This window comes from Leptodactylus fuscus, chromosome 1 (genome assembly GCF_031893055.1).
Source record: "Leptodactylus fuscus isolate aLepFus1 chromosome 1, aLepFus1.hap2, whole genome shotgun sequence".
Taxonomy (NCBI): domain Eukaryota; kingdom Metazoa; phylum Chordata; class Amphibia; order Anura; family Leptodactylidae; genus Leptodactylus; species Leptodactylus fuscus.
This window is the reverse complement of record NC_134265.1, coordinates 287815865-287887953: the sequence shown is the minus strand read 5'-3', so window position 1 is coordinate 287887953 and position 72089 is coordinate 287815865. Positions and strand designations below refer to the sequence as shown.

The following is a 72089-nucleotide window of genomic DNA, read 5'->3' as shown; positions in this document are numbered from 1 at the left end:
TCTATATACTTCTATTCCAGTAACCACTAAACCTCAGACAAAAATCAGTAAACAAGACATTTCCTTATGACATGTCATCGAGAATGTTAAAAATACCAACAACATGGACGATAATAAACTGCACAGATCTTCAATGAACTTTTAAAGTTCTTAAAGGACAACCATGTCTAAAGCAAAGCTTTAATTATATACTATAACAAAGCACAAAAGTCTTATACAAGGTTTAGTACAATGAGAAAAAAAATGTTTAAAGCAGACCATTGCGTGAAGGGACCAGTATAGCAGTGGACTACAGGTCCATAATACAAGTCCATAATGATTATAGGAGAAAATAGATCTTTTGTATGCCATGGGCTGTTCCATAACTCTACAGTATATTCTTTTTATGGATTCTCATTACATGGAGGAAAAATATGGGCACACATACCGACCCATACTTACCAATAGTTAGACGGAGTAAATCTCTGTAATAAATCTAGTGCATGTTAAGTTCATACCATCTATTAGTTGGATTATTTTGAGTGATTTCACTGGTCAACAAATTTTCAAAAGTTGTTTGTTTCTGAAATGAAATGAGTCATTCCCTAATGATTTTTATGTGCTGAATTCAAATATCACAAGGAAAACTGTCAATTGGCTCTAGTTTCTATGATATCGAAGAGTTCTCATTTTACTGTTTTGTGAATTGTATAGAATATGATACATATTTATTACTTCTGCAATAATAGAGGTGCAAGTTTACTGTTTTTAAAATTTTGGAAATATATTCTTAGGAAACTTTGTTCTATCTAAAATCAACTATAATTTATAGTCATATCTAAGAATTTTTTTACAAATGAAGTATGTTTATTGAACTTTGGAACGTAGATCCTTATTGAATTGCTATTCGGCTCCTTTACACACGTCTCTTGTATTCAGACATGGGATTGTCTCTGATAATTGTCCAGCAGTAGTCTGCAAGCATTGATGGGTTCCATTTACCCTGATATCTCTTTTCCATAGTCGCAATTTCCTGATAAAATCGTTCACCAAGTTCATCGCTCACCGCTCCACAGTTTGGTGCAAAGAAGTCTAGATGAGAGTGTAAGAAATGAATCTTTAAAGACATGTTACATCCCAGGTTTTTATATGCCTTCAGGAGATTTTCAACCAACTCTTCATAATTATCTGCTTTGGTGTTTCCCAAGAAATTAGTCACGACTAACTTGAATGCTTCCCATGCAGTCTTTTCTTTGCCACGCAGCAAATGGTAAAACTCGTCATCTTGAAGAAGCATACGAATCTGAGGACCAATAAAGACTCCTGCTTTTATCTTCGCTTCACTCAACCTTGGAAACTTACAGAGGAGATATTTGAATGCCTCTTCATTTCTATCCATTGCCTTTACAAAATTCTTCATAAGACCAAGCTTGATATGTAAAGGAGGTAACAGAATCTTTCCTGCTTGAACAAGTGCTGGATGCATCACATTTTTAGTCCCTGGCTGCAGTGACTTTCTGAGTGGCCAGTCTCGTTCTGATCTTGCACGACTGTCCCACTCACATAGGAAGAAGCAGTACTTGGTGTATCCTCCCTGTAGACCAAGCACTAGCGCTACCACCTTCAAGTCACCACAGATGTTGATCATAGTTTATGCATCTCAAGAGCTCTTTCATGTTGTTATAGGTTTCCTTCATGTGAACAGCATAACCAATTGGAACTGATGGTAGTGCATTGCCATTGTGAAGTAAGACAGCTTTAAGACTTAGCTTTGATGAATCGATAAATAGCCTCTACTCATCGGGGTTATAGCTGATTTTGAGAGCATCCATTAAACTACAAATGTTACTGCATACAACAAGATCACCCTCCATGAAGAAGAATTGGACAAGAGACTGTTGACGGTTCCTAAAGAAAGAAATTCGAACAACATCTGCCAACAGATTCCACTGTTGAAGTCTGGAACCTAAGAGCTCGGCCTTACTCTTGGGCAGGTCTAGATCTCTAACAAGATCGTTAAGTTCACTTTGCGATATAAAGTGTGGGTCAGTGGAGAGTGATGCAGGAAAGTCTGGATCTGACGAGGTAGATGGTTCATGACAAACTCCTTCTTCTTCCTCGTCAGTGGAATCGAGCAAGAATGTTTCTGGAGCATTTGGAACTGGCAATTCTTCAGAATAAGCTACTGGGCGTCTCGCAGATGGAATATTCGGATACTGTAAAGTCCACTTCTTTCTTTTTGAAATTCCTTTCCCAATTGGAGGCACCTTGCAGAAGTAGCAATTGTCACTATGGTCAGATGGCTCTCTCCAGACCATTGGCACTGCAAACGGCATAGACTGTCTCTTTCGGTTCAACCACTGTCTGAGATTTGAAGAACATGTATTACAGCATATGTGTGGAGCCCAACTCTTTTCCTGGTTGCCTATTTTGCAGCCAAAATACAGGTGGTAGGCTTTCTTAACCAAATATAAATATAAAATGCACGTCTATATCATGAAAAGTAAAGCCAATTTTAAAATTTTAGCATCAATTTCAATCTCAGCACCCCAAAATTAGTTAAGAACAACTGGTTTGATGCCCGAAACATTTTGGCTGTTGACCAGTGTTTTATAAAAGTCTGTTTTGCTATCCACACCTGTTTGCTATACATTTATGTATCTTATGATCTCCCGTTTGTGTATTTCCTTCTGATTGTATTCTGAAGCAATGCCCTAGCTTGTCTGTATTCCCGTATGCTTGGAATAACGTCCATCTGTTGGCCAGTATTATATGGTTCTGAGAAGTGACACTTGTAACTATAGAATTTGAAGACAAGTTTGTGGCACACTGTCAGCGTGCCTGCCACTTGAAGTGAAGTGGCAAAGTATTGACTTCATAAAAGAAAACAAAACACCAAAAATGATCCCTTTAAGGCAGCAGGTGCAGCACCAATGAGTGACAGTTACAAGATCTGAAGAAAAATTTGTGACACACAAATATCTGCATGCTTTGCCTGCCAGCTGAAAATATACTAGAATATACTTTCAAATGGAAAAGCACTTTGAAGGCAGAAAAGAACCTGGATTATCCTGTTGTTTATGCCTGTATGGGAGTAGATTCCACATCAACATCATGTTGGTGAAGTGACAAATTACAGAATACAAAATTTCAAGAAAAATTTGGGACACATTATTTCATGTACTCTACTTTCCAGCTGAAAAAGCTGGACTATCTTCCAAAACTGACCATGTTCTTTTTCCTTTCACAGTTATCAATTTCAAAGTGTCTGTGGTTTGTTTTATGCAGTAACCATACACTGCTGCTGAAATTGACACTACAGAATATACAAGGCTCCCGGCTGTTATGCCAACGTGACGTTGGTTCTGGAGCTTGCTCCAGGTGCCGGCGATGCCAGCAAAATAGTGGTGTCCATGCACCGCTGGGAAAATAACGCTTGTCAGCTTTGACCGAGGCGCCAGAGGGGGTTAATGCCCATGATTGGTGCGGACACCAACTGTGGTCATTAGCGCATGGTGTTTGCTGTATGAAACAGCAGACACAAGGTGGCTATGGCGGCCGCCATAGTTAAACACCCGGTATCCACTGTAGTAGTACGGCGGATGTCGGGAAGGGGTTAAGAGGTCAGATTTACTGAAATCAAAAGCTACTTAAATCAAAAACATCTTAACAGACCAAGTTACTTGTTAATATAAGAGCCCTTCTTTGATATCAGCTTCACAAGTCCATTGAATGTGTCCATTTTTGCATAGTTTCTACTTGGATTTCTCTGCAAGATGTCAGAATAGCCTCCCAGACCTTCTGTTTTGAGATGAAAACACCCTCCCACCTGCATAGATCTTTTGGCTGAGGATACTCCAAAGGCTCTCAATAGGTTTGATATCAGGGAAGGATAGTGGCCCATCCATCAGTTGCTCTAAATTTATGCTCAAAGCATTCTTGTTGGGACATGGTGGCCTTCCATTAATAATCCACTACTTCATCCATCCAACCATCCAGGGTTGAAGTAAAGACTGTTTCAAAATTAGTCATGTACATCTGGGCAACCATCTCTCATTTCTGCTTGTGAGAACTGTTTAGGGTTGAATAGTAGGTTTAAGCACAAATGCAAGCCTCTGTAGGTTCCTGCACCTTGAGGTTCGTGGGACTTCAGAGGCACCAGCACCTTCAAATACCTGTTTGCTGCTTTGTAATGGTATTTTAACTGCACCTGTCTTAATCTAATAAGTATGTCTGGTGGAAACCTTCTCCATTATGCCTGATTTTTTTTTTTTTTTTACAATAGACTCCAGCAGGTAACGGACCTTATTTACTTATCAGTGCTCTCTACTGCTCACGGCTACCGGCACTTCCCCTTCTGCGGAAGCAGCTTTGGAGAGGAGATTGGTAAGTAAGGCAGCAGCCACTCAAACCCTGCAAACTTCTTTTCAGAACCCCGAGTATAATGATCCAAGGAGTAGGAGAGGTAACATAAAAAATGCTGTTACTGAGCCACCAAACGAGTTACACCCTGTTGCATGTGCGTATCACATTGAAAGCAATAGATAAAAAAGCCTCCCATTGACTTCAATGGGTAGCGCGTATAAGACAGAACCCATTGAAGTCAATAGGATTCTGTTTTACTGTGCTCGCTCTGACACGTGTTTACGTTTCAGATGAGCTGCGCGTTACTCCGTGTGAACGCAGCCTCACTCTGCCTGGGGCACAGAAACCTGGTCTGTGTGAGAGACATATGTAAGCAAAAGGTTTCTGAACTTTGTTTATTGTAAACCAACAGGGAGAAGCTCTTCAGCTGCTATCTAGGGATTTTTAATGTTTAGTGAGTTGTAGACAGGTCAAGATTTTCTTTTGTTGCTATTTTGTTTTGTTTTCTGTATACTTACCACTCTATCAATAAAACTAGATCCAGGGTCAGCTTCCACCTATCTGCTGCAGTTTGGTGTGAATTTGATAAAACTGACACCTACCCTTAGACCCCAACTTCTGAGTATAATCTCACAATGCATAAAAGCCCCTCCCCAAAAATCAGCACCTAGGAAACATGCCCAGGTTGCCCATCTTCAGCTATGTCCATGCTGAGGGGCATAAAGCACTGCAATACAGAATTATAACTAAAAATTTGTTCACACTATCTTGTATCTATTTCCTTCCCCAAAAAAACTAATACTATTGATTATAATTATTATTATTATTGTTTATTTATATAGCACCATTAATTCCATGGTGCTTTACATTTGGGGGTTACATACAATACACAAAATATACAGGTACATATCATACTAACAGTGATCGGCTGGCACAGTGGGGTAGAGGGTCCTGCCCGCGAGGGCTTACAATCTATGAGGGAAGGGGGGTAAATATAATGTATGTTCTCCAAAATACTGCCATTATACAATGTACCCTGCCCTGCAAAAACAAGCCCTTACACAGCTACAAAAAAAGCATGTCATCAAAAAAAATATGTCGAGGGAGAGAAAATATTCCTGTATATGGGCCCTAAAATACCTGATGGCGGCCATAACTGAGGGCAATTAGTCTCTCTTATAGGCTTAGTACTGCTGGGTCCTTGTGACTACTGCCCCCCCCCTCCCCCCAAAGAAAAAAAGTTGTGTGTTGAGCTTTTCACTAGTAAATGAAGATAGGTGATAGCTTTGTAAAAATATAAAAAAAAACCTTTAGAAGAACACAAAAATGGCAGATTCAGGCATGAAATATTAAAGAAATGTTCATTCTGCAATTGCTTCAAATATTAGCTTCCCATAGGTCCACCAGAGGTGAAAATACAATTAAATACAATCTAACTTGTGCTATTTTTATAGCTAGACATGCAGAAAAGCAATTGCTGGATTAAAAAAAATAGTCACACATAGTCATAACTCACACTGTGATTATGTAGGCAAATTTTCACAAATTTTGAAAAATGAAGGTCACAGATAGGACATACAGTAAATGCAAATTACGAGCCATATAAAAATGTCATTATTTGTTTATTGAACAACATCACATAGTTCCCATCGAAAAAAAAATAGTTGTTACTTCTGAGCTGAATGTGAAAATGGCCCTTGTGCAGCACATTGTACTATGTAACCTGAAACTAGGGTGCCCCCAAGTGGTAGATAGCAAAGTGACAGTTTTAATTATAGCTCTGCAGGAAATCATTACAATTCATAATATGTTCGGAGTCTATATATGTGGGGGTTTTTCATTGTAATTATAGTGATGATGATGATGATGATTGTGATGAGAAACCGATTTATTATTATTATTATTATTATTATTATTATTATTAATAAAAATAATAATAATAATAATAATAATAATAATAATAATAATAATAATAAATCAGTTTCTCATCACAATAATAGTCTTCCAGATATTTTTTCCATTTTAGTTCTATTATTATTATTATTATTATTATTATTAATAAATAGGTAATCACCATCAACTTGCTCATTACAATAATTAAAATGGTTTTCCATTTATCTATGATTTTTTATCCATTTTAGTTCTAGTGATGATGATGATATGATGGTTATTATTATTAATAATAATAGTAATAATAAAAGTAATCAACATCAGTACTTCCTATATATTTCCCATTGCTTTTGAAGCCATTCTTGGCTTTGAAAAAAAAAAAAAAAAAACGCAGCAAAATCTGAAACAAAAAATCTGCATTTCTGCAAAGTGGGGCCTCAGCCTAAAAGATGCTGCACTTTGCGCTGGATTGGACAGATGGAATTTAATTTATTCCCACACATTATTCAGAACTAGAGATGAGCGAGTAGTGTTCGATCGAGTAGGTGTTCGTTCGAATACTACAGTATTCAAAATACTCGTACTCGATCGAACACTACTAGCTGTTCGAAGTTTAAGGTTCGATGCAGAACCAGCGTTGATTGGCAGAATGCTATACATTCTGCCAATCAGCGCTGGTTCTTCTCTTACCTTTCCGAAGTCTTCTCCGCGCTGCATCCCCCGTCTTCTTCCAGGTGGAATTCACTCTGCCTAGGCATCCGGCCTAGGCAGAGCCGACTGCGCATGCGCGGGCATGCCCTCGCATGCGCAGTCGGCTCTGCCTAGGCCCCGATGCCTAGGCAGAGTGAATTCCAGCCAGAAGACGCCGCGGGGGTGCTGCGCCGGTAGAAGACTTCAAGGGGAATGCAGCCCGACCATCACTCGTGGACTTGGTAAGTATAATTGTATCGAATTTTGCGTACCCCTGAAACGAGCATTTCCCCCCATAGACTATAATGGGGTTCAAAATCCGTTTGAACAGCCGAACAGTGTGCGGCTCTTCGAATCGGATTTCGAACCTCGGACATTTTAGTGTTCGCTCATCTCTATTCAGAACACCTACTATTCTTTAGAGGAAAGGATATTCTCTACCATAGAAGAATCTTGCAACAGTTTACCAGCCAGTCTCTGTAAGGCTGCTGTTCTCCCCTAGAAATTCTTAGCGCCTTATTAAGTCCTGAAGGGCTGGTAGTGCATCATGGCGATCCCCCTGTCACACCATAGTCATTTATTTATTCACTTTCTATAATGGATGATTAAGTCTTTTAATGGCACAAGAATAACAGCCTGTCACTGACAATGAGATAACATCGGATTAAGGAGGGAACATTTAGGGAAAAGAAGATGACAAGATTTTCTACCATATTTACCTTTAGGTCCAAACAGGTTGTTCTATGGTGTTTGCCTGTTTATCAGTAAATTCCCACTCACAGACACTAATATTAAGCTCCTTCTGCATTACTTGCCAAACTATTGCTGCAAATTTTTTTCTGTGACTTCAAAATGAAATACAACATATAAATGTCTGTATGTTTATTACATGGGCAGACACCTCCCTTCCAATAGATACATTATTTGTGGGACACATTCAGTTCACTAGTTGCCTTCATGAGTTCACACTTAGTATGTAGACTCATCCAGTTTATGTAGCTTTACATGTTTCTCAGAAAGGGACATTTACATGATTCACTGCTTTAGGCTGAGGCCCCACATTGCGGAAACAGCTTTTTTGTTGCAGATTTTGCTGCAGTTTTTTGAGCCAAAGTCAGAAATGGATTCAGCAGAATGGAGAAGTATAAGCACTTCCTATATATTCCCTATTCCATTTGTAGACATTCTTGGATTTGGCTCAAAAAAACGCAGCAAGATCTGCAACGAAAAAGCTGCATTTCTGTAACGTGGGGCTCAGCCTAAAACACAGTTTGAAGGTTTTGCACAGCATTTCTTAGTTATTATTCCAATGTATCTTAATACACGTTTTAAATAAGTCTTAATTAAAAACTTTCATACCATGTTGAGTCTATAGCTTCTACATAGTCCTATATATCTGTATGGTATCAGGCTGCAAACCTCTTCTAAGCACTTGATAAAGTAGTGTGCATGTGCTGGTGGCAATAAAGAACAGGGTTTGGCATCTTTTACTTACAAATACTTTTTGACACTGAAGTTATATTTTCAATTAGCATAGCAAAAACATATTTCTAGCCATGGAAGCTGTGCCTCATTGGCAAGATTAAAGCTTTAGGCTCAGTCCCCACTTTACAGAAATGAAGCATTTTTTGTTGCAGATTCTGCTGCTGTTTTTTGAGCCAAAGTTAAGAGCGGATTTACCAGAAAGGAAACGTCTAAATCCTTTTTTATTATTATTTTCCATTCCTCTTCAAGCCACTCTTGACTTGGGCTCAAAAAAAGGAGCAAAATCTACAATAAAAAAGCTGCATGTCCGCAATGTGGGGCCTCAGCCTTACCATAATGTAATAGCTGTTTTCCACTAGTCTGCGCCATATACTGAAATGGAAATCCAAATGAATGGAAATCCTGTTAATCCATTCAATTAACTGCCAACCCCAAGTGCATGACATGGATTAAAAAAAAGAGAGCTAAAGGCTGAGACGTTGTGGAAACGCAGCTTGGTTGTTGTTTTGTTTTTGAGCCAAAGGCAAGAATGGCTAAAACAGAAACAGGGAATATATAGGAAGTTCTTATACTTCTCCCTTCTACTCAATCCACTCCTGGCTTTGGCTTACAAAACCACAGCAAAATCTACAACAAAAAAAGCTGCGTTTCCACAGTCAAATATAAATATATACAGATAAATATATACAGTAATTGCTTTTGCTTTTGTTCTAGGAAAAATTGCTTTACCCTTTGTATATGCTGACCATCTCTCTACTCTATATTCATTGTTACTAAGATTGGTCTGATATGAGTAGCCTTCCATGAACTAGCTTTACTGAAAAAATCACAAAAACCAACACAGTCAATAATTTTGTTTTCTTTTTGATCCAAGACAAAAGGGTCTCTGTATGTCTACCGGGGACATACTCCCAGTCTCACAAACTTCATGGATTCTTTGTTGTTTGAGGAGACTGATAAATATCAAATAGCTCTTTTACTGGTGCCATCAATCTGATAAGAAACTTTGTGTCTGACATTATGGTTCCACTGATCTACTAGTACTAGCTGTCATTTGATGTAATTCATACCCATCAATGGCTGCTGAAAACTTAGATTGTAGATAATTGTTGGTTTATAAGCTCATAAAGACATATCAAGAATGCTAAGACTTTAGTCTTTGGGGATTAAAGACATGAAATGGCAAATGACTGGAGTAGCAGAAGATTAGTCTAGTACAGACTGTAGTAAGCTCACTTTTTACCAAATCGCCTTAGAGACTACTCTTCACACTTTATCAGTACCTTTGAAACCCTATCCAAAATATAAGGAGATTGTATCAAGCTGGAATTGCAGAGTACAAAACACCTAAATTATCGTGTGACTCAGAGAGGAAACATTGTGTATATATAGACATGGCTATACTGGATACAAATTATATGGAAAACATCAGATTGATGGATAGGGATGGCTGGCTACCTACACATATCGGTCAGTTTAGACATATGGGGACCATGTATTAGGATTTCTATGCCATATTTCGGATATAGAAATGATGCAAACAATTGTAACAACAGGATTTTTTGCCTCTTTCCCAAAATGGGTGAGTGGCAAGATTATACCATAGGCCTCACCAGCTTTATTACCATTTACACCAGGAAACTGGCATAAATTATGCAGGAAATCAATTTCAATCTAGGTGCATGGCCTTCCACTAGTGCAGGGAATATGAAGATGGGAATCGAAACTGCAGAAATTTCTCCCCATAAAGCATATCGGAATAAAAAGCATATGTGTAAGGGAATTGCTAGGATAGCAATTCCCAGTAACTGTTTAAACCCTGGGATGGGGCACAAGAGACAGTGAGCCCTAAGCTGAAGCCCCCAACTTTCCCTTCCTATTGCCAGGCCCTATCCTACGTAATAGGCGGCAACCACAAAGACGTTCCCTCCCTGAATATGTGAAACACACAACGCAGACAAGACGAACAACAACAACGGAAGGTCAGCTAGCCAAGGGTCAGTAACAGTCGAGCGATGCAATGCCAAATCGGAGTCAAAAGAATAGTCAGTGAGGAAAGCCAAAGGTCAAGGATAATAGTGTAAGAAAAACAGGGACAGTAAGAGCAAGTATGCACACGGCAATAGCAAGCGCTGGTGTGAATGGGAGTCAAGGCTATATAGGGAGGAAGAACCCGCCCCTGGAGTTGACAGGAAGGCAGGCTGTCAATCACCGGCAGGACAAAATTAACCAGTTAATGGGCAGAGGCAACAAGGGCAGAAGATGAGTGTGGTGCAATCACAGAACTAGAGCAGAGTTCACACAGTGCGACCAAAAACTTTAAGCCAAGAACCAAACTGCACCCGCCTCCTGCGCCGCAGCACGCGAGCAGAGGGTGGTGCAGTGACCCAAACAGGCAGAGATGTTACAATATGTTAGATATGTGGATCTTTTGTGCCCCTGGAGATTAGTCCTAGCAGAAGCAGCGCCTACCAATTTTCCAGTTATAACCCATAGGGTAGTATCACTTTTGGTCGGATCAATGAGCAAATACTACTGACTCCTGCTCAGTGAGCTTTAGAAGACCGCCATAGAGACGGAGAGAATCTAAAAAGGCTTAGCTCTGAGGACAAAAACCCTTTAAATCAATAGTAATGTCAGCATAGATGACTGGACACCCCTGTGCCCTGTGCCTATAGCACTGGACTGGGAGATGCCTTAAGCACAGTATTATGATACAGATGGGCTGTAATTCGGATAGGTCATCAATATCAGCTTGGTGATGGTCTTCTTGAACCCCAAACAAACAGTTGAATGAAAGGGCCACAGCAACCCTGGAAATACCACATTTCTGTACAGGAGTGGTAGTGCAATGGCTAGTTTTTCCCCAATTTAGGGGATATTGCAAAGTTATTAATTAATTAGTTTTATGCACAAAAACTTATCCAGAATCTTTGACTAAATGATACTAAAATGATATTGAAAATTTGTCTCATAAACATTTGGTTTAGATCAGGGGTGGTCTTCTGAAAGAGAAGTTCTTTGGAAAGGTGTCACTTTATAGTATGGTGTGTTGATCTTAGTCACATTGATTTTATAAAGTAAGTGGTTTGAAGTTATTAAGGTGACTATTTTAGATTGTAGACTTTACAAAGACAGGACAATCTTCACAGATAAGACAGAAGCATTATTAATACTTGCCACTCACTGATATATTGGATGTGTTTACTCTCAGAAGACATATAATAGCATAATTCATCTACACAATAATCAGTCAATGAATAGAGATGTCTCTTTGATAAATGAATAGAAGCTAAATGTGCACAAAAATGCAGTTGCACAGGAACTGACAATTGCCAGACATGACTTAATAGAGGTCAAACTTGTTTATGAGGACATCCAGGGTAAACTGTGTATGGTATAAGAGGGGTACATTAAAGTTTCTAGGCACAGGACCCTCACCTACCGTACCAGACCCCTCAGATACCAGTAGCGACTGCCATTCATGTATCCTTATAGCTACTGCATGCACCAGGGACCTATATGCAGAATGCATATGTACCTGTTGATTACTGGGAGACATATTAGAAGGGTATTCCTATTTCAAGGATCCTATCTATACTGGTAGCTAATGTAAATTGAAGTCTTTTCCTAAATATATTGCTTTAGAAATGCTGCTTTGTTTGCCTACTATATGAACTTATTCCTCCCATTGTTTACACATAATGTATGGATGGGATTTCCACAAAAGAATTGAGAATTTATCCAGGGTCTATTGTAAGAGGACATTTTCTTGTGGTCGGTGGGCATGCGCAGTCGGCTTTGCCCTAGGCCCAAGACCTAGTAGTTTGAAGCCAACCCCCGGAAGAAGATGCGATGAAGACCCCGTTCCCGAAGAAGATGGAGGCGGCGCTGGAGAGTTCTCTTGCAGCATTAGGGATTGAATACCGGCGAAAAATGGGATTTTAACCGAATGGCGGCCTGGAGAAGACATGTAAAGTTAGGAGGAGAATAGCCTTTCTTAAGGCTATTCCAACGTGATAGGTAGAAAAAATTGAGTTTAAATTATAGGATTCCTTTAAAGACAGAGATCCAAGTGCTAGTGTGAACCTAATGTTACATATCCATAGTTTGCTGAAGCAAATTATTCTAATATGCCTATAAAGAGGAGAGCTGTACCTTTTTTATTGCTATCCTCCAATCTTTTCTGTACCTTGATGGATCTCTGTTGCTGTTTGCTGAGCAACAACCAGATGTCTATGTTCCTTTAATCTATTCATTAAGCAGACCAATGATGATTTCGGAAAAGACTTTAGACTTATACCATAAATGGATTGACCAATGTGGTTAAATAATTGAAATATTAAATTTAAATATTTCCATTGGTTCATAGTGGAATTGTATATTGTTCAACTTTATTGTCATCTGTTTATGGACTTGACTAGTTTATTAACAAAAGTGGCCTGTAATTCTACTAGTATGACTGCTAGTGATCTCATAGAGTGTTTTTGATTCTTATATTGTTTTTATACTTGAACACTCTCTATACAGCCGAACAAGAGCCTCGGATCTACAGGAAAATGACATGTCTATTGTGTAAAATTCTATCACTGTGTAAAATAACCAGTGGTGAACCTAGCCTCTCTGCTGCCTGAGGCGGACGATCGAAAGACGCAGCTCTCCTGCGCTGGTTCAAAGTAAAAAAATTTTTTAAAAAGTCGCCCGTGCGCCACTCCCCTCCCGTGCGCTGCCCGAAGCAGCCGCCTCACGTCGCCTCATTAGAGGTGCGGCGCTGAAAATAACATAACATAAAATAGAATGGAGGCTTGCCATTAAGAGGTTAAGATGGCAGCTATGCCCACAATTTCTCACTTACATATGATTTCACAGAACCAACCTTTGATGCACTATGTATTTATGAAAAAATGTGGGGAAGAATATAGGAAGAACTTGTAAACTTGTTTAACTGTTGCAATACTATACACTGAATTTACAATCCCACAAAGGTATAACATGATTTGTTTCCCATGCATTATCTTTATGTATTAGCATCAAGTACAGGTATATGGAGTCCACTAACATTATCTGCATATTTGGAAATAGTGGCGACAAAGGTGTAAGCGCAGAACGTGTGTATATTCCATCACTGTCACAATTATTCGCAAATATATGCAACGGATCTCACAACCTGAGTGCATTGAATTTTAAACATCTGCCATACATTAGTCATGATTTCTATTTTAAGACTCATCTATAAAAACAGATTCAGCATTTCTTGCCAAGTGATTGATTCATTAATGCATAATGGTGAGTCTTATATGTAGACTTATAGAAAGACAGCTGCTAGTGTCAAGTATACTCAGTGTCAGTCTGGGGTGCCTAGGGCCCCAGTAAATCATTCTGGAGGCCCAATGTACTTGTTGTGTATGGAAATGCAGCATCCCAGTGGACAATGCTACACACTGAATGTGGGATTTGCATTTGCTATGTTTTTATACCTCCTGCATATAGTTTTGTATGTGCGATTTTAAAGAGGACCTGTCATGTTCAGCTTTATATACCTTAGAAAGTAACAAAGCACTGATTTCATCGCACTGTCGGCTTTCCTGGTATGTGCCCTGGTGGTGGAAATATCAGTGCCATTAATTTAAGCACCAATATCTCCCCACTGTCAGAAGGGCGTTCCTCATAGATCAGAGTCATCATTGGGCAGTAAAGAATGCCCCCTCTGACAGTACAAAGCTGTGTTAGAGTACAGTCGGGGGGGGGGGACACGTTCCTTATATTGATGACGCTAGGCTGTAAGGCCAGCGCTTCTGACAGTGGGGAGATATCGGTCCCAAAATTAATGGAACATACTGGGAAAACCGACAGTGTAATGAATTCCATGCACTGTCAGCTTTCTAGTAGTATATGAAACTGCACATACATGAGGACATGAAAGGACCTCTTTAATGTTATCCCTGTGTTGTCATTGCTCTCATGGCCATCTAGAATGTCACTCAGTGGCAGGCATGATGAAAGAAAGAAAGAAAGAAAGAAAGAAAGAAAGAAAGAAAGAAAGAAAGAAAGAAAGAAAGAAAGAAAGAAAGAAAGAAAGAAAGAAAGAAAGAAAGAAAGAGACTATATATTGAAATCTGCTGCCGTCTTTAGCTCTGGATTATCCTGATAATCATATATTATACCTCATGTAGTTTGGAATTAAATGTCAACTCATTTTTAGAGGAGACTAAAAAGTAGGTTAGATTTCAGTTGCTAGGAAACAGAAACAGATCATAGGAATGGCTGTTCAAGCAAACAGAACATGAACAAGTATGGTTTTGCCAACATGGCATTTAAATGCTAAAGAGACGATACAGAAAATATTGATTCAGGGTGATCGGGAATTATGGTCTTTTTGTTTGTACTGCAATATAATCAATTAGCAAGAATTACTTTAAAGGGAGTCTGTCACCAGGGTGAGTATATTATACCAGCAACACAGTATGATAGGTCAGGATCATCTGAATATAGTACCTTTCCCCCCCCATGAAGATTTGTGCCTCCATTGCTGAGATATTCCTTGAGTTGATAATTTGCAAATGAGCAGTCTGAAGTCACTGCCCCAAATTGTTATGCTCCACACCGCTCTAATACACCCCACACTGCTCCAAAGGATCTGCCCTCGGTGCTCCAGATTGCTCATTTGCATACTGTCAAATAAATGAATATCTTTGCAAAAGAGGCATGAATTTTCATGGAGAAAAAGGTGTTGCAGTCAAGTTAGCCTGACCTATCTAACTACGTTGCTGTTTAATATGCTTCACCCTGTTGATAGACTCCTTTTAAGTTAAGCGTGTGTCACTACAGACACTTATCTCCTATCCATATGTGTTAGATTGCTGGGGGTTCCAACACTGAGACTCTAAGCGATCAGGAGAAAGGGGAACAACCTTCCTTGATTCCTGTGAATGAAGCACCAGTGCAGTTGGCTGTCCATTTACTTCTGTAGGGTTGTCCGGACTGGAGAGCTAATTCACTGGCAATTCATTTGCAGGGAGAATTCAAAGCGACTTTTGTGAAAGCCCCTATTTGTGTAAAAATTAGATTCACAGTCAACAAAGTCCAAAAAATGTAACATTATTTGCAACAGTAAACTGACTTAACACACAAATGAAGTCTACCCTTCCCAGCTTCCAATATGAGTAGGAGGCATGGACCAACCAAGATGCACCAATATTATTGAGAAATGTACACCTCTTAATAATTTTGTCACATCTCACTCTAGTGCAGGAAGATACTTAAAGGTGTCATCCAGTTCCAGCGAATAAATATTATTTGTATATTAAAAAGTAGTACAATTGTCCAATATACTTTCTGTATCAATTCCTCATGGTTTTCTAGATCTCTGCTGGGTGTCATTCATTCTGCTTACTTCTAGTAGATAAAAATCAGATCATGGGCATGTACACAAATGCGTAGAGGTTTTCGGTCAATAATATATCTTGCAATGAGTTGTGCACTCGTGTCTCCATCACATGACCGTGGACTCTCCATCACATGAACATGGACTGATTTTTATCCACTTAAAGTAATGGACTAAGCGTCTCTAGCCATTTATGAGGGCATCTCTGTGATACAGTATTTTGAGGTGTATCGTGGAACATCTTTAGCAGACATTGTGAGTTGCAGAAGTTTTGAGGTGTTATAAAGGACCAAATAGTGAAAACTACAATATATGAAAAGCAGCTAATCTTCTTTAAACCCTTATTAACTAGAAGATCCCCTTTATATAGCAGATCCAGCCAGTTTTTCATCAATCACTTTGCAGCCTAGATCTGCAGCTTTCCCAGATTGAGTATCCTGTGCACACAGAGCACACAATGACTCCTCGTGGGAGTTGGGTACAATGGCAACAGAATGAACCTGATTAATACAGGGATAAAATCAAAGTAGGTTTCCATAGAAACTAGAGGATGTATCAGCAGCATGATCATTTTGTATAGTTGTATTTAACTATTGCTTGTCAGACAGGGCGGCATGTTAATAACTGGCTAGAATTTCAATGGGCTGTAAAAGAAATTAAAATACATGGATGTCACTACTGTATTTTAGATGTTTAAAGGGGTATTCCACCTAACATAACCACTTTCAAATTAGTTGATAATTAAAAGTTAAACATTTTTGCAAATACAAGTAGTTAAACATTTTGCAGTGTTTTAAACAATTTCTCTTCAGACCCCAAAGTATAAAAAGTGGAGAGCCAAGAGAAGTGACAAACATAAAAAATAATGTTACTCACCTTCCCTGCACTCCCTGTACTCCATAGCAACTCTGTGTACCCTTCAGTGCTTCTCCCTGATGTAGGGAACTGCTAATTGGGTCGTAGAGGTCACATGCGACATCATTACTGACACCGTACGTGACCCCTGAAGCCCTGTCAGTGGTCTCTTACTTCAGGCAGAAGCGCCTGCAGAGAATAGAGTCACAGCAGAGCGCAGGGAAGGTGAGTAACATTATTTTTATTTTTCATCACCTCCCCTGGGGCTCTGCTTATTATACTCTGGGGTCTGAAGAGACCCCATGGTATAATTATATCTATTTCATTTTGGCCATGTTTGGTCTGATTGAAACAGCTCCTGCGCCAGGGAAATAAGGCTCACATGGCATTCCTGGAACATGTGCCGGGGGTTGCAGGCCCCTGTACTATAGTGTCAACCATAGTTATCCTTTTAGGATAACTAGGACTAGGATAAAAACCCTCCCTGGACCCATCCTGTGCTGCTAACTATCAACCCGTCTCTAACCTCCCCTTCATCTCTAAACTCTTGGAACGTCTGGTCTATTCTCGTCTAATCCGCTATCTCTCTGCTAACTCTCTGCTTGACCCCTTACAATCTGGCTTCCGCGCTCTGCACTCTACTGAAACGGCTCTCACAAAAGTCTCCAATGATCTCCTAATGGCTAAATCCAATGGTGACTTCTCTCTTATTCTTCTGGACCTCTCTGCAGCCTTTGACACTGTTGACCATCATCTCCTCCTCACTATGCTCCGCTCAGTTGGCCTCAATGACACTGCGCTCTCCTGGTTCTCCTCTTATCTCTCAGACTGCACTTTCAGTGTATCATTTGCGGGCTCTGTTTCCTCCCCTCTTTCCCTTGCTATTGGGGTTCCTCAGGGCTCGGTCCTAGGCCCCCTGCTCTTTTCTCTCTACACAGCCCCCATTGGACAAACCATCGCCAGATTTGGCTTCAGGTACCATCTTTATGCTGATGACACCCAATTATATACATCTTCCCGGGACATCACCCCTGCACTCATACAGAACACCAGTGACTGTCTCTCTGCTGTCTCTAATATCATGTCCTCACTCTATCTGAAACTAAATCTCTCCAAGACTGAGCTACTACTGTTTCCACCATCCAATAGATCTGTCCCTGATATATCCATTGCAGTCTCAGGCCTTACTATAACTCCTAGGCAGCAGGCCCGCTGCCTCGGGGTCATGTTTGATGCAGACCTTTCCTTCACCCCTCATATTGAATCACTCGCACGTTCATGTCACCTCCACCTCAAAAACATCTCCAGAATATGCCCTTTCCTTACCAGAGATACACTAAAGACATTTATTGTCTCTCTGATTCATTCTCGCCTTGACTACTGTAACTCCTTACTAATCGGTCTTCCCCTCACTAAACTCTTCCCTCTACAATCTATTCTGAATGCAGCGGCCAGGCTCATCTATCAGGCTAGATGCTACTGCGATGCCTCTGATCTGTGCCGGTCACTACACTGGCTGCCTATTCATTATAGAATAAAATATAAAGTTATCACACTCATCCACAAAGCTCTCCATAATGCCGCCCCTCCCTACATTTCCTCCCTCATCTCTGTCTACCGCCCAACCCGTGCTCTCCGCTCACTCAATGACCTAACACTTACATCCTCTATTATCAGAACCTCCCACACTCGTATACAAGACTTCTCCCGAGCTGCACCACTTCTCTGGAATGCTCTACCCCGGACAATCAGATTAACTCCCAATTTCTACAGTTTCAAACGCAAACTAAAGACGCATCTTTTCAGACAGGCCTATAACAATGTCTAACGTAAACCCTTAACCTTCCTCTGTCCCCGCTCCCACACTTCCCCACATGATAAGATGTCATCTAAGGATAACTTTATCTGTCCAAGCTCCATCCACATGTTACAGGACACGACTGTCAACTGCTCATAAAGTCTTATGTTTATGCAATGACAGTCACCTCTATTACAAAAGTGTCTGACCTCTGTATAAGCAATGCCGCCCCTGCTACTGTCACCCCCTCTACCTTATAGATTGTAAGCTCTGGCGAGCAGGGCCTTCAGTCCCATTGTGTGAAATGACTTTCTTTGTAATGTATCTTTCTGTCTGGATTTGAACCCTACAAATTGTACAGCGCTGCGGAATATGTTGGCGCTATATAAATAAAATGTATTATTATTATTATTTTAGGATTCTAGCCACAACATCCTATAAAAGTACCAGCCACTGTTTCTCTACATTGATGTCAGCTACAATGCTTGTACAGTGCGACCATGCAAACTTTAGCATATTCTCACATTAGGGTCCTCTTTCTTCCAACGAGTTTAGTCATGGTTCCCCAATAATAAAGCCAGTAGCATGGCTTCTACAGAATATGTTAATCAAAAGCCATGGCCCCAATGTAAAATCTCCAATGCAGCCCCTTTATACCGCGAACTGTGCTATTTATAATATTGGTGTTTTCTCAATTTTTGGGACTCCTTAAATACCAGGGCATGAACGCAACCAATAATACTGCACCACCTGCATGTCCACCCATGTGCCAAAATGCCTCCACAATGTATAGGGAATAAAAAGTTCTAGAGAGAGAATACAGATCCTGTAAATTTGCAACATTCTGTTGACTGCTTCAGAACCATATCTATCTCTATCACGCTACTGCTTCCATTGATTCTCTTGTAGCATGTACCATTTATACAGAGAAAGTAACTGTGCCCTAGACAGCTGCCAATTCTTCATATACTCTGTCTCAGTCCTGAATTCCTGTACATATTATTTCTTAAAGGTAAATAAAGAAGTGTTTCCTTTAAATGTCCATTTATTGAAGGAACACAATCCCATGACAAATTTAGGCAAAAAAGAAACAATGACAGATTCACCTAAACATAACAGCTCAGTATATGAGGATAAAAGTCGAGAATTGTTACAATGATTATGGATTTGATGACTGGTAATCGGCATACAGGATAATGTCCTTCCTTTACTCAGCATGGATTTGGTTAAGGACTACAATTTCTCATTATCCCGATTGAACATAAGCATGTTTACATGTTATTACTGTAGAAGTGTTTTAACTTTACCTAGACTGAACCATTTAGGCTAAAGATGGCACAATACTCAACTTAAGTTATACTAGCTAAGAGGAGGAGACAGATTCTTTCCTCTCCTAAAAAAACCTCTCCTGCTAGGGAGATGAGGTAGATACTGGAGATCCCTTCTTAGCTTGGTCTCTGCTTACCAGTACAAGTCAGCCCATGTGTCAGTGTTGCAGTCAGGAGATGGGTCATTGTCCTGCTCACTTTTTGGACCACGTGTATGCGACAAAGAATTTTAGATGGACCTCATAGCTATAATCAGGCCTAAAGCTAGAGCACACTTTTTGTTGAGGAGAGAGAGTCAATGACTGACGCCAAGGAGTACCACCACACGATCTCAGATTCAGCCACATAGTTACGAAGATTATGCCTCCAATCTTGGAAGATTTTCTATAGTTGTTACCTGACCTACTTGAAAAAAAACCATGAATTGTTGTATCATTACATATTGTTTCCTGAGTTTTCTATCCTGCACTACCATTAACAGCACTCCAACCACCATCAAGCTCAGGGAGGCTTGTTAAAAAGAAGGGTCCAGGGGATGCCACTACCGCCTTCTTTCATAATGCAGGCACCTACATGACTGGGGCAGCCCTGAGGAGAGCGGAAAGGTTGGTTGAGCTGACTACAACTAATGTGAATCAAACTGTGATCAACTAATACTCCCATCACCCCAACACTCCACTATTGGATTGCTGCATATGGGCAGGCAAATGGACATGTAAGGAATTGGCTAGATTACTCAGGTATTGCATATGACTTTAGTTGTGACTTTTTCATATTTAGGGTACATGCAGTCTATCCAACACCATCAACTCAGTGCGACCCTCTCATCTCATTTATGATTAGTAGGCGGCAACCTCTGGAATTTCCGTGATCCACAACACTGTATTCTCTTTATAGTATTTTTATGGACATCTGTACCACATCCATCTGTTGTGTATAGAACTGAATCTATTCATTACTGTGACTCCTTCATTCTCAAGGTAAACCCAGATTTTAAACTTCCACAAATGATAAAGTAATGTTATATTTCTGCGAATAAGTATTGCTTATACGTCGGGAAATATCTCTTTAAGTAACACCAGTCACCAGTTAAGATCACAGCAGGAAACCTGTATTTATTTTAATGTTTCTCAATGGCTGCAACCACAAATGATTATTATAATATTAATTTAATGACATTATATATTTGATCATTTACATGGTTTCTTATTTTAATGATTTTGGGACAAATGAGACTATGGAGAAATAATGTCTAACAGAGTGTACTCCAACATCAGCAACATTTTCTTCTAGTGAAGTAAGTTGTTCACTCAGCAATATACAATACATAACTGCATGCTCATTGCCTGCTTTAATTACTCTCATTTCATAACTCCGATTTTCAGCAGATATTTTGGATTATTCTGTTCAGTTATATGGTTCTATTAGGACTCATTAATCTGTTATATTCATAATGTACTTATCCAGCTGCAGTTTAAGCAAAACTCAAAGTGGAAACCAGAAAGTCTATCCAAGAGAACCTGATGAGTAGGTATGTCAGAGTCAGACTACTAGATAATGGTTGGGATAAATCTCAGAGACTGGCAAATGGTGGAAATGAGAGAAATAACTCAGCCATATTGATATTAATGGAGATCGCTAATTTCTTTATAACACGTCTGAGGGCTGTTTGTGGTGCATGAAGTACATCTGATCCTTTCCAGACATGTAGAGAGCTTATAACAAACAACACTTAGCATAAAACATAACTTTTAATGTCAAATATGGTCAGCTAAAATCTTTCAACGGTATAGCTAGGGCTAAAATTAGAATACATAACTCAATAAGAAAAGTAGGGAACACTATAGAGATATAGCTTTTTTGCAATGTTCCTAGATACTGCAGGGTAGTTCAGCTTAGGGGAGTGATAATCACAACTTAACAGGTGACGGTTAGCACTAAATAGGTGCCTAGATGATGATAATCTCACTGATACTGTAGCGGATAACAATGTTGTATAGAGTAAATACCTTCTTCCCCCCTACTGTTTTGATGCTGTTCACACTGCCCTAAAGCGTCCACTCAATAGCAAAGTTAACCTGACACCTAAACATATAACTAGTGTCCCTGTCCACTTGATAAATATGCCATTCTATAGGGTTCACACTAGATATGCTGTAAATAATTAATCTCTCTACGCGTTTCGATTACATATTCTCATCAGGAGAGGATAAGGAAAAATAATAAAGAAGATGTTGCGGTAAAAACCGCATTTCCCGGTTCCCCGATGGTGGGAGCCAGTACTCAGTGTCAGCGGCCATTTTTGGGTAGCTGCTCTTGCAGTTCAATACAGGAGTCGGCCGGCAGCCATTTTGGGGTGGCCTCTCTATGCCCCTGTATAGAACTACAAGCGCAAGAGAAGCCAGAAGAGGTGGAGTTGCTGCAGAAGAAGGAGGCGGCGCAGGAAAGAGCTCTCGGGCAGCAATGGGGATGTGCTCATTGGCCTTTCAGCGCTGGGGCCCACCCTCATTGCTGCGGAGAGCTCATTTGCATACCGGTTAAAACCGGTATTTCTACGGAACGGCGCGGCGGAGACCACGTCTAAAGGTAGGAGATGAATAGCCTTTCTTAAGGCTATTTCGACGTGGTAATTAGAAAAAAAAAGTAGTTTAATGGTAGAATCCCTTTAAAGATCACCTGCCAGTTCTTCTGACTTATTTTAGTAAATGGTTTTATTTCCCATGATATTCCATTTCAGGAGCATCTTTATAGAACTTACAGCTGTAGCCCCTACACATTACTGCAGGCTGGTCATAAATCCAGAGCAGAAAGTTAGTGTGTTCATGTATGTCCTGCTGTGCATAATGCCAGGACTACGCTGAAACTTTATAGGTTGTATACAACTCAGTGTATTCATTTAGGATCTAGCTCAATTATTATAATCAATTAGTCCCGGTATATCCCTGGCCTAATGTGTTTGAGTACAATACATTTCTTTGGACCTTTTCAGTTTTTTCGCAGGTTATGCTGTAGGCTTGTGCTAAAGTTTTTTTTTTTTTTTTTTTAAAGTTTTTCCTCATCTTTCTGAGGTTTATACCCCCTACTGACAAAGTAAAGACATGATGTTAGAAATACGAATTTATTGATATGGAAGAACTAAAACATTGCAATGACATCAGTATTCGGACCCTTTACTCAGTACTTAGTTGAAGCACTTTTTACAGCGATTCCAGCCTACAGTCTTCAGAGGTGTGATGCCACAACATTTGCACCTGAATTTGGGGATTTTCTGCCATATTTCTCCACAGATCCTCTATAGCTCTGTTAGCTTGGATGGGGACTGACGGCAGGCAGCCATTTTCAGGTCTCTCCTGATTGGCTTCAAGTCAGGGTTCTGAATGGGCTACTCAAGGACATGCATGGAATTTCACTCATTTTGTTGGAAGGTGAACCTTTGGCTCAGTCTAAGGACCAGAGCACTCAGGATCAGTTATTCATTAGGACTTACTCTGTATTTTGCTCCATTCAGCTTTCCCTCAACTCAGACTGAGATGAGTGGAAGGAGAACTAGAACTGGGCACTAACTGTCACCAACATAGCCTCTAGGAGGAATAGTCATCACCCCAGGTCATCCAGAGACAGCCCTGAGACAAGAAATACACTTAAGCATCTCTGAGAGACGGTTGCCAGACGTGCCAGGAGCAGCAACAGGAACTGACAGGAGCTGTCAGCGACTCCTTGCCCTACTATATTCCTCATTCTACTAAGTTGGGAGTGGCATGAGAGAAGGACTTTCATGCTAGAACCTGTAAAATCTCTGAGCAGCCTCCTATGAACAAGGCGGTGGGACTGGACTGCAACTGTTACCCCATCTGCAAAGCTGCTAGTTGTACCAGATGGTTCCAGTTAATAAAGAGTTACTTGGTTTCACTGCAACTCTGGACTCTTGAGTCATCCCTGTATCACCAACAGGACCCTCCTGAACACCACCACACCGTCTCAGAGTAGAGAGGTTCCCTCTCCTACTAAAAGTGCCCCGTGGGAAATAATACCACCACTACCACCACCATCAGGTAGTGCTGCAGGAGCTCCCTTCACTGTTTCTGGCCCTGCAGTAGAATGGAGTGTGTGAGCAGTGTCCCCAGGCTAGCAGGTGGCACAGCCAGTTTCACTATTACTCCCATCCTCCGATCTCCTCCACTGGGTTGCAGCACTGTTAGGTGATTTTTTGCCAACTCCAGGCTGACCTTCAAGTGTCTTTTACTGATGAAAGGCTTCATTTTGGCCACTCTTCATAAAGCCCATTTTGGAAGTTTTCAGAATAGAGGATCTAGAATTTTTTCCTAATTGCAGGATCTTTGGAGCTAAGCGAGGGTGACCATTAGGGCCATGGTAGCCTATCTTGCCAAGCCCCTTCTCCCCTGAGTACTTAGTGTGGTGGGGCAGCCAGGCTTTCAAGAGTCCTGGTTGTTGCAAACTTCTTGCATTTAAAAAAAAATTTTGTATCCTTGCCAAGATCTGTGCCTACACACAATCCTGTTTCTAACCTCTACAGGCAGTAGAGCTTCCATGTTCTATCATTGGAACAGTCTCACTTGAAGAAACATGAAAGTCAGGATGTTTATATAGTGAAATTTGGTAACATTGACATTTTCTAAGAGGGAACCTGTCCAATATAAAAGTTCATTCTGTAGGAGGTATGCTGTAGGGCAGAAGGAGATTTGTGCACAAAGACTCAGTATAACTTGTCATTTACCCACTAAAAATCTCTGCTTTCTATGTTGAGAAGTCAAGGTGGCGGCCCCATGAGACAGCTTCCCTGTATTCTCTGACTGTTGCTCCATTCACTTCTATGGGGTTTCCAGGGCTGCTGGAAATTACATTACCAGCAGCCCCATAGCAGTAAATGGAAGTGCACTGGTGTTTCATTCATGGGGGATGCAGGGGGACTTTCAGTCTGACCCCCCAACCATGTGGCACATATTCCTTGTTTTGTGGATAAGGGTTTATAATGAGACAAAACAGCATTGGAGTGTTTTTCCTCCAACATTTCTTATTGAGCCACTTTCAATCCTTTCATCTTTCACCAAAATTATTGTTCTCACAAGCACAATGCTTTTTATACCAAAATATCTAATCCTATGCAAAAATTGAACATACAGCAAGACAGATTAGATATTTAATGAAATTACTTAAAATGATGGACTATATATGTATATATTTGGGATTAGGGGATAATTACAGTCCTTGGGGAGAGTGTGCACCTTCACAGGTGTATGGAGTCTTACAAAACCATTTTTGCTCCACTGGGGGATTATTGGAAAAATATGAAAATCTGTTTTCCAAGATGTAATAGGAAAACAGTGCCCTCTAGGGGCAGCCCTCTTAAACATCATGCACGACTTTTTCAACAAGTCTTTATGCTATAGTGTGGGCTTTAGCCAAACTAGTATTTCTATTTCAAAAGGAGCAGATTCCCAGCTGTGGACAGCACTGTTTCAATTTGTTGGAGGGCAGTAAGCAGAGGCACTGTTTTCCTATTTACATCTTGGAAATCAGATTTGCACATTTTTCATATATACAGTACAGACCAAAAGTTTGGACACACCTTCTCATTCAAAGAGTTTTCTGTATTTTCATGACTATGAAAATTGTAGATTTCACGCTGAAGGCATCAAAACTATGAATTAACACATGTGGAATTATATACTTAACAAAAAAGTTGCCAACAAGTGCTAAGCTTCTCTGGAAACTCCTTCAAGACTGTTGGAAGACCATTTCAGGTGACTACCTCTTGAAGCTCATCAAGAGAATGTCAAGAGTGTGCAAAGCAGGAATCAAAGCAAAAGGTGGCTACTTTGAAGAACCGAGAATATAAGACATATTTTCTGTTGTTTCACACTTTTTTTGTTAAGTATATAATTCCACATGTGTTAGTTCATACTTGTGATGCCTTCAGTGTGAATCTACAATTTTCATAGTCATAAAAATACAGAAAACTCTTTGAATGAGAGGGTGTTTCCAAACTTTTGGTCTGGATTGTACATATATATATATATATATATATATATATATATATATATATATATATTCTCTATTTATACTTAATGGAATTAACATTCAATTATAATAAATGGTTCTCTATCATAGATATTATCTTCAGATAAGTATTTCTCTGGAAATAACCTACTAATTTCCAAAATGCACCATTCCTTGTGTAGGCGTTTTCTGTGTTTTTCCCATCAGCTTCTGAAAAAGACAGAAAAGCACAAAAAATACATGTTACTCATGTAACAAAATCATAGGCTGATGTTGTTGGGCTTTATAGTACTCTTATGGGGGAGGGGGGATTCCTTAAACCATGCGCTCGAGAATTCTGGTGTTAAAAATTCACAAAATAGGTAGTTTGCAGCAATATAAGTGCAATATTTTGCAACACATTACATTTTTACACCACTCAGTTTGCTTTTACAATTATAGTAATGTTCATAGGAAGAAGTCAATGCATTTCCCAATCTCCACCCTTTATAACTGTATTGGTCCCTCCTAATATTTTCATGCATACCAAATTTTCAAAGTCTTATACTTTTGAGTGACTTAATAGAAAGGAGCGGAGCTAATGGGTTTGCTGAAGTAGCAGTGGCCCAAGAACATGGGGGGAGGGGGGGGGCAAAAATCAATTATCAATTATTCTAAATGGTACATGGTAGATAGGGGCCCTATTACAAAAGTTATGCCTATGTTTATAGAAACTATGGGCCAGACACCTTCTCCCATTAGAGTCTAAAGACCTTATGGAGGGCGGCATTTACAATTCGATCAATGTCTGTTTTTGCTGCTGCACACTTACCACATATACACATACTCTTAGGCCAAGTTCAGACGGGGGGTTTTTTGTCCGGATATTGATGCTGAATCCGCGTAAAAATCTAAATCTAGCTCAGAAAACTGCCTCCCATTGAAACCAATGGGTTCCTCTTTTGCAGAAAAAAAAGCGACATGCCCTTTCTTGAGGCAAATTCTGCGGCTGATTCAACCACGAATGTCCGCCTTGCGACACTCCTTCCGGGCCATTGATTTGTGCCTAATCCAGAATGCCGCGACTGGATACTGGTGCACTGTATGCACTGGCATTCAGTCGCGGATAGCCGTTTTTTGGACCGGATTCAGAAGCCGCCTCCACCTCAAAATGCAGTCCAAAAAAACTCAGCCTGAACCCAGCCTTATGAATACAGGGAACCAAAAATCACATTTTGCACTGCCCAGCTCTAGCAGTAGATTTTTTTTTCTAATTGATCTGTCTCCAAAAAATGAAAATGTTAATTTTATGATAATTTAATATTTTCTCAGCCTGGAAAGTCTAACTGTGATAAATGATTTTCAAGGCAGTTTCCAGTTCTCCTTTGTCCTCAAAGTAGAATTCTGAACAGTTTTCATGAACAGGTGCTAGAAACAGATGTAGTATATTGTGCAGCAACATTAAAAAGGACAGTTTGATTTATAGGTGTATTAAAATGACCCAGACAAATTGATATCAAGCCAAATTTATGATCAGGTCATTTTGCTTCAGTTAAGGAAATTCTGCTTAAGGCATATCCATATGTAATCTTTTCTCTGATGCTAATTCATTTTGTTGTACAATCTCTCATGTTGACACTTGGCGTGATTTTCAGTGAAGTTTATAAAAAAGCAAAAAAACGTTTAGGTCAACTGACATATATTTAATGGTCTACATGATAAAGAGGAGTTTACTCAAATGGTCTCCTTTTTTAGCTTCTGTTTTCAGTTTTTAGACAAATTTTATCATAGCCCAATTATGTCCCTTCAGCTCGATCAGTCATCCATTGTTATTTAGGTACAGTTACTAACATTTGGCCAAAGAATCTTCTATGGTGATCCTTGTTCCACCATGTTTCTTTTGCCATCTGGTATGGACATTGCTTATAGATTCTGTGCTCATTGTGGTTAGAGAATAACAATAGTACACAAGTTCATGTTTTCATAGAAAATAAATAGGTAAAATATTAATATTATAGTATGTAAGAAAACTGGAGAAATGACATATTTCATCCTCAACTGCTAATGCCCTGGCAACTCCATTTATAACTATCAAGTTTTGCATTGTGCACAACATATCTTGGTTCATATCTGGAGGAGATGGCTGTGTGACTGTTGGATATCAGTTATGGAAACCTGGAGTAATGCTGTGTGCATGTGAAGTGACCGTGTGTATGGCAGTTGGAATATGAGCAAAAGCATACCTCCCAACAGAAAGAGGGACAAAATGTGGGCAGGCCACGGCAAATTTAGCTTCACCCACTTCTAAATTGACTCTGCCCATTCCCATCCATTTCTCGTTGGGTACACCCCACACTCCACATCTCTCCCTTCACAGTACACCCAAGCACTCCACAGTACACTCATTCACCCCACATCTCCCCCACACAGTACACACTGCACCCCACATCTCTCCCCACAATATACCCATGCACCCCACATTTCACCCCCCCCCCACAGTACACCCATGCACCCCACATCTCTCCCCCACCCACAGTCAACCTTGCACCCCACATCCCTCCACAGTACACCCTGAACCCCACATATCCCCTTCCCACACAGTACACTTTGCACCCCACATCTCTACCTCACACAGTCCACCCTGAACCCCACATCTCTTCCCCCCACAGTCCATCTTAAACCCCATATCTCCCTCCACACACAGTCCACCCTGCACCCCAAATCTCCCCCCCCCCACACAGACCACCCTGCACCCCACATCTCTCCCCACACACAGTCCACCATGCATCCCACATCTCTTCCCACACACAGTCCACCCTGCAACCCAAATCTCTCCACACACACAGTCCACCCTGCACCCCAAATCTCTCCCCACACACAGCCCACCTTGCATCCCATATCTCTCCCCCACACACAGTCCACCCTGCATCCCACATCTTTCCTTCAGTACCTTAGATCACACATCTCTCCATCTCTTCCTGCACTGCACGGGATACAAAGACATGCCTACCTAGTCTCCTGACCGTCTGATGTCAGACATGTGCTTGTGAGTACAGTAGTCAAACTTTCCCCCGATCACCACCCGCTCTTATCCAAGTTACAATCTTTTAACTGTTATAAGAGCAGGTGGTGATTGAGGGAAAGTTTGTTAATCAGCAAAACACTTCAGGGGCATAGCGGGAAATGCAGTAAGCCGTATGGGACCATGGAACAGCAGTCTAAAATTGGGACTGTCCTGTGGGATGCGGGACGGTTGGGAGCTATGGTGACAGACTTGCAGGTTTGTATTGGCTAATGCAGGTCATTGATTTGGGAATACTGTATCTCAGAAACGGTACGTCCGAGAGGGTTGAGATCAGGTCTAAAACCTTCCTGGACACCTGATGTATCTGTATGCCAAATTTGGTGAAGATCGGTCCAGTTGCCATGCATAGAAGACAGACAGACGAACAGACAGACAGAAAGACATTCATTTTTATATAGATAAGAGAAAGCGATAATGCACATATTACAGTAGGAGTACAATGCCTCATCTGTCACATGTAAAATATAGTCCAATCTGCAGGTAGAGTGTTTTAGTGCAGAAGATACTGAGAAGATTCATATATAGTATTCAGTATTCAGTTATAAACCCAATGAACATCATGCTCCATGTCACAGATTTCCTTTACAACAGACTTTGATGAAAATGGTTTTCATTGTTTGTCTATTTTCTAAGATACTTATCTACCAGTATGTACTGTCAGCCCTGTAAGGTATTGGTTTTCTGCTTCCACCATGAACACACATCCTGGAGCCAGACACACAACAGAGCTGACTTAAGACTGGTGCCAAAACATCTGACACTTCTCTAAAAAAGCTAGCATGCTATCAGAGGAAGCTGTCTCTCCTGTATCAAAGAACAGCATATTTCAATACACACAGTGAAATGAGTTCTTCCTGACAGATCTTTTTTTGAGATAATTTTTTCATAAATGAACAGAATTTTTTTTGTTTCTTTTCTTAGATGCATTCACAATATTTTTTTGCCATCATGTGGACACTTTTGAGTACTACACATTTTATGAAGTACAAAATACAGAGCTAGTAATATATAAAATACATTATTAGAATGTCTTTGATTCCATTAACATAACTAAGGAGAATTATAATCAGTTAATTAATGAGGCTTTCCCATCTGAGCAAGTTATTCCGTATCCAAACATCGTATCCAATGGTCAAAGGAACAGGAGTGTTTTATGTCCCATTCTGAATGAAGCAGTGGTTAGCTACAGTGTGCACCACTCCATTCATTTCAAAGGGAGCAATGGATATATCTGAGCACTGTACTTCATCTATGTCACTCCCTTTTAAAGAGGACCTTTCATCAGATTGGGCACAGGCAGTTCTATATACTGCTGGAAATCCGACAGTGCGCTGAATTCAGCGCACTGTCGGCTTTCCCGATCTGTGCCCTGGGTAAAGCGCTATCGGTCCCGGTACCGTAGCACTTTACAGTCAGAAGGGCGTTCCTGACAGTTAGCCAGGGACGCCCTTCTGCCCAGTAGTGCCTATCGCGCTGTACTGTGGAGCGGGGAGGAACACCCCCTTCCCTCCTGATAATGCTCGTCTATGGACGAGCTGTGTGAGCAGAGGGAGGGGGCGTTCCTCCCCACTCCACAGTACAGCACTATAGGCGCTGCTGGGCAGAAGGGCGTCCCTGGCTAACTGTCAGGAACGCCCTTCTGACTGTAAAGTGCTACGGTACCGGGACCGATAGCGCTTTACCCAGGGCACAGATCGGGAAAGCCGACAGTGCGCTGAATTCAGCGCACTGTCAGCTTTCTAGCAGTATATAGAACTGCATGTGCCCAATCTGATGAAAGGTCCTCTTTAAATGAATGGTGTGAAGTGTATACACTGCCCTATTGACTCCTTGGTCAGATCCCATCAATCTGCAAGTTATCCCTTATCCTGTGAATAGGGAATAACTTGTTCACATGGGAAAGCTCATTTAGGCTAAGGTCCCACATAGCAAGCTGCAGCAAAAAAAAAGCGCTGCTGGAAAATCTGAGGTGGCAACACATCACGGTTTTTCTCGAAGTGCTTTTTAGAGACCTTTTGCTTGAATTATACCTATAGGGAAACTACTGGTGTTTCCGTAGGTATACTTGATATGCTGCAGCCTGTACGCTACATCTATTTTCCTGCAGTGTGTGGATGGGATATTCTTGAATCCCATTCACAATGCAGTGACTGTAAACTGGTTACGCCACGTGGGGACCCGGCCTCAAAGTCTTTTTTCTGACAAAATCAGTGATTTATCATTTGATCAATCTATTTTCATGACCTATATAAACAGCTGAAGAAATTCAAATTCATGGCTCATAAACTTCTCACCTCCATTAAGCCATACAATAATAAAATAAGTAAATAAAACGTAATATAATAGCAAAATCGTACACTATGGGATATCCTCAGGTGGAAGTCTCCAGATGACACTATGATTGGTAGGATCTACTAGAATACATGGCAACCTGAAGGACTGAAGCAGCTAGGACACAACTGATGCAGGTAGCTATAGCTGAGACTGGCTGCAAATGTTGGTAATAGATGTGGGAGACACCACACATAGTATTTGCCAAGACCAAAAACCAAAAGGTAAAAAACAGCCATTTGAAGAGCAAGACAGCTTAAGGATAAGTTCACACTAATGTTATTAAAAGGGGTTGTCGGGCCCCAAATCAAATTTTCATACTTAAGACCTATTCACTAGATAGATCATCTGTTTGTGATCTGTTGGGGTCCAAAACCTAAACCCCACACAGATCACTTGTGTTAGTAGTCTTCAGAAGCTGGTGCAAGAAGCTGCTAGAGCATGGGTGGTGCATGGGGCGCCAATCCTCCTATGCAAGTAGTAGGAGTCCTGCTGCAGTTTCCCAGCAGCATATCTCCCAACTGGTGGTAAATTTAGCTCCGTCCACTTTTATATTGACTCCGCCCATTCATATTCATTTTTCATGTGCCCCCACACAGTATAATCCTCCTACAGTCACCCGTTCATTATATGTCCCCACTTTATAGTGCTCCCTTCCAACTGATACACAGTATTAAGTTCCCTCTCCTGGTTCCCCAGTTTAAACTGGGAGAAACTAGAGGGGGACATGAAACTGGAGCAACTGGAGGGGGACATTAAACAGTGGGGGTAATTGGGGGGGGGCAATAAATTAATGGCAGCTGAAGTGAGACATTAAACTAGGGGCAACTAGAGGGGGGCATTAAACTTGGGCAGCTGGAAGGGGACATTAAACTGTAGGGGTAGCTGGAGGGTGACATTAAACTGGGGGAAACTAAAGGCAGACAGGTCCCCCTCCAGCTACTTCCACGGTTTAATGTCCCCCTCCAGTTGTCTCCAGTTTAATGTCCTCCTTAATAACTCCCAGTTTAATAGCCCCCTTAATGGCCCCCTTTCATCTGCCCCCAGTTTCGTGCCCCTCCCTTCATCTGCCTAGTTTCATGTACCCACTCATCTATGCTCCCAATTTCATGTCCCCCCTCCATCTTTGTCCCTACTTTCATGTCGTCCTCCTCCTTTCATCTGCCCCTAGTTTCATGGGCCCCCTTCATTATGTTCCCTCTCAATTTGCCCTCAAGGTTTAACATATAAAACAGTGATACTCACCTTCCCTCATTCCCCTGCTGCACTGTCTGCAGTCTCACTCATAGAGTTGTAGGCGCGATGTGAATGACGTCATCACATCACGCCTACATCTCCAGAAGCCGGAGCGCAGTGGTAACGCAGGAACTGACGACAGCTCCTACTTCACTCGCCTGTGTATTCCGAACGCAGATGAGTTGAAACTGGGACATACCTCCCGCTGACCATGACTCTAGGACAGGACCCTGAATTCGGGAATGTCCCACAGAATCCGGGATGGTTGGGAGGTATGCAGCAGTACCACTATATGTAAGTTTGACCACTATATGTAAGTTTGAGCTCTACCTCCATGGGTGATACAGCTTTTCCGCTTATGTGTCCTTGTGTAAGCATGAGATCTTATCTCTGTTCTCATGGGTGTTATGTACTATTGCATTCACACATACATGGTCATATCTAAGTCCTAGCACCAAATCAATACTGCTAACCCAGGGGTAGGGAACCTTGGCTCTCCAGCTGCTGGGAAACTACAACTCCCATCATGCTCCATTCACTTCCATGGGAGTTCCAAGAACAGCAGAGCAAGTATGCATGCTGGGAGTTGTAGTTTTGTAACAGCTGGAGAGCCAAGGTTCCCTATCTTTGTGCTAACCCATTCTTCAATGAGCACAGCTATATAGAACAAACACTAAGGTCCCGCATTTTGGGGTAACGTTTTTTTGTTGGAATCACGTTTTTTCCCACATTACTTTTCACAGAAAGTCCACAGAGTTTTTCTTTGTAGACTTTCTGCTTCCACTATACCTATAGGGAAAACACCAGAATTTCCATGGGTATAATTGACATGCTGCGATTCACAAAAGGGCAAGCATTTGCAAGCATACTTTTCTGCAATGTGCGGATGGGATTAGCCAGGATTTCATCCACTTTGTGGTTGATGTAAAATGTTTTTTGTTATGGTATTTCCGGCGCAGCAAAATTGCGGTGTTTACGCTACGCAGGGCCCCAGCGTAATATATACTTATTGTAGTGCTCTCTTGAGGAAAGAACAATTTCCTCCAGAAAATACTTCACAGTCGATGTTACACCAAAATCTAAACAAAATCCCCTAATGTTAAATAATTCTAGATCTATTTCTTTACTGAATGTGGATTTAAAAATCTTCAAAGTCCAACATATCTCATGATGATATATAATAATGCCTGATCCAAAGAGATCAAATGAGATTTGTCACTACCATATAGGCCCTGAATAACATTAGGAGGATTCTTGATGTTATCCAGATGGCCATTTCACCCTGACTAACACTACACAGCTTTTGACTCTCACTTTAGAAATTGAAAAGGCATTTGATACTATTATTTGGACTTTCCTTTTGCCACCTTTCTTAAATTCGGTCATAATTGCTGCTCCAAAATACTTTTATGACTCCCCCACTGCATATTTTAAACCCCCCACAATGTAACTGTCTCATTCACATAGCCAGGGTCATGTGTCAGGGCTGCCCTATGGATAAGTCATCAATTAAAAAGTCTATAGGCCAAGGTCCCATGTGGCAGAAACGCTGCATAAAAAATTGTGATAAAATATGCATAGCAGACACGCTGCAATTTCCAAAACTGTTGCGGTTTTGGAAATCGCAACATACCTACGTAAACGACGGAGGTTTCGTATAGGTATAATTGAAGCAGAAACTGCAAACTTTTTATGCAAAGTGCTGCGGGAAAAACCACAATGCTTTGCTGCTTTTTGGCTGCGGGCTGCAATGTTTTTTTGTTGCAGATTTTGCTGTGGTTTATTGAGCCAAAGTCAGGAGTGAATTTAACAGAAGGGAAATGACTAGGTGCTTACTTTATATTTTCCATTGCTTTTCAAGTCACTGCTGACTTTGGCTCAAAAAAAAACACTAAAAAAATCTGCAACAATAACAATTTGTTTCCACAACGTGGGGCCTTAGCCTTAAGGAAAATCTTTACAGTGATCTACAAGAAAATAATGGCTATTAGAACTGTTTCTTTTTTATTTTATTTATTTTATTTTTTTTAGAAAGATTCAACAGTATCTACGATCTATGTTTACACTCCAATAACTAAAACTATATACAAAGACATGGTCCCTCTCAGTAAAAGGTTTGATACCCAGATCTCTCTATTGCTCTCCCAGTGATACCACAGCTGGATGGAGCTAATGGCTTTTAGCTGAGGCCCCATATTTCGGAAATGTAGCCTTGTTTGTTGCAGATTTTGCGAGCCAAATTGAGTGGATTGTGCAGAAGGTACAGTTATTAGAGATGAGCGAGTACTGTTCGGATCAGCCGATCCAAACAGCACGCTCCATAGAAATGAATGGATGCACCTGGTACTTCCGCTTTGACGGCGGCCGGCCACTTAACCCCCCGCGTGCCGGCTACGTCCATTCATTTCTATGAGAGCGTGCTGTTCGGATCGGCTGATCCGAACAGTACTCGCTCATCTCTAACAGTTATAAGAACTTCCTATATATTTCCCATTTCTTTTGTAGCCATTCTTGGCTTTGGCTCAAAAAAAACACAGAAAAATCTGCAACGTTTCTGCAATGTGGGACTTTAGCCTTAGGGTAAGTTTACACAGAGTTTTTTGGTCAGGATTTTGAGGCTGTATCCGCCTCAAAATTCTGACCAAAAAGACGGCTCCCATTGAAATCAATGGGAGCCGCTCAGGTGTTTTTTTCGGGAGCCGTTTCTTCCAGCTCCTGGAAAAAAGAAGCAAGATGCTCATTCTTCAGACTGTTTTGCCTCGCGATTCAGCCTAAAGACACACCCTTTCATTGGGCCTAATCCGGAGCGGAGTGAGTGGCTGGATGCCGGTGCATCCAGCCATGCGACTACCCGGCTTTCAGTCACGGCTACCCGGCTTTCGGCCTCCGCCTCAGGTTCCCGGACCAAAAAACTCTGTGTGAACTTACCCTTAGATTCTGTTATTACCTAACAGTGGAGTTTTAAGTCTTTTATGGCAACTGCCTTAGCACATCTGGACGACATGTTCTCACTTCCATTTGTTTCCTTACCCCCCTGGGGTTTCCTCCACTTTCACTTTTTAATTCTATCTTTAAATGAAGAACATTGTTGTCACATTAGAAGAGAAAATGATGGTAGGATTTATGATGTCTATTAGCGTAGGGAACGCTCTCTATCTATGTTCATTTATCCTGCAATAAAATTTATGAAGCCAAATACACAGCATGCTACTATGTTGTGGATTTACTGCAAATAGCAGAAGACTGAAGCAAGTCTGATTGTTATAGATAGTTAGGAGACGGTCGGAAAGGGTTAATTATGGGGCACAAGATGACTGCGGTGTAGAAAGAAATTATGATAAATATGGGGGAACAAAGTGACATTATAGGGGCACCAGCTTATAGATGAGGATAATACTGCAACTACATGCTGTGACTGCAAGCAATATATATGGATCTAAATACACAAGTAAATAAAGCTCTATATAAGAAGCTATATATTCGTCAGAGTTACTGGGGTAATCGCCTCATTATACAGCAGACCCCCGCCGCTAACAGCTGTGAACAGTAATAGTACCGACCAGTGACGTAACTAGGAATGGCGGGGCCCCGTGGCAAACTTTTGACATGGGGCCCCTCCGACCGACACCGAAGACCTCGACCGACCCCTTCCTACGCATTCCTGTGCGTTCTATTATCCCCAATAGTGGCCCCTGCACACAGTATTATGTCCCTTAGTGGCCCCTGCACACAGTATTATGTCCCTCAGTGGCCCCTGCACACAGTATTATGCCCCATAGTGGCCCCTGCACACAGTATTATCCCCCATAGTGGCCCCTGCACACAGTATTATCCCCCATAGTGGCCCCTGTACACAGTATTATGTCCCTTAGTGGCCCCTGCACACAGTATTATCCCCAATACTGGCCCCTGAACACAATATTATTCCCCATAGTGGCTCCTGCACACAGTATTATGTCCCTCAGTGGCCCCTGCACACAGTATTATGTCCCTTACTGGCCCCTGCACACAGGGCCGGCTCCAGGTTTTTATGGGCCCTTGGGCGACAGAGCCTCAGTGGCAGTGGCGTAACTAGGAATGGCGGGGCCCCGTGGCGAACTTTTGACATGGGGCCCCCCCGACACCGAAGATCTCGACCGAGTCCCTCCTACGCATTCCTGCGCGCTCTATTATGTCCCATAGTGGCCCCTGCACACAGTATTATGTCCCTTAGTGGCCCCTGCACACAGTATTATGTCCCTTAGTGGCCCCTGCACACAGTATTATGTCCCTTAGTGGCCCCTGCACACAGTATTATGTCCCATAGTGGCCCCTGCACACAGTATTATGTCCCTTAGTGGCCCCTGCACACAGTATTATGTCCCTTAGTGGCCCCTGCACACAGTATTATACCCAATAGTGGCCCCCTGCACACAGTATTATGTCCCTTAGTGGCCCCTACAGGACTAAATACTGTCACCGCTGACCGCTATACCAGGACAAATTGTAGATAAAAAAAAATCTGGTCCTGTGCATTACAATTTAGTAACTTCATGTGCCTCATATTAATAACAGTTAACCCTATCATGTCCCTCACATTAAGCCTTGTGTACCTCACATAAGAGTTACTGATATGTGAGAGACATGGAGGTAATAATAAAGTATCTTCATTACTATTACCCCCAAATGTCTCACATATCAGTAACTCTTATGGTGAGGCAAACAGGGGTTAATGTGAGGGAGATGATGGGGTTAACTGCTATTACTATGAGGCACATGGAGTTACTAAAACACAAGTAATCCCCCCAAATGCCTGATAGTAATAAGTAACCCCAGTACGTACCTGTGTAGCTTCAGTTTCATTTTCCTGGAGCAGCTTCTTCCTCCAGTGCAGGACGGCAGGGATAAGCCCCGCCTCCTCCTCTCATTGGTGGGCAGAGGACAGCAGAGAAAGGGAGGGGGGAGAGAGGGGGATCGTCCTGCAGCGCTGACAGGAGCCAGACCTGAAGCTCCTGTGTCTCCGTTGCTGCAGCTTCGGGGCCCCCTGTTGGTGGAAAGTATTCCACCAACAGGGGGCCCAGATCATTATACTCGGGGGTCCGAAAAGACCTCCGAGCATAATGACAGCAGCAGTAGCAGCTGTCACCGGGCCCCTAATGTCCCGGGCCCTGTGGCAGCTGCTACCGCTGCTATGGTGGTAGTTACGCCACTGCTCAGTGGGCCCCCTTGTAAAGGAGGCGGGGGAGTCGAGACACTGTGCATCGCAGATGAAGCGAGTGACGTCATGCAGGAGTGTGGCGTCACCAACGCCATACCTCCCAACTTTTAAAGAGTAGAAAGCAGCAAATTTGGCCCCACCCACTTTTATGTTGACTCCGCCCATTCTCATTCATTTATCATGTGCTCCCACACAGTATAATCCTCCTACAGTCACCCGTAAATTATATGCCCCCCTTCATCTCTCCCCCAGTTTCATATACACCCTTCCTCTGCCCCAGTTTCATGTCCCCCCTCCATCTCTGTCCCCAGTTTCATCACGTTCTCCCCCTTCATCTGCCCCCAGTTTCATGTCCCCCTTCTCTGCCCCAGTGTCATGCTGTTCCACCCCCCCATCTTCCCCAGTGTCATGCCGTTCCCCCCTCCCCTTCATTTGCCCCCCAGTTTCATTGGGCCCCTCCATCTCTGTCCCCAGTTTCATGCCGTTCTCTCCCCACCCCCTTCATCTTCCCCAGTGTTATGCCGTTCCCTCCCCTTCATTTGCCCCTCAGTTTCATGGGCCCCCTTCATTATGTTCCACCTTAATATAATACAAAACAAACACTTACACTCACCTTCCATCGCTCCCCCCGAAGCTCCTCTCTCCGCTCTCACTCCTTTCACATAGGCGATTAAAGCAGGAGCTGTGACAGCTCAGCTCCTGCTTTAAAGCTGCGGCCCGGCTTGCGTGTGTAGGCGCGATGTGATGACGTCATCGCGCCTACACACGCAAGCCGGGCCGCAGCTTTAAAGCAGGAGCTGAGCTGTCACAGCTCCTGCTTTAATCGCCTATTCAGCTCATCGGCAAGTGCTAGGACGGGCAAGTGCCGGGGGCCCCCAGAGGCTCTGTGGGCCCCGGCACTTGCCCGACTATGCCGTGCGCTGACGCCGGCCCTGCCTGCACACAGTATCATCCCCAATAGTGTCCCCTGCACACAGTATTATCCCCAATAGTGTCCCCTGCACACAGTATTATTACCCACTGTGGACACCCATAAACAATTATTATACTCTGGGGTCTTTTCAGACCCCAGAGTATAATAATCGGAGACCTGGGGGAATAAAAATATAAAAAAACTACTGTTTCTTACCTGTCCCGCCGCTCCGACGCTGTCTGCTCCGCTGTCGGCCTTTTTCAATGACGTTGTACGTCACAGGACGTCAGGAAGGAGGCAAAGACCCCCGAGTATAATGATAGCAGCTAAATATATAGTTACTACTAATGTTATAACATACAGATCTGATAAATTGAAATAAAAATGACTGCAATGATGTCAGTCTACAGGAAGATGGCGCCCAAGCCTCTCTTACTGAAACAAGGAAATAAAGCAGTCATGTCTGTGGTGTTTGCACACAGCTGTAGTCAAGTCACTTCCTGTATACTGTGTGTTGGGGCAGCATGTTGTGGCGGTGTGTTGTGTGCATCCTGAGTGTGTGTTCCCATGTGATCTTCTCACTGCCTGTGTCTGCTGGGGAACAGCAGCCTCTGTGTAGGACAGGCAGCGCTGTGTGCAGACATCCAGTGTACAATGACAGTAGCAGCGATGTCACCGGGACCCCTCGCAGAACAGACTCCTTTTCATCTGTTCACAATGACACATTCCTGCTCTTCATGGAGACGCTGGGCAAGAAATACCCGACTGGCAGTCAGCTCTTTCAGGACAGATACAAAATATTCCTGGTATTAGTGCATGTCCATGTCTTGTGTCATTATGAGCGGTATGGACCCTTATTACTTACTGTTAGTTTAATGCTTCTGGACTGTTTGCTAGGTAGATGTAGGTGTGCTGGTTTTGTCCAGCAGGTGGCATCTAAACTGTGTTTGTACCCTGTAGTATGTATTAGAATATTCTATATGTAATTGTAGTTAAAGAAGACGATCCACAGCGCAAAAGCTGCAGCGGGACAGAAAGTTTGCTGAGTTTTCCTCTGTGGACTTTCTGTTACAATTATGTGTATGGGAAAGCCGCCAGCACTTCCATAGATCTAATTGACATGCTGCAATTTCCAAAAGAGCGCCGATTTTACCGAAAAGTGAGCATGGGATTGCATGGATTTGCATCATGGATTTGCATGAATCCCATCCACTTTGCTGTTCCTGTATAACGCCCCGATATTTCCCGTGGTGTTTGCGCCATGGGCAAATCACTGTGTTTCCGTCCGGTGGGGCCCCGGCCACATTCAGGATTTTACTATGGTGTGTATTTCTACAAGTGACTTTCTGCCATTGATTTGACACAGGAGTATAACTATGAGGATGCAGCCATAGCAGTTTCTACAAGACGCTGGAACCTGAGAGAGCCCCAAAGGGCCTTCTGGCACATAACATATACCACTATTCAAAATGGTATGATGCAAAGTAAATAAGGGCCGATGCAGTTTCTGCATTGGGTCTAAGAAGCATCAAGTTACTCCTCTGGACCTACACAAGGTCATTCAGCAAAGCTAATGTGCAGCTCTTCTGTGCAAATTCACACAATTAATAACTATGTTGCAGATGGTAAAATCTTCTTCATAACCATTATTCTGCATAGATTTATTCTACTGCATATGAGGGGAATATAAGAATACCCAACACGCAGGGCCCCAACACAAATCTTGCTCACAAAACTAAGGGGGCCCTAATCTAAAGGAAGTAATATTTGCTGTATAGTGATCCCTGAGATTGAAGTATGATGTCAAAAACTGCACTGTACATACAATATACTATCCCTTTTTCTGTTGTAGAAAAGCCTGGAAAGACATTGGTTTCTGAACAGTAAAGAGCGGGATAGCGATGGTGCATATTATGGCATTAACCAGTTTTCTGATTTGTCAGTAGAAGAATTTACCAGTAAGTTGATGTAAATTATTCTATGTCACAAATGCATTTTGGTGGGTTGCAAGGGCGCTAGTAACACTGGACTATTGTTTGAGTTCTGTCAAGGTTTCTAACACATTTGGTAGCACTATTGTTGCAGCCAAAACGGTAAAAACCTGGAGCAAACCCCTCCATTGTACACCATTCAGCTGTGTTGTGTCCTCTCATTTGTCTCTGTTTCGAGACAAGTAGCAGATTTATAACCTATGCCAGGAATATCTGGTTGCTACCACTGCTCCTATGTAACTCATATACTGACTGCTATCTAACCCACTAAAACTGCTCCTTATCCTGTTTTTATGTAGATACCTATCTGCGGAGTTACCCTTCAAAGAACCAGAATTATAATATGCCTAATAAAACACTAGGAGGAAACCCTTTGCCTTTGAGGTTTGACTGGAGAGATAAAAATCTGGTGACTGCAGTAAAAAATCAGCTGGATGTAAGTTACATGGCGAATTAAGGAGTTTTTAATTTGGTATTTTATGTAAAATATTAAAGATTCGTAAAAGTGTTTTTTGCTCTAAATATAGGTGAGCAATAAGAGCCAATACCCAGAGAATGGAGCAAGGTGGGTCTGTCCTCTCTGTAGCAGCCAAACCAAGTTACTGCAGATCTTCTCCTACTCACTGGATCATTAGATGTAGTTGTATCTGGTCTGGCCAATACACAGAGATCACATCCCATTCACTTAAAAAGGAGCTTATATATATTTGCCTCATCTGGGTGTCAGACCCCTGCAGGTCTGAGGATAGGTCATCAATATATTTGGCCCAGAAAACTCCTTTAGGCTAAGGCCTCATGTAACGAAACAGTGCAGTAAAAAATGGAGCGAAAACGCATAACGATTTTTTTCATTGCGTTTTCTCAGAGGGTTCCTGTACGGACTTTCTACTCTTATTTCTATTATACCTATGCAGAAACACCAACGCTAGCGCAGGTTTAATTTTTTTTTATTTATTTATTTTAAGTAGCGTATATACTCGATTATAAGCCGACCCCCCCCCCCCCCCTAATTTTACCACAAAAAACTGGGGAAACTTATTGACTCGAGTATAAGCCTGGGGGGAAATGCAGCAGCTACTGGAAAATTTCAAAAATCAAAATGGTTTTTGGGTGCAGTAGTTGCTGGGAAAGTGGAGGGGGTGTAAGGTTGTCTGTCTGCCCCTTCCCCGAGCTTGAGGACTGGGTTTTTTTTCCCCCACGTGGAATTCAGCCTGGCTGAATATAGGGTATCTGTAGTGCTCCTATTAACCCCTTCCTAATGGAAGAGGAGCACTGCAGATCCCCTATATTCAGTAGACCGGGCACTGTCAGACACAGGGATACCTAATGTGTTTGTGTTTCACAATCATTTTCTACTTTTATATGTATTCTAGGGAAAGGAGGGATTTAGAACTTTTATTTATTTAAATTTTTTTATTATATTTTTAACCACTTCAGTACCGGGCCAATTTGTGGTCCAGGACCAGACACATTTTAGGTTTATTTTGTATGTGCGGTTTTGAGGTCTGTAACATTTTTCCCGTATGTCTCAGTCAACTAATTTTTGCGTCTTTTTTTCGGGGACATATAGGGCTTTATTTTTATGTTATCTTTATTTTTGAATGTGTTTTAATTTTTTTTATATCCAGGAAAATATAAACAAAATAAGAGGGAAATTGTGTCTGGTTTTCAATTTATTATTTTTTTTAAATTTAATAACACAAAGTGTCACTGAAAAACTTTATAATTTAGTTTTTCCTCTCCGTAACGGTAATTTTCATTTTGTATGGTGTCAGCCGGGGTGGGGCTATAACCTTTAATAACAGCGTTTTATTACCGTATTATTTATTTATTTTTTATTTTATTTACATTTTTTTAAAAACTTTTTTATTATATTTTTATTTTATTTTTTTTCCAGATTGTGTCCCCATAAGGTGATAAGAGACCTTTGGGGACATCTGATCACTTATTTTTTTGTACTGGAGGCTGATTTCTCCTATAACTGGGGCTGCTACATTTAACCCCAGTTGCAGGAGAAATCCAGCCTCCTGCACGCTGTATATACAGCCTACTGAGCTGATCTGGGGTCCTGTAGGACCCAGCAGCTTTTGAAAGACTCTGCTCCCAGCGGATCACGTGTCCGCCGGGTCAGAGGGCAGCTGAATTATGGCAGCGTCCATAGCTGTGTATACAGCGCTCATTGAGCGCTGTATACACAGCGATCGAGAAGGCAGGGGAGGTAATAAATCTGCCCTGTCTTCTCTCTGGGAGCTCCGGTTGAAGTTACAGCTGGCTCCTATTGAAAGCAGCTGCACGATCTCCGTGCAGCTGCTGTGTTCTGACTGGACGTACAGGTACGTCCTTTCAGAACTAGGCAACCACTTCCCGGACGTATATAGTCTATGGGCGGTCCAGAAGTGGTTAAAGCTTCTTTTTTTTTTTTTTTTTTTCTTTTTTTTTTCACCATTCTATGGGAGAATCTATACATTACTATTGCGGCTGGTCAGCACAAAAACTGTGCTTAAAAATTCAGCTTATACTCGAGTTTATACGGTAGATTATGAGCCCCATATAGGGTTCACAATGTACTTTTTTTTTTTTTTCTTTTTTTTTGTGCTATCAGTACGTTTGTAGATTGGGAGGAAATCCATGCAAACACGGGGAGAACATTCAAACTCCTTGCAGATGATAGATGATGTTCCTGGCGGGATTCGAACCCAGAACTCCAGCTTTGCAAGGCTGCCTTGCTAACCACTGAGCCACTGTGTTGCCCCCCCTAGTGCAGGTTTAATTGACATGCTGTGATTTTCATGAACACAGTAGATTTTGAAAATGCAGCTTTTCTGCAATGTGTGGATGGGATTAGCCAGAATCCTATTGACTTTGCAGGTACTGTAAAAATCATAATTTTTTGCCGCATTGTTTCCATAGCAGAAAAACGGTTTTGCAATGTGGGGTTTCAGCTTTGTTAGTAAAAGTTAAGGTCTGTTCCCTCTGGCAATGATCTGTAATAGGATAATTGCTAAAGGGCAACCAGTGGACCTTATTGGCTTAAAATCTAATATAATAAGCTAGCTATAATATAATAGCTATATAATAATAGCTTTCCCCATACATACTATATGAGACATCTTGCATTACTGCTACTCAAGGTTCACAAGGCTGCAGTGAACGATTGAAATGTTGAGCATTTGCCTTGTGGATTTGACAGCTTGTGATACCTACTCCACCTTTGTAAGGGTATTTTAAGATGAGAGAAAATGAAGTTGAGGCGAACACTGGGCTGTCTCAAGCGGACTACGGCTGACTTGTCTGTGGAATCTGCAGCAAGACTAATCGGGATGCTTATTTTTTCCAGGGTCCTGCTTTGATCTCTGCCTTCCAGTGAAAACAATGGAAGGCAGAATGGGGGTGGAATCTGCCTCTGCAATTTTGGGGTTTATATCTGCCTTAAAATCAGCAACAGATTCTGTCATGTAAATGGGCCCCTCAACACAAAGGGGGAAATTTTATAAAAATGATCTACAAGAAAAACTCCTGCCTATAGCAACCAATCCCAGCTTAACTTTTTTATTTTTCATTCAAGGAACGCAAAATCCAATCTATCCTTACGTTTTTGTGAATGTTTACTAAGCTAGTGCAAATAGAAGGTTGACAATAAAAAAAAAAATTCAAGGTGATCACGTTATTTAGGCAATCAAAGGACATAGGCAATGATTTGTCAATTATTCTGATCTGTTTTTTTGTTAAAGCTATCTTCGTCCTTTACAAGGTCTTGGATAAAACTGATGATAGTATTTTGATCTTTATTTTCAGTGTGGGGCCTGTTGGGCCTTCAGTATAGTTGGTTCTATAGAGTCTGCTCACGCCATTAAAGGATACCCACTTGAGGACCTCAGCGTACAGCAGGTCATTGACTGTTCATACTTGGATAGAGGTTGCAATGGAGGATCCACAGACAGTGCTCTGAAATGGCTGTATCAGGTTGGTACATTTTCTAGGCAGAAATACGTTATTGCACATATGTGAAGTACTTGTTGCTACCCTATATACAGTAGTGATATTGTTACTGTGAATATGAAAGAAATATCTGTTTTAGGGAGCCTTCACATGGAGTAAACGCGCGTGTATTTTTGCAAAATACACGTGTAAAAATAAGACTCCCATTGACTTCAATGACATTTTACAGGCTAAAATACACGCACGTTTACTCCGTGTGAAGGCTCCCTTTCTCTGCATTGCTGATTTCTTTTGAAAGATATTGAACATTTTTATTTTTTTTAGTCTCATACAAAGCTTGTGAAGTCTTCTATATACCCCTTTAAAGCAAGAACTGGGATGTGCCATTATTTTCCCCTGACAGATTATGGGGTTTCTATAAAGGGATACAAAGCTTATGATTTCAGGTAAACTTATTTCTTTTTTCGTTGAATATCTGCCTCACATGAACATTTTAGGGTCCGTTCACACGGAGTAACGTGCCGCGTGATCTGGCACGTATACGGCGTGTGAGACTATGAGCGCCGTAAAAGCTCCCATTGATTTCAAAGGGATCCTGGATTGTATACGCCGCATTATTTTGCGGCCGTGATTTTGCGGCCACAAAATCACGGCCGCAAAATAACGCAGCGTATACGATCCAGGCTCCCATTGAAATCAATGGGAGCTTTTACGGCGCTCAAAGTCTTACACGCCGTATACGTGCCAGATCATGCGGCACGTTACTCCGTGTGAACGCACCATTAAAGGGCCTCTTTCATGTGATTCATGACTACTAAGTAAATAACAGCACCAGGTAGGGTAAATCAAGACAGACCTATGGTAGTAGAGCAAAGAAAAAAACTTTTTTTCGTGTAAGCAAATGAAGTCACAAATAATCAAAGAGTGAGCCTAAGCCCAAAAAGCTTTCCAACCCTTATGAACAAATCTTGTCCAGCCATTTCCTCTTGGTTCCGCCATGTGTAGTCTGTTCCTGGTTCATCTGTGGTATTCCCACTGTTGTGGACATACTGCACTTGCGACCATACTTGCAAAAAAAAAAAAAATCTCCAATCCTGTGCCTACTTGCTGCCACAAAGACATGTTTTTGTATATCTTTGAGTCTCTCACCTAGCTCTGTTATCAGCTTAGTATGATAAAGCATCTAATAGACAGAAACAAGATTGTCAATATTTTCAAGGGGTTTTCCCACAAGTGTAATTTATAGTCCCCTACTCACAAGTTAGTCAATAATTTAGAAATTAGTGTAAGTCCAACTATTGGGATTTTTGTGATTGCCACCAAGCACTGCCCGAAGGCTAAGGTCCAATGCATTGGGCTGGAAAAACCCCAGAAAGGAAACCTTGGCGGACTTTCTGCTTCCATTATATCTATAAAGAAATTGCCAGCATTTCCGTAGGTATAATTCACATTCTGTGATTTCCAAAACAGACACAGACTTTTTTTAGTTTACTGTAGGCTATTTTACCCTATTAGTGTAAGGAAAGCCAAATTCTATATCATCAATTATATTTTTAAAGTATTAACAAAATGGTTAATTTTATAAAGTGAAAAAAAATAAACATAGAAAAAAAATCCAGAAGAGTTTGAAGTACAGAAATGTGTTTTCAGATTGCTGTGTTTGCTTAGTTGGAGTCGATGCACCTTTCCTTGTTGTTATGTTTTAGCACTTTAGTATTGGACATTTAAAGACTCTATTTACTACATGTTAGATATAATAGTGACCTTTGCTGTATATAGATGTGCTGGCAGGAGATGTTTTTGTTTTTTTCTAATTTCTAAATAATACTCCTGTGTTTAGGTCTTGCTGTGATACTTGTTATGGTATTCCCTGGTATCCTATTGAATCCCCCTCAAAAGATCCACCTAACATGTCCAGAACAAGGAACCACACAATCTAGACACATTTCTACTGATTGAAAAACTCTTATGTTTGTGTGAAGTGACAGTGAAAAGCAATATTTAATTATGGGTCAACCACTTTTAGGCTAAGGCACCAGAAAGTGCTGTGGGAAAAAAAGTTTTTTTTGCAACACTTTTCACAGAAAGTCTGCAGAGTTCTCCTCTGCAGCCTTCTGCTTTAGTTATTCCTATAGTGAAAACTCCAGCATTTCCATAGGTATAATTGACATGCTGTGATTTACAAAAGCAGATTTAGCCATTTACACTATGTGGGACCCCAGACTAAAGGTGTTCTTCACCTTTATCTTTGGGGTATGAATATCAGATTGTGTGGATCCAAAATGTAGCGCCCCTACTAGTCAGCTGTTTGAAGGGATCACGGCATCCTCTCCACTACTTGCCAAACACAGCACTGTACATTGTACAGCAGCCATGCTTAGTATTGAAGCTCAGCCCCATGCACCGGAATGTAACTGAACTGCAAACAGGCCATGTGACCAATGAATGTGATATCATATGGCTTACGAGGTGGCGGTCCCAATGCCAGTCTAATATTGATTACCTATTCTAGGGATAGGTCCCAGAAATATTTTAATCCCAGAAAATCCCCTTACTAGTTGTTTCTATATTATGGCCATATACCCAGTGATACTATGATGTCTGCTACCATCCTGTGCCTCTTTCATTGTGATGGTATTCAAATCTGTGGTCTCCAGCTTCTGGTTTTCCAGCTATTGGATAGCTATACCTCACCGTGATCTGACAGTGCAGATGTATTTCTGCAGCAACTAGTCAGCCACATGTTTGAGATCCCTGCCCTACATGATAAGCAGTGATTTTTTTTGTACAATATTATAGTTATTGGCAATGTTTTAGCTGCACATAGAGAATAATATATATCAATAATTTGAAAAATATATTTGCTTTCTATTTCATATTTTTCTTCAGTAATTATGAAGAGGAAATGATGCACGCCTTAATAAATGTTGGTCCATTGGCAGTCATAGTGGATGCAGTGAGCTGGCAGGATTACCTCGGAGGTATAATTCAGCATCACTGTTCGAGTGGCCACTCCAATCACGCTGTCCTAGTGGTTGGTTTTGATAAAACAGGTGAGTCGAACACGCATTTAATTTAGTATGCCTTTCTTAATCTAATATGCTAACACATGAGCAGTGGAAATGTTCCTAGGACTGATAGAAGTACTACTGCAGTGCTACTACACCTGCACAATGGTTGTGGTATTATGCGAATATTAAATAGATATTATTAGTTAAACATGGAATGGTATCTATAGCTAGGCAGGGTCGGCTCCAGGTTTTGGTGGCCCTCCAGTGATATATAAAGAACATCTTGTATGCTTTTTTGTGCAGACTTCATCTTCCATTTAGAAGGAGGTTTCCATCTTGTTTTTTACTTTGCAGTAAATGGTGGTTGATTCAGAGGGTGATCCTTCTATATCTGTCATTCTGTCACAAGGACAAACTGTAAAAAGTGTGAACCTAGGTTTACTCAGGCAGTACTGTAAGCACTAGATGGTTGTATACATCAATACAATTCTCATACACATAAAACATTATGTAGGGTTCTTCTGTCCGCTTGAGAAGTCGGACATCTTCACTTGCAGACAGGGAAGGACAGGCACGGAGTGCAAAAGAACGCACCCGATGCCCATTTAAATAAATGACAGGTGTCACGGACACAGCTAGTGTCCGCTCCTAATGTCCGTGCCAGATTTTGAGCGGACACTACCTGTCGGACACCAACGATAGTGTGAACGCCCCCCTACTGAGTACTGACGCTGCTCTTGACTCTGGGTAAACATATGTTTAAAGGGACTCTATCAGCAAAATTATGCCATATGAGCCCCACACATGCGTGAATAGGCTATACAGGCACCGCAAATGTTATTTTAAACCTCCCCCCCCCCACACACGTTTTAAAATAAAACCATTGAAACATATTTGTAAATCATACCTATCATACACGGTGGGCGGTCCTCCACGGTCCAACATCATCTTGCTGTCACACCTTCCTCTTCTTTCTTCTTCCAGCGACGCCCTCCTATCCTTGCTCTTCCCCGCCTTCATCTTCTTTTCTTCCAGAATGAAGAAGTTCGCAAGTGTACTGCGCATGCGCTGTACGCTTGCGTAGTTCTAAGGGATACTTAGAACTACAACAAAAATTACGCTGGCGCGTGCGTAGTAGCTCTCCGGATGGAGCGATACTGTGCACGCGTGGGATTTGAACATAACCCGCCGAAAGAACAGAAGATCAAGGTGAGAAGAGCCAGGACAGGAGGACTTCGCTGGAAGAAGAAAGAAGAGGAAGGTGTAACAGCAAGATGACGTCGGACCGTGGAGGACCGCCCACCGTGCACGATAGGTATGATTTACATATGTTTTTATGGTTTTATTTTAAAACGGGGGGGGGTTAAAATAACATTTGCGGTGCCTGAATAGCCTTTGTAAAGGCTATTCAAGCATATGTGGGGCTCATACAGCATAATTTATTTAAAATGGCCACCATTATTAACACTGGACAAAACCATTGTGCTCTGCATATAGAGCAAAGTCTTTAGCACATTTCTTCTTAGCTTTGTGTTTTTATGTGTGTTTTCGTTTTCTTTGAATTCGTTTACAGGTGACACGCCTTACTGGATAGTAAAGAATTCTTGGAGTACATCTTGGGGTGTAGATGGATATGTATATATTAAGATGGGGCAAAACGTATGCGGTAAGTTTTATTTTCATAACTAGCTCATGTTAATAACTCAAAATTTTGCTTAAATTGTTATTCCGGATCATATTTTAAAGTCTTGTCGAGACCTAAAATAACTATTTACTCATCTCTCTGTTTGGCTGGGAATCCACTAAAGAGTCACCATTCAGGTCTCTTGTCCTTGTTAGTAATCTTACCACACCTAAGTCATACAGCCTATCAGTGGAACAGCATATTACTGCTCAGCCACACGGTAATACTACAACTCGGTCCCATTAAAGTGACTAGGACTGAGCTGCAGAATAGTCATGTGACCACCGGACATTATGTCACAAACCGAGAAGAAGAGAGCCATGTTTTTGAAATCCTGCACAACCCCTTTAAGGTTGCATTTGTTATTAGAAAAAAAAAAAGTGTCAACAAGATCTTTTTCTGTTATTGTAGGTCATCCTCATGAGCTAAGATACTAAACAATGCCCATAAACATACGTGGCGCTCTTCTGGACAGATAAATACTTTTGTAATCCTGCCTGACTCTCTTCAAAAGTATTTGGTATTTAAATATGATGCTCTAATATAATAGAGAACTGTATTCTAGAATATTATTCAGTCTCCTCATAGTCACCCACATATTCTCTACATGTAAGGCTGCTTTCACACGGCAGTGCTTGGTCAGTGTTTTTGCTCAGAGATTGTGAGGCAAAATAAGGACTGGAGACTGCACAGATATCAGGTAGAATACAAAATATTCATACCTGTTCTGTGTTTTTACCCACTCCTAGTTTTGGCACACAATCACTGACCAAATACTGACCATGTGAAAGCAGCCTAAGGCCCCGTTCACACCGGGTAAGAGGGGGTGGATTTTGGCACAGAATCCTCCTCAAAATCCGCCCCCTCACAATAGAGGTCTATGTAGACCACTAGGCGGTCTTTTTTCCGCTAGCGGTTTGTGCAGAAGGCCCAGCTCTCTTTAAGTTAGGATACCGGCTGTTGAAGGTAGAAGTCGGATGGCTAGGATTTTATTTTGTATTGTTTCTGTTTTGTTTTGCCTGGAAAACCCTAATAAAACTGGTTTTGGACAGTTGCACCAGACTTTTATTTTTATGCAAAAAGTCTATCTGCGGAGACGACGATCCCTGAGCTAATCCCGTTACAGTATGTATGTATACGTGTTTGTGTGTGTGTGTGTATGTGTATATATATATATATATATATATATATATATATATATATATATATATATATATATATATATACTGTAACGGGATTAGCTCAGGGATCGTCGTCTCCGCAGATAGACTTTTTGCACAAAAATTATATATATATATATATATATATATATATATATATATATATATATATATATATATATATATTTTTTTTTTTTTTTTTTTTTCTACATTAACAGTTTCAATGGGTTATATTCTGTTTGTAGGAATAGCAGACTTTGTGACTTTCCCTTTGATGTGATAAAAAGAAGAAGCCACATGAAGCTACTGATGTTCATGTTCCTTGCATTGGCCTCAGCAAAGTCCTGGGATTTTCTACTGTAGGACATCAAGACCATTTGCAATGAACCATAAGATCAATTAAGAATGACCTGAGATGAACTTTGCAAGAGAATTCATATTGAAGTGCCTTAAGTAACATAAAACCTTTCTCATAAGTAGTCTATAGTAACCAATGATTCTACTTCAAGGAACTGTGGAATGAACACATTGCATGTCGGCAAAAGAAAAGGGAAACATTTACATTTATGCTCTTAAAAAGCCTAAGTCCATTTTACATGTTGTACATTGCAAAGTACGTGCAGTTATTTGGAAGAATTCCTATTTGCAGGACCAAAAGGAGACTAATTGAACTTTTTTGTTATTTAATCTTGATTTTTTTTATTAAATATTTTACATAAAATATAACACAAGCCTTTTAAAAATGTGAACATATATATTTAGTCGTTCTGTCTAAGCACTTATGTGGTGATCTGGCAGTAAAAGTTCTGAAAAGCTATTGCTAAGCTAATAATGTATACTAGGTCTAATCCCTGGTGAAGTAATGGATGGCGTACAGAAACACTACTCTCCCATATTGACCACAACCTCTCATGAGTTATCGTATGTGTACATTTTAACTTTCTAGCATCTATGCCTCAATAATAAAATGGATCTCAGTTAATTTATCATAAATGTGAATTATCCTTTGTAGATTGTATTATTGTGTGTATACAAATGCTTCCAGTGCTGTGTTCAGAGATGATGCTAATGTATTAAAGCCTATATACGTGTCCTTCCATCCCTTTACTCACATTGGAATAGGATTCAATTTCTCCCTAAATAAATTCATTATAACATTGCAACAAATTCATAGCACAGCCAATGAGAAGACACACAATGTAGATAGAGGCCTCATGTCGTTTTAACTAGTCGATCATCTCATGCCACACATCTCAGGATATGTTGAGCCAACAGGAAAGATAAAGATAAAGATGAAGACATCTGTAATTCCAGTCAAAGCTAAAAAAGTCACATTTGACTAGATATCCTTAATACTATGCTGCCATCCACACTGAGGTCTAGGAAGCTGAGACTTGAAGTGGAGAACTCAGATTGAAGTTCTTCTCCTGCTGTCATGTCACAAGTGGTTTCATTTAAATCCATTTGGATGTGAGGCATTTGTATTCGGCTAAATATACCATTGGTGTTATCTTCAAGTGACAGGCAGGCACAGGGAAAGGAAAGAGACTGCCAAACAACTTCTCCCATATCTTCAAGGACATTTGTAATTTGTACGAGAACAAACATTTTCCTTATTTGTAATTGTGTGACATTTTAGCAAGCATTTGATGTGACTCACACCTGAATTTTGACTATATGTAATTTGCCTTTCTGTAAACTGCTAACTATGGAGTTTTTAAAGAACCAGAACTTTTACCCTTGGTTCACATCTGCGTTTGGTAATCCATTCAGGTAGTCCGCATGGGGACCCCCCCCAAACGGACTATCAAGCGCACTGGTAAGCGGTGTGCAGTGAAAGCACACGGACCCTATAGACCAGGGGTGGGCAATTCATTTTCCCATGGGGCCGCGTAAGAAATTAAAACTATTCTAGAGGGCTTCTCCATGGTAAATTTAGCTCCACCCACTTCTACATTGACTCTGCCCATTCCCATTCATCTTTCCATGTGCCCCCACAAAGTATAATCCTCCTACAGTCACCTGTACATTATATATCCCCACATTATAATGTTCCCTTCCAACTGCCCAACAGAATTACGTCCCTCTCCTGGTGCCCCAGTTTAAACTGGTGGGAACTAGAGGGGACATGAAACTGGAGCAGCTGGAGGGGGACATTAACAGTGGGGGTAGTTGGAGGGGGCAATACATTTAATGGTAGCTTGAGGGTGACATTAAGCTGGGGGCAACTAGAGGCAGACAAGTCCCCCTCCAGCTACCTCCACGTTTTAATGCCCCCTCCAGTTGTCCCTAGTTTAATGTCCCCACAGTTTAAATGCCTTCTTCATCTACCCCCATTTTTATGCCCCCTCCATCTGCCCCTAGTTTCATGTCCCCCCTCCATCTCTGCCCCAGTATAACATTCCCCTTCCATCTCTGCCCCTAGGTTACTGAGACACAAACACAAAGAGACACACACAGACACTCTACACCAGGGGTGCCCAATACGTCGATCGCAATCTACCGGTCGATCACAAAGGACGTATGGGTCAATCGCGGGATGTAGCCCGGGATCCCCGGTGTCTGCTTGTTGACAGTGCAGACTGAGAGTCGACTCTCAGCCTGCGCTGTGAACAAGCACTCCGGACACTTGCAGGCTGGGCAGCAGCAGCTCCGAGGGATGACGCGCTCCCCGCTCTTAGGGATGGAGGGAGCCAGGGTGCTGCTTGTTCACAGCGCAGGCTGAGAGTCATCTCCGGACACTGGCAGGCGGGGCTGCCGCAGCTCCAGCCTGCCAGTGTCCAGAGATAACTATCAGCCTGCACTGTGAACAAGCAGATACCAGGGATCCCTGGGCTGCCACAGAACGCCGCTGTCTCCTGCTCTCACGCTCTGCCCAACCCCGCCCACAGACACACCATGCCCACAGGCCCACCTCGGCCCCCCCCCCCCCCCACAAGAAGTGGGTAGTAGATCTTTTGTATTGGTCAGTTTATAAAGTAGCTCACATGCTGAAAAAGTGTGAGCACCCCTGCTTTACACCCTGCATCTCACATTCCCCTCCCCACTCAGTACTTTAGGACACACACCACACGTCTCCATCTTCTTGCACTGTCCTGCTAGCACTAAGACACGCCTCCCTAGTCATGTTAAGTCTGACGTCACACACCGGTCCTCTCACTACAGTAGTACAAGCTTTCCCCTGTCACCCTCTGCTGTTATCGCAGTTATAAAAGCAGGGGGGTGAACAGGAGAAAATTTTCTTAAGTAAAAGACTAAAGAGACATAGCGGGACATGCAGGGAGCTACGCAAGACCAGAGTATAAAAGCGAAACACTTGGGAGCTATGCGGGCCGGACAGAATCAGTCACAGGGCCGGATATGTCCTGCGGGTCGTACATTGCCCAGGTCTGCCATAAACTATAATGGGGTCTGTGTGCTCTCTACGTGATCTACTTTCATGTTCGCATGACATTACATAACTAGTCATCTCATTCTCCTCTACTGTTATAACTTGGAGTTCATTGATATAATTGTATTTTATTCCTGTGACATTACAATTAGTACTAGCATTTATATTGTGGCTGTTATGCTTGCCCTACATTGAAGTATAGTTCACTCATGGATTTTCCAGGGCGGAGGTGGGGGGTGTAGGTTTCAGTAACATAGTCGCCTTTTTTGGTGACTTTATACTGTATATTCTCTGTGTTATTTATCTCATGATTTGTTATTGATTAAGGTAGGGTTCACACTACCATTGGTGTCCGCTCAGAAAGTGTCCATTAAAAAAAAATAAAATACGGACACCTATCATAATGGACTCAAATGGTCAGTAACTGAGGGCGATCAGTTAGTCTATGTCCATTGCCCATAGATCTCAATGTAAAAAAAAAAAAAAAGGACAGTTATTGCCCGTTTTTTCAAACTGAAAAGTCTTGCATGTAGGATTTTTTTGCCCACTTGAAAAAACGGACATGGTTGTAAATGGACACTAAAGGACACAAAATAAAATCCCATTGAAATGAATGGAAATTGCAAAAGGACAAGCTAAAGTCTGTTACTAAAATCTTGTACGTACAATAGCTACTGACACTGCTGAACGGACACCAATGGTAGTGTGAACGCTCCCTAAAAAATATATATTTGATATTTATTCCTCAATAAAATTTTCAAAAGTTTTCCATATTTTTATATGTGGTGTATTTTCCATACAAATTTTTTTTTTAGGGTTTGATATTTACTTTATTGTATGGAATGTAATTTATCTATAGAAGGTTTTTTTCTTTTTCTGATTAACAGGTAGATCAGACCATCTTAAGCAACCAATATGTAGCACACATTATGTGTCGTTTATTGAAGTATACTTTTTATTATAAAGTACATTACATTGTAATACAGTATGTTCTATTTACAGTGAATTATATTGGTTTTATATGTGCTTTATTCCTTGTTTAATACATAATCTTATCTACAAAATACACATTATTCTTTACAGTACAGTTGTACATATACAGTCATTAAGATAATACATGCCTTGTGGAAGACCAAGGAGGTAAATACTTAAATACATTACTATATTATAGTCTATATTATATTATGGTTTATATCCTATACAGTTTTTTTCTTTAGGTTTAAATATTGTATAACTGATAAATCATTGGATATTTTAATTTAAGTTTTGTTCAAAATAAAAATATATAAAGACAATAGCAATAAAATAAATTGTAGGGTACATTCACATGGAGTTTTCTGGCGAGGATTTTGGCGTTGAAAATCTACGTGGAAAAAAAGCTTCCCACGGTTGTTTTCTAATTATATCCTCCTCTCATAAAAGTGAAAGGGACCAAGCTGAAATGATATTGCATGGCCGTTATGAAATAAACTGCGCGCGATGTACACAGTGAACAGGTCACAGTGCTTGCATAACGATAGGTTATCCATAAAAAATAACTGGATAACCCTTTAATGAGCAATCTTACGAAATTTCCAAGTGATTGAGTCATCACTTAATCTGAGTCATCACTGCTGAAATATGAGCTGTCGCAACATTCTGCCGTGTACAAGAATTTGTGGATGCTTGGATTCAGTCTAGGTACCCAGTGTCTTGGCACCAAAAATGTTGAGAGGTTGAACAGATCAACAAAAACTTTGTATCTGTCACTGTGGAAGAAAAAGAAAAATGAATGTAATTTTGCTCAAATTTCTAGTTATCAAAGTTAATTGTAAATAATAAGTTCTGTATGGTATTTTTTGCAGCAGCTGCAACACAGAACTATGTAACTCACTGCAGAAACTGAAAAACCCCTTTGGGGTCAGTTCACACAGAGTTTTTTGGCTGAATCCGCCTCAAAATCAATAGAGTTCTATTGGGAGGCTGATTTTGAGACGTATTCAGCGTCAAAATCAGCGCCAAAAAAACTCTGTGTGCACTGACCCTTAGGTACATGGACACATAGGGGATTGTAGCTGGGCTGACACGTGCCAGACCATCGAAAGTTCCTGTACTCATGGTCGTATTCATTGGCAATCAGACTGTTGCCACTGAGATGATTAAGGTCGGGGCCCCAAGTGGCCTTAATGCAGCGTATTGACTGCGGTGTAAAAAAAAAAAATGCGGCTATTTACAGTCACAGCAAACTGGATAGGATAATCTGACCCCATTTTGCAGAAAAATTATGCACAGCGGACCCTCATTGATTACCAAAACTTTTGCAGTTTTGGAAATTGCAGCATGTCAGTTATACCTACAGAAACACCAGCTGGGGTTTCCCTATAATTGAAGCAAAAGTCCACAGAGAAAATCTCAGGGGACTTTCTGTGAAAAGCACTTTTTTTATTGCGGGACGCAAATTCTGCAATATTTTTAAATATTTTTATTTGCAAAATGTTTAACTATTAAATTGTCCACACATTTAAGTATGGTTACTCTTTAATATGTTTCTTAGAACATACTTGTCTTATGTAAAGATAGCTTAAACATCATAATGCCTTTATTAGCCACTAAGAACGCCCACTGTGCAGCCTTCAGTTGCTAGCCCTTGTAAGCTGCTTGTATTGTCTAGGTGAGTTTTGTCTTCCACTTGGTAATGATTAAAAGAAGCGCCATTTGCAGATTACTCGGCTCTTCCTTACTATAATGTATTTCATTTTGGAAGTTCTACTGCAGGAATCTTTAGTATCATTATTTCAACCAATGTTCCTAGTATAGGTGCCCTATTGCGGCACGCATCATCATTGCTTATAATTATTACTTATATAGAAATCTCTTCCGCCTCTTTTATTTTAGTTTTTTTACAAGCATCATACCTTACTGTCGAGCGCAAGTAATGATAGCCAGACGAACCACCAGTTCCAGCTTTGCTGCCGATCATTCTGTGCACCATGCATACATGATTATCTGTTGAAACATGTTATGGTCAAATATTGCAAATTTCACACATCATCAAAACAATGTAAATAACAATGTACTACAAAGTGAAAGATACCCTAGACGTGTATATACCCTACTACATCTGTATATAAAATAGACTGGATAGTTTTATACAATCTACCCAATATATTATACTCTGATATAGTCTAGTTGAGATGTTCAAAGATGACTACCTGTATGACGTACAATAAGTGTACTGTACCATGCCAGGGTGAACTGGCTCAGGGGCTCAGCAGGGGATTCACCTATTTACCTGTGGGCCAGTCTGAGCCTGTGCCGATTTAGGTCAATTGTTTGGTGGGGGTTTTTTGGCTTTTTTTTTTTTTTTGGCTTAGAACATTTGTCGCAACTAAGGAATCCCAGTCCATATGGCAAGTAATCATCACAAGTTGAAACAACAATTGCAGACTCGGCATGGCCATGTATTACATGGTCATCAATTTATTTGTACTGGGGCTATGTATGTCAGTGTATTGTCAACAAATTCAGTACTTTTTCTTTAGATATCCAAACCATTTATACCTGTCATTTTCATACATATATATTGCTTACCCCCAGCGTGTGAGCTGATCCCTACATCCCTGATCCCTACATCCCTGATACATATATGTATATTTGCCTGACAAGGCAACCTTGAAACAGTTCTGATTGAGGAACAAAGATCTAATATTTGATACTTACATCTCCATTTGGTCATCAAAATATCAATGTCCATTAGAGAAGTCAGAAGTTGAAATGGGACCTGGAAACGGGGCTCCTCCCTTTAAAAGCAAAATATGATATTAGCATCAAACAGACATTTTATATTACATAATAATATCCTGAAATTGTCTTTCTGTGACCTTACCTGTAGAAGTATATCATTAAAGCCCCTTTTAATGCTTTATATGACAGTCTTCTTTCTCCTAGAAAACAATTGATGAAAATATATTTATATATTGAAATTTAATCCACTTAAGGAAACTTTGTATAGCAGATGGTCTGTACAGTGTTACCTACATTAAATACCCTATTTCTAATGCCTATCTTAGGCTAAGTCCCCATGAACCATCCCGGCGGTAACATCTAAACCAACTAAAACATGATATGAACTTAAACTAGACAATCTAAAGATACAACCGGTTTATGATCCAGCATAAATCACTGGGATGAATGTGGCTTATTTTTAGACTGACTAAATTTATCTTTGCCCAGATTTACTAACAGTTTGCCTAAGGGTGAAGACACATTATCTGAGACCCCATATAGCGGGCCACAGCGAAAAAAAATGCATCACAATTTTTCCACATTGCTGTTCACAGAAATTCCACAGAAGTTTCCTCTTTGGATTTTCTGCTTCCATGACACCTATAGGAAAACTGCCAGCATTTCCGTAGGTATAATTGACATACTGCAATTTCCAAAAACGTTGCGCATATTTTTCTACAATCTTTGGATGGGAATCCCAACCACTTTGCCGTGACTGTAAAACGCCACAGTTTTTGCTGCAGCATCTGCACTACTCCAGCCAAAGAGTTTTATTCAACATTACCTTTACTAAGAAGATGTTCATGTCGCTTCTCATCAAACAAAGCTGTAAAGACTTCTTTTTGTTTCTGAACCTCTGCCAGATGTTCTTCTTTGTCTTCTGAGTCTGGTTTTGCCTAATCAAAAAATAAAAAACCCAAATGTATAATTAGAAATATATTTCATGTAGAAGTTTTGACTCTTCCTGTATCTGCTCAGATAATATTTCTCTACTTGGAGCTTTTTTTTATCTACCTTTCATCATTACACCCATAAGGATGATAGATACTGAAATGTCCCCTTGTACAGTATTATATGGATAATTTATGATATAGTTCACAGTACAAGATTTGATAACTACTCTCCTAACATGTAGCCGGTACATACATTTACCCACAACGAGATATTCATATTCTAATATGGATGGTAATATGTTTTTTTTTTATTTTTAGGAAAGCACTAGTTTACGAAATTGGAGATTACAATGATAATCCATATAAGTAATTTACTTTTGCCAACTCTTACCTTAGCCTTTTGGAGCTCCTCTTCTAATCCTTGAAATATATTGATCTGTAGCTTTCCCCAAAAATTAAAGCCAACTTCTTCCAAACCAGGTGTGCGCTCCAGCCATGCCTGAAATGGAAACATGTTGTCAACCCTTACCACGTCAAGAAGGTTAAATAGTATATTAATTGATTGAGAAAGTAGAAATATCATCTCAGCCATTCCTTTAATAGTAAGTTTTCTATCGCATTCTTCTTTTACTTTCTTTAGGGCTAGTTCACACGTGGGCAAAGGGGAGTTTTTTAACAGCGGATTTCTCTTCAAAATCAGCCCCTTTACAATGGAGCCCTATGTGAACAGCTAGCTTTTTTTTTCCGCTAGCTTTTTTTTCTGCTAGCTTTTTTTTTCTGCTAGTTATTTTTCAGCTAGCAGAAAAAAGAATCGACATGACCTTTCTTCAGGCGTTTTCCGCCTGAAGAAAGCAATAGAAGTGAATGGGAGGCAAAAAACGCGCGTTTTTTTGCAAAAATAAGCGACGCGGTTTTTTTTGCAAAAAAACGCGTGGAAAAAAAACGCTAGCGGTTTTTTCAGCCCATTCACTTTATGGGAGGGGAAAACAGCCTGGCTTTTTTTGGAAGCGGTTTTTTTTAAAAAAAAAAGCTCCAAAAAAAGCTTGGCAATGTAAAAAAAAAAGCTTCCTAATTAGGGAGCGTTTTTTTTCAGGACCAAAATAAGCCAGGAGGTTTTTACGTGTGAACTAGCGCCACACTCCATGGAAACTATGTAATGTATTGCTTGATATTACTTTACCTCTAAAAGACCCAGCAGGGTAGGCTCCTCCTCAGATCTAAGAAGTAATTCATTCTCCTTTCCCTTGAAATTATCACGGTAATGGCGTCTGTTGTAAGGAACTCTCAGACTTTCTGGAACACCGATTTTATTTTCAAGAAGTCGAAACTGCAAGCTCTGAAAGCCAGATGCAGGTGACAGGTATTCTCTTTGGAAACAGAAACAATATAAAGAATATTAATTCCAGTTATGAAATCACTACTGTGGGCCATTTTACCCACTCAGTTTTCTGCATTAATATAAGCCACCAGCAATGGTTCCAAGGAGATACAAATAATTCCATCATGGTCTTCTCTGTAGGTTCCTCTCTCTTTTTTTTTTCTTAGAAATACTGATGCCAGATACTGATCAAAATCCTACAGTATGAATGTAGCCTTATACTGAGTGTAATATAGAAGTCAAGTTTAGGTGCTGCTCTAGCTTTGGTTGCTGAGATAAATGGACTATTGTCATTTATGTGTCCTGTAGAGCTGTTGTGTTAGGAGCCATGGCTACGAGCCATTTGTGTAATACACTAATAAATATATTGTAATGCCTACCCACTCTGGTTATTTTAAGGGGATCTCAAGCAGGAAACACCAGTTTGTTAGAGATATATGACAATATTCCTCCTCCTAGTTATTGTTCTACTTAGAGTAAAAGTTTACTGCGGCAGTATGGATAACAGTTAGAGATGAGCGAACACTAAAATGTCCGAGGTTCGAAATCCGATTCGAACAGCCGCACACTGTTTGACTGTTCGAACGGATTTCGAACCCCATTATAGTCTATGGAGGGAAATGCTCATTTCAGGGGTAGGCAACATTCGATAAAATTATACTTACCAAGTCCACGAGTGACGGTTATGCTGGATCCTTCATGCAGTCTTCTCCTGGCGCAGCGTCCCCGCGTCTTCTTCCGGCTGGAATTCACTCTGCCTAGGCATCGGGGCTAGGCAGAGCCGACTGCGCATGCGCGGTCGGCTCTGCCCGGCCCGACGCCTGAGCAGAGCCGACTGCGCATGCGAGGGCATGCCCGCGCATGCGCAGTCGGCTCTGCCTAGGCCGGATGCCTAGGCAGAGTGAATTCCAGCCGGAAGACGCCGCGGGGACGTTGCACGGAGAAGACTTCTAAAGGTAAGAGAAGAACCAGCGTTGATTGGCAGAATGTATAGCATTCTGCCAATCAACGCTGGTTCTGCATCGAACCTTAAACTTCGAACAGCTAGTAGTGTTCGATCGAGTACGAGTATCTCGAATACCGTAGTATTCGATCAAACACCTACTCGATCGAACACTACTCGCTCATCTCTAATAATATAAGTCATATAGTCATATAACTGCATGATGCATCTTATGTTGAATTCATCACTTTTGAGTTGGTTTTAGCTTTAGCTAGGTTTTTGCTTGGAGCAAAAGTTTAAGGTCCTACCTGAAATCAAAGAAATCCAAGGGGGTCATGGTTTCTAGAACTGAGAATTGTTCAACTAGTAGTTTAAGAATCATAGAAATGCGATGAATGCGAGTCACAATTTTCAGCATATTTCTTTCATCTCTTACCTGTAAAGGAATATATACATGTTCAGTATTAAAATCTCCCAAAATGTTTAATGTCATTCATTGTACATATAGTGTTTAAACATTCTTCAGTTCTGCAAAGAGAATACCATTTGGTCCCCATTAGTCACCATTTGGTCTCTTTTATTTAATGTATCGAGGCTATGTTCACATCTGTATCAAAGTTTAGATTAGGAGTTTTTATCACAGATTCTAGAAAAATCAGACATAAAAAACCTGAATACAAGGCTTTCTCATCTTGCAACAGATATAACAGCAACCCAAAGACCCCCATTATAGTCAATCAGGTCCCATGGGACACATTTGTATTCATCAAATAATGGTTCATCCTATCAGGATTTTTACTTTTCTGTTTCCTTTGGCCCCTTACAAAAGAATTATGCGAAACACATTATAGAAAACCTTAAAAGATATTAAGAACTTTGTGTATTTTATAGTCAATTTACTTACATGTCCATTTTGGAAGATTTCTCTGACAGAATCCAGTTCCCAGAGTATTTGCTTAAACCAAAGTTCATATGCTACAAAGAAAAAAAGGAAAAAAAAAAGATTTACATCCTGTACAATGGCGAACGTCCTTGCGGTAATAGCCTTGACTGTGCACTTTACTGTCATCTTGCCATGTAAACCAAACAGAGAAAACAAAATAAGTTGCCGTTAATAGAAAGAAGGCAAAGAACAGACACCCGCGAAATGAGGAGTCTAAAATGTGTGAGCAAAGTGGTTTCCTCTTTTATGGTTTGAATGTTTTTAGTTAACGTCTATAAGAAAGATTTATGTTCCTATTATTCAGGTGCAGGTCCTTGTCCTTGTTTACTTTGAATGAGTTATTACAGATTCAGTAGTGTTGCTTTACATACATACACGGGTAATGGTAAGCTGACTACATCATTATTAAACTTCTTTTACCAATATGTCACTCACAGGATGCACATTCTGCAGAATTTTTAATGGTGAACTTCTGCAGTTTGTTTCTTCACAAGCTGTCACAGCTAGAATCACCCAGCATTGGTTGTTTGTTTGTTTTTTGCTGCGGCTCACCTGCAGATTTATGTAGGGCCCACAAGTTTTCAGACCTTAAATAGCAAAAGTTTAAAGTCACGGTGTAACCTACAGCAGTAACTGACTTGCTGCGGGCTTAAAACAAAATAACCTGTGTTGGGCTTAGTTGTAGAATTTAGACCTGTCATCAGGTCTGAAAAACCCAATGGCATATATCATCTGCTAGGTACTGTCATCCTGAGCCATCTCGGTGTTTTGTTGATCCAGATCCATTCAGCCATTCCAAAGATACAAGTCCTTTTTGTGCTTATGCAAATTAGAGTAAAACAGTGGGCAGTAACACAAGGTGAGGGTCTCTATGTACCTTATGTCATACAGTGTTACTGACCACTTTTCTAGCGTACCCTAATTTACTTCAACTTTATCTATGGAGTGGCAGAAAATTTTTGGATCTACAAAACAGCAAAATGCTCAGGGTGACAGCACCTATCAGTTGCTATTTGTTATTGGCTTTTCAGACCCGGTAACATGTCCTCTATCCCATTATGCCGCTAGTGTAGATCACCGCAGGTTACCCACCAGCAATTTTGTGGCTCCACACCCACCACGATTAGTACATGTGCGACCCCAGGCAGGTGTGAAGACTACAGTACTTGACGTGTACATTCGCAGTGGAACAGATTCAGGACAATGGACCATAAACTTTTGGAATATGGTTGTTACCAGGCTAAGAATTGTAATAGTGGAATATATGATATCTGAAAAGTCAGGTGATTGTTAAAGTACAGCTACATATATTTATGGATTGAATGCTGCCAGAAACTAAGGCCCCACATAGCAAGCCATAGCCAAGAAGTATTGCAAAAAAAAAACCCAGTGGAAACAGATCACGTTATTTTTTTGTGCAGTGCTTTTTACAGAAAGTCCACAGAGTTTTCTGCAGAGACTTTCTGCCTCTATATTACCTATATGGAAGACAGACGTGTTTCTGTAGGTATAATTGACATGTTGCGATTTACAAAAACGCAAGTACTTTTTGTTTTGGATCTTATTCTGACATGTGGATGGGATTAGTCGGAATCCCATCCACTTTTTGCAGAATATGGTGTTGCCTGCCGTGGCATTACCGCTGTGGCCAAAACACCGAGTTTTCACAATGTGAGACCCCGGCCTTAAGATGTATCCCCATCCGCAAAGGCAAGTTTTCTGCCTTTAGTATTCCACTTACCTTGATGCGTGACTATGAAAAGGTGCTCATCATGGATTTTATTTCCCTTTCTTTCACTTTGTAGTTCTTGAGCATCCAATACTTTATGAAGCTTTAAAAAATAAAATAAAATCACAGTACTTAGTATATGTAAATTTGCTGCAAAATTCAGCTTTTTGGATGTTATTTTAGGTGTACTCTTGTATAGACAGCCATGACTATAGCATTACATACTTGTAAATAGTCTCCATATATCAGTCCTCCTCTGCTGGCTTTATTAATTCCTTCTTGCGAGTCGTCTCCATTTTTATCTTCTAGAAAGAGTTCTTTGAAAGTATACCTTAAAGAGACAACGGTATTGTTATTTACATTGTTTTATTGCCTTGGAATAATTATTCTTTGTAAAAAAAAAAAAAAACAACTTACTGAAGCCTCGTTCCCATAAATGGACAGCCACTCATTGTTTATGTTGTCTTCTTCAGTGTCCAATACAATGGACATCTCCAGTGGTCACTAGTATATATAGCTGCTGCTCATGTACTCGGAGCCAATCACCTCCCTGTTCCCCCTTCTACCCACGCAGTATCAATTATTAAACAGTGACCATGGTCCCTATGTCAATATCTGTTTACTGTCAATTTATTCTAACTTAGGTAACCTCAGTAATTCTAGCAATACGTTTTTGGATGTTTGGACCACTATCGATAGGTAGATTAAACACATTTCAATTGTAAACTTTTCATATACAGAAGTTATTGGTAATACATTATTTAGAGGCTTAAATGGTTATGAAGTGTTAATATGGGCAATGCAACAATGAAAATACACTGCAGAAAAATACAATCTGCAGTCAATATGTTATAGAAGGAGTTAGCAGATTGATATGTAGATTTGTGGGGAAATAATCAGGGTAATTTATATTTTATTAATTGAAATCTCTTTGCTATAAAGTCAAGGAGGCAGTTGTATTAGTGACCAACAGCTAACACTTCATGCACAGTCGTAGAGGGGAGGCTATCATTCACTGCTAAGACCACCCCTTTGACTTTATAGCAAAGAAAGAGCAGAGATTCCAATGAACAAATCACAGGTTGTAATGAATCTTTTCCAACACAACTATTTATGAATTTGCTCAGCTACTCCTTCTCTATAACATGCTGCATGCTGATTGTAGTGCATATTTCTGACAGGTTCACTTTTTGGCTTTTAGCCTGAAATAGAGTCTAATAGATATAGTAGATTAACTAAATCGGTACCATGTCTCACACCTTTTGAGCATAAATAATCTTTCCAATATTTGTCATGTCTTCAGTGAATAAAAAAATCTTTTCACATACCCCTCAATACTGAAAACCAGTTATCACCAAGTCCTCCCTAATATACGCTGCAAACAGCTCCACTACCACCGCAAATATTAGCGGAGATAGGGGACATTCTTGTCTTAGGCAGTACCTTGCCTCTGTCATTCATGAGCATTCACTGCACCATATTCCTCTGTCTTATGCCTTGGCTGACCTACACACAAGGGCTGCCAATTTGTCGTGACTGATGTAGCTCAGAGGTCATCCATTATCGTCATTGGTTTGGATTAGGGTGTAAGATATCGATTAATTTTTATGTATCTGAATCCAAATGGTAGATATGCCTTTTGATCTCAGTGAGCTGTTTCACAGTTTTCTTAAAAGGACAAATGTTATGGAGAGAAACTACACTTACAGTAAACCTTTTATCACATTGTGGATATAGCAGTATAATACACACGGGACAGTCTGTAGAAAATAATGGAAAAATAGTGAAGTGATTATTACGCTGAATCAGGTATGGTGTCATAATGGCAATATTTTTCTTGTGTTTTTCTTGCAAAAATAAACATATTTTTAATGATAATGTGATGATGCAATTCCTTCTTGAGACTTACACATACAGAAAAGACTTATTATTGCTGCAGCATCCAATATTTCTGATTAGGAAGTAATTGTCAATATGAATTATACAGTATGTAGCTTTATATTTTTCAGTAGCTTTTCTCATTCTATAATTTATGTGAAAAAGCATTATTGACAGTTTTCAGATATGTTCATATTGACATAGACGCCAGCCAAAGATCTCCAGTAAATATGTAAACGATCACGTCGGCCATGGAATTATGACAAACATCATAAAAAGTAAAGTAAAAGCAATAATGTGCAATAAAAAAAATCTAAATACAAGGTTGTCACTTAAAACACTCTTCACAGACACTGAATGTGGCACATTTAACTCCTTCTTCCCCAGGCAGCAAACATTATAATTGTTGGAAAGGAGATGGAGCAGCAGGTAGCTGCCAGCACTGTACTGTGTGCTGTACAGCCTGCCCTGCACACAAGGGTTATCTTCTTCCTGTGCATGAGTTCCCCCCCCCCCCCATTGTCAGGACACATGCTGAGGCCCTCCCCCGCCCAGAACCCGACACCTTAGGGGGCCTCAGACCTCAAAAAGTAAAATGTATTTTTTATTTCTTTTTTGGGATATTAATTAGTGAGGGGGCTTATTCCCTCTAAGGTGTTGGGCCCTGTGGCAGCTGCTACCACTGCTACCATGGTAGTTACGCCATTGGACACAATATATTCTTTACCATTCGCAGCTCACTGTGACAGTACCTGAAATTAAAGCTGCATTATTTTCGGAGGGAGCTAGGTTGTACTTATGGCTGTCAGCTCCCATAAACTAATGGGGCATTACTACATATGATATGACCCTTTACTTCTCTACAGCTCACGATTATTAAAATGTGAATTCTACACCTTTTGTTACCTTTTTCATCATAGGAGGACATTATCTCATGTATAGGTAACAGCCATTATCTCAGGTATAGGTAACAGCCATCCTCTTATTTAGCAAACACTTTAGAATGAGCCCTTATTTTACAAATATTTGTAAATGCAAATTGCATGACTAGGTGCTGGATTTTATACATCTGTGGGACCGAATAAAACACATAAATTTAATAATGTCCCAATATTTTCACTTATGTTGTATATGTGGCTACATACTATAATAGCTGAATACATACCAGAAGATGTTCCTGTTGGTGTACTGTATGTTTGACCATTATATGCTAAAATCACATGACTACAGTTTGCAGTAGAAAACAAAATAAATAATGGAAGCTTCTGTGTATATATATTTTTTTAGATAAAAGTCAGCAGTGGCCAATGGCGGTCACGCGTCTGGATCAATGTTTGTTGAACGATTGTTTCAAAATGTGACTAACCCAAGGAATATTGCCCTGTTGCTGTCTGTAAATCAGTATGACATTATCTAGTACATTGCAACATACAGTATGTATATGTAATAGTTAGCTATACTGAGTAGCTCAAATTTAGTACCTTTTTATGTTATTGGCTCAAATAGTATTTGCTGCATAGGCCAAAATGAAATCCCATTCTAAATCCATAAGCAATAATATGGAGATGGACGCTGTAAAGTGAGATTCATCATGCCATAGGAGACATTCCCACTGCTACAGAGTCCAGAGCTGATGTGTTTTACACCACTCCATCCAATACTTTGTGCTAGGTGATGTAAGGCTTGCATATCAATGCTCTCACATAGATAACCATGACAGTCCCAGCACAGTTTTTGTCTTGATGTTAATACCAGGTAACTGGAACTCTGCAGGTATTGAGTCATCGGAGCACTGATAACATTTGTGCAATATGTGCCTCAGCTTTTGGCAACACTACTCTATAACTATGTATTCTATCTGCATCTCATGGCTGAGTTGCTTTGGTTCCTAAATGCTATCTATTCAATAATACCACTCACAGTTGATCATGGAATATCTAGGAGGGGAGAAATTTCACAACGTGACTTGTTAGAGTATGTTCACACGGAGGAAAAGTGACAGGATGAGATGCAGCATCAGCATTCCGGTGCAGCATCCCGCTCCTGATTAGGCCCAAATGAATGGGCATAAACAGAAGCGTGTCTCGAGCTGCAGATGCCACGGTTGCATCAGCCGATGAATCCACGGAAAGATAGGGCATCTCGCTTCTTTTTTTCCGCTACTAGCTAGCGGGAAGAAAAAGCTGGTGACGCTCATTGAAGTCAATGAGAGACATTTTTGCAGGCGGATTTTGAGGCGGATTCCGTGTCAAAATCTGTATGCAAAAACTCAGTGTAAACTAGCTCTTACAGTGGTGGCATGCCATTACAGCGCCATCCTCGTATTTAGCAAACACTTTAGAATGAGCCCTTATTTTACAAATGTTTGTGAATGCAAATTGCATGACTAGGTGCTAGATTTTATACATCTGTGGGACCAAATAAAACACATAAATTTAATAATGTTCCAATACTTTCACTTATGTAGTATATGTGGCTACAGACTATAATAGCTGTATACATATGTTAGGATTGGGTCCCGCAGATTGCTATCATAGCGCACAGCGCCACCTGCGGGTCAGTCTTACCATCCAGCTTTCACCTTACTGAGCATGCTCAGACGTATTGGAGCTGCTCACAAGCTAAGTGCCATTTCTCCCCTACTGAGCATGAGCGGTGAGGTCATGGCCATCGCCCCTATTGGGCGGGGACTTCCCTTTAAATAGTGTGAGCCAATGCCCACCGGGTGCTCACACTTTGACTAAAATTTCCTCAAAGTCCATGGAGTGAATGACAGTAGTTTGCAGGGATAGGCTCCAGTACTCAGGCAGGTTTCAGAATAGGCCTCTGTGTGGGGTTCCTCTGCTTTTCCTGGGTGCTTTTAGGTAGGACCTGTAAACCCTGAACTGACAGCTCTACACCAGGGCTAGGAGCAATAGACATTGTTCCAGCCTGTAGAGTTGCAGCAGGTTTGGTCACTGAGATAGCCTGTGTGTACTGTCTGACTCAATGTATGGCTCCTAGCTGTGTGCGAGAGCATGGGTGTTTGATGGAACCAAGCTGTGTGCAGGACCATGCAAATTCCCCTGGTAACTCCAAGCTGTGTGCAGGAGAATGTTCTAAACTTCCGTGGTGGCCCCTAGCTGTCGCAGGGGTAGGTGTGTGTGTGTTTGCTGGCCTGGGGTGAGTGTTAACCCTTGGCAGCCATGTGTGTTTCACTTGTACTGGTGCACCTGGCCAGTGAGCTAAACTGGCAGGGTTTTAGTTGCACCTTGTTCACATGGAGTGTCGCACAGTATACACTGTTCACATTAAGTACCACGCTGCAGTGTCTTTGCAGTAGTTCACATTGACTTTCAGGCTGCAGTGTCTTTGCAGCTGTTCACATTAAGTACCACGCTGCAGTGTCTTTGCAGTAGTTCACATTGAGTTCAGACATACAGCCGCCCACCATTGGGCCTGTGCACCTCGCTGTAGTGTTCTACAGACTAGAGGTTCGCTGTAGTGTTCTACAGACTAGCGGTTCTGTCATGACATATCGCCGCCCACCATTGGGCCTGTGGACCTCGTTGCAGTGTCTTTCAGCTAAGAGGTTCTGTAGCTTAAAAAAAAATATTTATATATATACACAGAACCGTAACAACATACCAGAAGATTTTCCTGTCGTGTACTGTATGTTTGACCATTATATGCTAAAATCACATGACTATAGTTTGCAGTAGAAAACAAAATAAATAATGGAAGCTTCTGTGTATATATTTTTTTAGATAAAAGTCAGCAGTGGCCAATGGCAGTCATGCGTCTGGATCAATGTTTGTTGGCCGACTGTTTCAAAATGTGACTAACCCAAGAAATATTGCTCTGTTGCTGTCTGTAAATCAATATGACATTATCTAGTACATTGCAACATACAGTATGTATATGTAATAGTTAGCTATACTGAGTAGCTCAAATTTAGTACCTTTTTGTGTTATTGGCTCAAATAGTATTGGCTGCATAGGCCGAAACTGAATGAATGTGGCAGAAACAAAACTATTGTACTGTGTATTAAAGAGTTCCCTTAGAGTTCTTTGTAAATATACTGGATGTCTGATATATATGGTTACATTTTCTGATGCCCACAGTATTTTTATGATGCCCACAGTATTTTTAGTTTTCTAGATTCATCTTAGAATCTACATAGAAAAATATATGTCTCTTACAGGAATTGATTTAAGTTGCTTGCCATTATAAGTCCCCATATGTACTGTGAGCAGGAGGTTGTCTTTTGGCACACAGAGTCTCTTGCAATTTCATAGTACAGAGCGGCAGCGACTATGTAGTAGTTCCAAATTGTAGGGCTGTTGGCCCTCAGATGAAATGAGTCTACAGGAAAATAGAATTTTTTTGGCTAATTCATACTGGATCTAGCAACAAAAGATAACAGTTATTTATTCCCCCTTATAAAATTAAAGGCACACAATAGGATAGTAGGACCTTACAGAAGTCTATAGGTGCCTTATAGTATATTACAATATATGGGTTAAAAAATATATGCTGGAAAAATCTCATTTGTAGTATTTTGCTCTGGAACCCATAGCAGAAATCATAATGTAAGTTTCAGGTTTCTGCCATGTTTTACAGTTTTGTATTGGCTTGAATAGTCCCATGCACAGGCCAATTTCAGTGGTTTTCCATGATGTGTGAACATAGTATGGGGAATCGCTCAGGTAGATGCTTGTAGCAGTGCAGGAAACAGGGACACAGACACTGGATTGCATACAAGTTCAGGCTTTATTCACATGTAACATATACACTGCTTTTGCAAAGCCACAGGATAAACAAAACAAAACCCTTCTCGGCTGAGAAACTAACTTAAACGTAAGGAAACTTTTCCCTGACTATACAGGAGACTGGCTACCAGTCTCCCACCTTGGCAACAACAACGGGTGACACAGTACCTGCTTTGGAGGTCCGGTCTGGACAGTTCAACTCTGTCAGTGTGGTGCCGCACTTCTAGTCTTCACACTCAGACTGTTATTAGGGCCTGAATAGTCAGCTGACCTCCCTGGTGTGAATCTTTACCATACACCCTTTAGGTGCCTGGCTGGAATGTACTTGTCTTCCCAGACCACACCCTTCACTCTCTCACAATAGGCTTACACTTTTTATGCATAAGCCTTATAATCATTAGATCTTTAGTGATCAAAAAATGTAGACTATTTGTTTTTGCTTTTTTTTTTTACACTACTTTTACACACTATTGTAGTATGATATCCATCTTTTAAGGATTTACCTACAAAAACATTGCAGGTAAATGGGTCATAGGAAGTTATTGAGGAAACTGGGAACACAAATTGAAGAAGGTCATTTTCAAAAATATTGACATTGAGGAACAAAGCGAGAAGAGGTGACAGGTGAGTTGTTGAACTCATTAACAAGTAATTTCTGTACAAAGATAAACAGGAGAAAGATTGGGAATAATGTTATATGCCAGAATTTTAAACTGAGGTTAAGCTTAGTATACAAAAATAAATTTCATAAGGTTGTATGGCAACCAACATGTGACATGATCTCCCACTGTCAACAGAAAATAACATTTCTACATGGATTGTTGCAATTGTTGTTGAATGAGCCAAACTAATAAATGTCAGAAAGGAACTCAAAGGAGTGAAATATGATAATATCAAGCTATGTACAGCCCCATATCAACACAAAATCATTGGGATACCCAAACATTTGCATAATACTGTATATAGGTATGAAAAAGATAAAGGATAGATTGATTCTAGAATTCTCTACTTTTTTCACAAGTTTATTTTTCCATTTCTTGGTAATATATCTCGCAACAAGAGTCATTGACCTACATTCCACCCACCGCTGTGGACCAGTGATTGGTGAACTGAATTCCCATTGCATCAGACTTTGTCCCCAGAAATGTTCTCACTAAACAGTACCCTCAGCACGTGTTTACACTACAAACATATGAGAAATATTCAAAGGTATACTCAGTTTTATAACGCTTATAGGATCAATATTGTTTGTCTTCATACTTGACATGTCTTCAAACTGTTAATGTTATTACTTTCCAATTTTAAGCTACATATAGCATTGTGAATAATATTTGCCCTGCTTCCAGATACCCCAGCTTTATTGCATTTTGCCTGGTTGTTTAACCATACTATTTTTAATAAATAAAATTGCATCAAATGGAAAAACGGAAAACCGGCAGCTCTCCGAATATAATTAAAATATAACTTTTAATTTAAATAAGTAAAAATATTACATAACAAAAAAGTCACAAAAAGAAAAAAATCACGGGAAAAAAAATTGCATGTTCATTAACTGTAGTAAGTATTCGATTAGACTAGACCCCGATTAAATTAATACAGTAATTCACCCATCACATCATTCTTTCACCTCTTGATGGTAAAACCAGCCATTTTGTGTACCACAAATGACCCCAATGTAGCTGTCTTTCTTGATTCAAGCCATGTTTCCTGTTAGAATACAAGAGCACATGTATTTACTGTATTCATTTCAATTAGGCAATGTGACTGGTGAGACTATGAAATTCAATGCCACAAGATGTGGTGACAACTGATAGCCTCTACAAATAGAGACGAGCGAGTAGTATTCGATTGAGTAGGTATTCGGTCGAATATTACGATATTTGAAATACTCGTATTCGATCGAGTACCATTCGCTATTCAAATGGAAAAGTTTGATGCAGAACCAGCATTGATTGGCTGAATGCTATACAGCCGGCCAATCAACGCTGGTTCTTCTCCTACCTTTAGAAGTCTTCTCCATGCAGCTTTCCCGTGGCGTCTTCCGGCTCTGAATTCATTCTGCCAGGCATCGGGCCTGGGCAGAGCTGACTGCGCATGCCC

The 72089-nt window shown here is 40.7% G+C and overlaps 2 protein-coding genes across 2 annotated transcripts; one reads left to right on the top strand and one right to left on the bottom strand.

Moving 5' to 3' along the window:
* The first annotated feature begins 39046 nt into the window (after positions 1 to 39046).
* On the top strand, positions 39047 to 51061 carry CTSO (cathepsin O). Its single transcript, XM_075257712.1, has 8 exons — positions 39047 to 39339; positions 40386 to 40491; positions 40824 to 40960; positions 44320 to 44487; positions 44788 to 44909; positions 47353 to 47516; positions 49048 to 49140; positions 50564 to 51061. The coding sequence occupies exons 1-8, from the start codon at positions 39058 to 39060 to the stop codon at positions 50596 to 50598; spliced, it is 1107 nt and encodes a 368-aa protein (XP_075113813.1). The 5' UTR covers positions 39047 to 39057; the 3' UTR covers positions 50599 to 51061.
* Positions 51062 to 55303: 4242 nt separating this feature from the next.
* TDO2 (tryptophan 2,3-dioxygenase) lies at positions 55304 to 63812 on the bottom strand. The gene is made up of 12 exons (XM_075265690.1): positions 63778 to 63812; positions 63586 to 63691; positions 63373 to 63463; positions 61593 to 61663; positions 60997 to 61124; positions 59548 to 59734; positions 58759 to 58866; positions 58259 to 58370; positions 57575 to 57632; positions 57409 to 57488; positions 56604 to 56694; positions 55304 to 55457 (listed from the first exon to the last, which is right to left on the bottom strand). The coding sequence occupies exons 1-12, from the start codon at positions 63810 to 63812 to the stop codon at positions 55304 to 55306; spliced, it is 1221 nt and encodes a 406-aa protein (XP_075121791.1).
* Positions 63813 to 72089: the final 8277 nt, after the last annotated feature.

What these genes read in the sequence shown, in the direction of transcription:
- CTSO (XM_075257712.1), top strand. Translation starts at nt 39,058, where the DNA reads ATGTTGTGGCGGTGTGTTGTGTGCATCCTGAGTGTGTGTTCCCATGTG. An exon ending in CTCTGAAATGGCTGTATCAG is followed by an intron (nt 44,488 to 44,787) that starts GTTGGTACATTT and finishes TATTTTTTTTAG; the next exon opens with TCTCATACAAAGCTTGTGAA. An exon ending in GATGGGGCAAAACGTATGCG is followed by an intron (nt 49,141 to 50,563) that starts GTAAGTTTTATT and finishes TTCTGTTTGTAG; the next exon opens with GAATAGCAGACTTTGTGACT.
- TDO2 (XM_075265690.1), bottom strand. Translation starts at nt 63,812, where the DNA reads ATGAGTGGCTGTCCATTTATGGGAACGAGGCTTCA. An exon ending in AGGAGCTCCAAAAGGCTAAG is followed by an intron (nt 58,371 to 58,758) that starts GTAAGAGTTGGC and finishes TTTTTTGATTAG; the next exon opens with GCAAAACCAGACTCAGAAGA. An exon ending in TTTGATGACCAAATGGAGAT is followed by an intron (nt 56,695 to 57,408) that starts GTAAGTATCAAA and finishes ATGTTTCAACAG; the next exon opens with ATAATCATGTATGCATGGTG.